At 43.5% G+C, this 72,089-nt stretch overlaps 1 protein-coding gene across 1 annotated transcript; it reads left to right on the top strand.

The window, feature by feature from the left end:
* Nucleotides 1-15,179: 15,179 nt before the first annotated feature.
* On the top strand, nt 15,180-54,337 carry MREG (melanoregulin). The gene is made up of 5 exons (XM_006260337.4): nt 15,180-15,321; nt 26,768-26,927; nt 49,539-49,629; nt 51,754-51,917; nt 52,613-54,337. The coding sequence occupies exons 1-5, from the start codon at nt 15,218-15,220 to the stop codon at nt 52,745-52,747; spliced, it is 654 nt and encodes a 217-aa protein (XP_006260399.2). The 5' UTR covers nt 15,180-15,217; the 3' UTR covers nt 52,748-54,337.
* The last annotated feature ends 17,752 nt before the right edge of the window (nt 54,338-72,089 follow it).

Here is a 72,089-nt window from a genome sequence, read left to right as displayed (position 1 = left end):
GGGCATATTCCTGAAAGCTTAGTTCATATTATAGTAATGTCACTGCATAATGTCATGGCACATTTGTGCCTCAGTACCTGATTCTTTAAAGCCTGCTCTGCAGTAGCCATAAAAAATGGCTTTCAGCATATGAAAAGATAGCATCCCTGGTTTGGTGCTTATGCTTCAAAATGCAAAAAAAGAAGAACGTTTCTATTTGTTGCTCCAAAACAAGATGACATATTCTTAGTCATTAACTTTGCTCCATTCCTTGTAAAATCTTTAGCAAGGCCATGTGAAGATTTACTAGGAATATCCCTTGCTAATTACCTGATTTGTAACAATAGAGTGGCTGCTTCATCTTAGGCTCATTGCCTAGAGCAGGGGTGTCAAAATGACCCCAGATCCTAGGCTGAATCCAGACTGAAGGGGCTCCTCCTGAGCCAGATCCATGAGGCCAGCAGCAACTGCAGTGGAGCCATTTTTGAATAGCAGAATGGGTCTAGGTGCCTAGGTGGCAGCACAGATCTGGGGGCCGACATTGGTGGGGAACTACATTCAGGTGGCAGTATGGGGCTCTGGCCAGACATTGTGGCTAGCATGGAGTCGGATGTGCAGCAGTGCAGGGTTCTGGCTGGGTAGCCCGTGAAGCCAGGGGTGTGCAGTGGCATGGGGCTCTGGCTGGGTGGCAGCATGGAGACAGGGGCGTGTTGCTGTGTGGGGCAGGTGGTATGCGGGTATGCGGCAATGCAGGACTTGGTCTGAACGACAGCACAGAGCAGGGGTTGTGTGGTGGCATATGGCTATATGTCTAGGAAACAGAATAGGCCTGGTGGTATGCAACAGCAGCAGGCTGTGTTCAGTCAGCAGCGCAGAGCTGGGGGGGCTGCTGCTGCTGGCCATATCTGTTGGGGTCCAGGGACCCCAAGTTCTGTAGTGGGCTATTCCCCCCTGGTTCTGGTAGTCCACTGGCCTACCAGAGGGCCAAATGAAATGGTTTTGGAGGCCAGATCTGGCTCACAGGCCGTGTGATTGACACCCCAAGGATAGGGAAAGACCTCTATGTTTAAAAGTCTTGGTTAAAAAAATGTATTTTCTAGAATATTACCCTGTTTAGATTACTTTGAAGAATCAAAGGCAGCCAGATGTGATCTCTTTTGTTTACTGTTGGCTACAGAAACTGGTGTAACTTCATTATAGTGACTCAATGTGTTATTTAGCTTAGGTTGACTATTGACTTTGACCATACCTAGCAATAGAGGCTTCATTCCACACTTTATGGGAGTCAATGGAAAGATGTCTAGATGATTTCCAGAATCTTTGAATTCAGTTATAATTGTAAGAAATGACTAATGCAGGACATGGCTTTATTCAGTCCTATAACTGGTATTAAACTGCACAATCATTAACAGGGGACTTGTCAGATCAGTGGCCCATATAGACCAGTGTACTGTCTGTGAAAGTGCTCAACACCAACTGCCTCAGAAGAAATTACCTGAAAGAGGTTGTTAGGGCATAAACTACCCATGAGCAAATGATGAAGGCGCCTCCACTAGAGACTGCCTTGAGCAGAAAAGTTTCTATCCTCCCAGAACTCCAGTTATTGATTTAATATGATCACTCTGGAGAGTCATATCCATAGAAATGTCCAGTTCTTTTTCTGAGTCCTGCTAAGCTCTTGACTTCACTGATCTCTTGTGGCTAATTTGTGTGTTGGTGATAAATTAGCTGATTATTGTTTAATTAATTTCTTCACAGCTTTGTCAGAGTAGAAAAAATTGCTCTTTCACTCAGTCCAATCAGTGCACTGGCAAGAATTGCTTGAACATGTCTAGGTCAGAATAAGCAAAGAGGAGGTGTTAAAGGGTTAATGGCTCAGTCTTGAGGAAGTATCTGACCATTGCTTTCACTGAACCATATTGAAAGAAACAGACAGCAGCGCTCTGATGCAAGAGCAAATGTTAAGCCAGATGAGAGAATTTTCCAGAGGGCAGTATGTGTTAAATAATCGTCTTCCCACAGCATAAATGTCAGTCCCTGCTTTCCAGATGGCCTGTGAACTGGAGCAGTTGTTAGCAGGTGCATCTGCTGCTTCCTGCTGCCTCTATACTTTAAGATCAGAGCATAAGTATTTGTTTGGTCCCACAATAATTTAGTAAATCCAATGGGAGCCTTTCTATTGGTGCATCAGCATAGAAGACATTTGTTCAAATGTAACACTAATGTCAATTTTGTTTCTAGAAGGCAGGGTATATTTGCACCTTATAGATTAATGACATCAGAGATGTATAGAATAAGCTTTCATAATCAGAAAGCTTAGCATAGGCTACAGGTCTCTGATGTGGTTAGTCAATAAGGTGCAAATCTACCCTGCCTTCTTCCTGACTTCAGCCTAATGTGGCTAACTACCACTCTTGCTTTTATCCAAGTCTGCATGAGATGGAAGGAGACACAATTTACATCCTAAAGATACAGGGGAGGAATGTGGTGGCTGTAGGGTATGCTTAGTTTAGTGGACCAACAAAATTATCAACCCTGTACATTTCTTGTAGCCCAGAATCCACCCTTATACAAACTTTTAATTGGGATCCAATGAGATTCATGGAACAGCTGGGATTCATTTACCATGGCCTTACAGACCACTAGAGATTTATGGATAAAAGTTTGGGTAACACTAGCTTTTCTTCTCCCCATAAAAAGGTCTTTTGATGGCTGTTAACCCGTAAGCACATTGCGAGTGTCTTAGCTCTCAGAGAACTGAAAAATAGAACCACCAGAGAATTATTTACACTGCAAACTTACAAGATTGCATTATGTGTACTAGAAGGCAAGAAACGGTAAAAATTTGTTCATCTCCAAAACTTCATTTGTGGGTTGTCAGAAGCATCCTGTGGTTTCTTTACAGGGTTGTGAAAAGCTTTGCTGTGTTTCACTTCCCTTTATGGAGAGAATGTTTTGCTTTTAAGACCCTAATATGGTTTATGCCTGCAGTGCTTTGGATACTTTTGCTTCTATTTTATTCTCTGACAGCAAAGAACAAGCAAGATGTATTATCGAGAAAGAGCAATGAAATCTGAAAAAAACTCATTTTGCATGGATATTTTATGTAGCTTTGTTACCTAGAGGCCATAGGTTATAAATTACTAGAGAGTTTATTCCCCTATCTATTGAGCTGCCATGGAAAGCTTCTGAAATAGTGTAAAATATCCTTGATTGAAAAATGAATCAACATAAATCAAAGATTTTTCTGCCAGCTCGAGCTGAACCCTTTATTACAGTAGTACTCAGAGGCCCCAGCTGAGCCATGGCCCATCATGGTAGGCTGTGTAAGAGACAGGCCCTGCCCTAGTATGCTTATAATCTAAATAGGTGACACATAGAGGGTGGTAGTGATGGGGGTGGAAATAGTCACAGATAGAAGGAGTGAATTCCGTAAAGCCATGTGCCAGGAACAGATCCCAGGACACTCGCATCCTCAGGCAGGGCTCCATATTCTTGATTTCCAGCTAGTCACAGTCACTAAATTATTATTTATTGTGTTCATTACACATGTCCTGACTGTCATCCAACCCTCATTTTGTGGAGTGGGGTCTGTACAAACACTTAGAAATGATCCCTTACAGAAAGAGCTAATGGTAACTCCCAGAACCATGGCAATTAATCCTGGCACCACTCATCCTGCTGCCAGATTTCTGGACCCATGGGGAGCCCCAGAGGCCTGCAGAATGCCCGTGCATGACAGATCCAGACCATGGACAGCTCTGCACCACTCCTCTGGCCCACAAGACTGAAGTAAAGAAGACTGTCAAAGGGTGGGAGAAGTGTTATTTATCTGTCTTTTACAGAAGGGGAACTGAAGCACAGGACATAGCCGCTCAGGGGCAGTTTAAGAATACCACATCCTGCATCTGGGCTGCAGGTTGAACTAGATGATTCTCAAGGTCCTTTTCAACCCCTATGACTGGGCAGTTAGGGAGCATAGGCCGCTTAGAGCAGTGCTGTCTGACTTTTCTGTAATTCATTGTATCTTTTTGCTGCCTCAGATAGGTTTCATGTCACTATCTCTATGCCCTGTTTGTACGAGAATAACCCGTTTTAGGTTTCCAGAGCAAATACTAAGATTGTTATCCCCCTAGTCTTTCAATCTAGCACTTCCTAATCTGACTAGCTAATCCCTGTTACTTACACACCAAATGAGACAATAGATGATAAGATTTTACTACACCCATAATTTATCCTTATTGGGACATATTCTAATACCTTGCATGGGGCAGCTCCCTCCTTTACACTAGCTTCAGAAGGACCATTTGGCAAGCGAGCTAGGGCATAGTACAGTTAAAGCATTTTGCTGCAGCACCAGAGGTATTAGTTGAAGCCCTGTTCTGGATTTGTGCTAAAGGCTGTCCCCCATTAATCCATCTGTAAATTGGCACCCTGGTTTTTTTGGTTGAGTTGTCAAAGGTGGCCAGATATATGCCACCTTGGTGCCTTAACCATTCTAACCAGACAAGCTGTGCGACAGGAAGACTCTCGGCTTGCTATGTAATGTTTGGCATGAGTAGCAGTACCAGACTCTGATCCTTAGAGAGCAAAGGAGAGTGAATATTAATATATTGAAGGATTTTTTTCAAATGGATTTTTTAAATGAATAATTTCTGTCACAGCAGCACAGAGACAGAAATGGATCTGTGAACAAAATGACAAGCCAGACACTGAGGAACACTGTGTCACATCTCACAGTCCATTTATATTTTAACAGCCAGCTTTTCATCTTATTATAAATGTTTGTATTTAGAAATATCTTCCTTGATCCCTGATGCTTTTTAGACACCTTGCTCAGGTTTATCCAGAGGGCATCTTGCTTTCTGATGATCCTCCTTCCATTTAGGTCCTGTAAGTCAGCATTTTCCAAATTTGAATGTTCAGGTCTGCCTTCACTTCAGGAAAATGGAAAGAATTGTGCCTTCACTGCAGCCTGGCCATCAGGTTTGTCAACCAAGGTTTTGTTTTGTTTTTTTACTGACAAGCTGCAGACTTTTTACTGACAACCAAGCCTTTTAATGACATGTTTTTATTGTCATGTGTTTTACCTAATATAAACATACCCCTTCTGCCATGCCTTGGATGGCAATGACAAGGGCCAGGTTTACATTTAGGGGTTTAACATTTTCTAAATCTGGCTTGAGCCTCCACCCAGAAACCTGGGAAAACAAAATTCAACAGAGTGTTCTAAAGTGAACAAACTTCCCCACTCACAAGCCATGTTCAGCTCAAATAGGATTTATTACAGGGGGAAAAGGAATAAACACAACCTTAAACAAAATCTTAAACATCAAGTGAAACCCAAACAGTCTCAGTCACTACTAGCATACCAGTTACCACATAGCCCAGTTCACTGGGAAGGGAGACTCACCCAGGATTGCTATCCAGGGGCTCTACCACCTATACCAACCAAAGGAGACCCCTATACATTTATAAAAGGGGTCACCCAGGTCCATAAACAGTAGAACAGGCATGAGTAGCTCCCAAACTTGCATACTATTAAGGGTATGAAATGAAGGAATACAGTTCTCATAGCAGAATAGAACAATACCTGAATCTACATAACATAAACAGGGCTACTTCAAGGAAGTACAAAAATACACACAACCAAGAATTGCACTTAAGAATTATTTTAACCGGGCTCAAAATCCTTCTATTATTGGTTGTATATTGGACCATGAAACGCTCAACCATTGCAGCAGTAATTTGTAGTAGTAATTCTCCCCTCCTGGCCCTGCAGCTCCATCCTGCCTCCCTCTCTATCCTGCCCAGTGTCTCAGATTGCCCAGGACCATGCAGCCATGCTGCCCTCTGAGCAGGGCCACGTGGCCCTGGGTAGTCTGAGCCATTACATGCAGTACAGGCAGGTGCAGTGACAGCACATGGCTGTGGGAGTGGGAACCTCTGCAAAGCAACAGAGAGGTCCCAGAAGGGTGCTGTGCTCTCCCGCTCACACAAGGTGGCACTGATCTCTCTCTGTCCATCAAAAAGCCTTTCTCCAATGACAGATCGTTAATCAAACTAATGTTTTTATACAGACAGCCCCACTTTGTATAGACTTTACAGCCAAGAATTTTTAGCCCCTTTTTGAAGGACTCTGCAAATGCTGGTCATGCAGTTTTAGGGGCTTTACACAGCTTCATTTATAAACTTTCAGGGCCCTGCCCTGGGGAAGTCTTCATGATTTGCCATGATCCTCAGTGACCTGGCTGATTCCAGGGTCCATTTTTCACCATCACCTCTTTTGGTCTATCTGCTACCTGTTGCATGGTATAACACCCCATCCTTTTATGCTTTCTGGTCATATCTACACTGCCTCTCTGTCAACCCCAGGAGTGCTATCAAGAAGTAAGTCTGGCCCATTTGTTTTCTTTCTGTTTGCATTTAAGCAGGCAGCAGGGATGGCATAGAAGGGCCCCAAGCATGTGATCCAGGATCCCTCTAAGCCAGAACTGTCCAACTGCATGTGGCTCCTGAGGGGCTCACCTATGGACCCTTTGGGTGCTGCTGCCACTGGAGTATCCAGGCTCCCTCTCCCTCCTTCTGCTTCCACTTCCTGCCCCTGCTGCTGGTGGCAGGGTGGCCCATGGAGCTGAAAGAACACACATTTGGGAGTTTGGGAAGATCCAGGGGAATTGGGCCACTCAGAAGTTGGACAGCCCTACTCTAAGGCATATGTATTGCTTAACTGCCTGGATTTGGTTTGTGCAGAAAGGGAGTGAATGGGATAAGCTTGTCTTTTGGTAGTTATATTGGGTTTGGCAGGCAGTATAGGGAGACAATTTAGACTTAGTTTCACTTACCTAAGACCTCTATGACTCTGTATCTTCCTGATTTAACACCTCCCTCGCCCACTGTTCTGCACTGACTACTTTAGAATCTCTTTCTCTCTCTTCCCCCTGGGTGACCTCCTCTGCTTTTGGAGCTTTAAGTGGGACTTCTTTGTGGAAGTCTACCTTTTCACTTCTCCCACACAGTTCAGTCATATTTGTCTGATAGCCCCCTTCATATCTATTCCACGTGTACCAACTCCAGCTGGACCCTGAACTTGAGTCTTCTTCCTGTTCTCTATTACTTTCCTATGCTCCTCATCTCACATTTACAAATATGATGTAGGTTGGGTGGCTCAGTGGCCCCAGTCTGAAAGTTAGGAGATGCTGTCTCAACCACTGACTTATTGTGTGATTAATTGCATTTCTAACCTTCTGTTTCCTCCATCTGTAAAATTAGACCAATGATAAACATTTCCTTTTGTAAAGCAGGTTGAGATCCATAGGTGAGAGACATCATGTAATAAAAGAATGGTGTTATATATAGGTGCATCAAATGTCAGTGAGTTATTATTACATTTATTTTTTCCTGAAATGCCTGCAGTTTTCTCTTGATTCCCTCATTTTATCTCTGTTACTGGAAACGGAGAGACAAATAGAATTTAATGTGAAAATTCTACTTTTTACATCTCCTGAAGCTTGGATATGTTTGCACAAAACTCTTGCAGGGTTGGTGTGGTTTTGCAAACTCACAGTGCTGGTTTATGACTAACAGTAATAGCACTGATGAGAAAGCAAAACCACAGCAACACTACAGCAATATAGACAATGAAATGTGGGCATGTGACCTCACAAGCAAAATAACGATAACTAAAAATGATTACACCTCAGCATAAGAGTGAGGTGATGCATAAGACAGACCCTTAAAATACTAATCCAAAGTGCAAAGCAACCAAATGCACAGCCAGTTAAAAGAGTGTGTATTGGAGGCAGTGTACTATATATTAGACATGAGTTTTCTAACTGACATGCCTAACGGAAAGGCCAGTATGATTTTTGGACTGCATATACAAATATGGGAGATCAAAGCCATAGTGACTGGTAATGGGACTGTATGAGAAGAGAGAGGGAGGATGTTTTAGAATAGGGCCATACAAAAGCCCAGCGGATCACATCAGCATCCTTTGCAGCCTATGTTAAAATTAGTTGTCTATATTATATGTGGTATACCAGGTAAGATACATTTTATTTTGTATATCCTCCCCTGCAGCTACCCATAATACGGCAGCCTCAACTAGGACAATACACCCTCGTCTGGTGTCAGTATTGCTACATGAACAGCACTGTAGTAAGTTGGCTACTCTGGTTCAGGAGTTTACTCCATATATACTACCTTCTGAACCAGAAGTTGTGTAACTTAGTGTGGCATTGACCATGTGTCGTTAGGTTCTTTCCTTCATGTATCACCTCACTCTTAGTTTGGGTCTCCCTGCTCTAAAAGTACACGTAGCTTTGCTCTAGTGGTCATGGGGATAACTTAGGACATGGTTCCCTGTTCTGTCACCAACTTCCTGTGTTACCTGACAGAAGTCATTTAGCTCCCCTGTGTCTCATTTCTTGATCTGCAAAATGGAGATAATACCACTTGGCCGCTTCTCAGATGTTTTGTGCTGATAAATATATTGACAGTTGTGAGATTTTCCAATAGTATGGCAATTAGAGGACATATCAAAGTCAGAGATAGACCAAATCCAGCACAGAGTGTTATTGATTGACTATTTCAGCCATTAAATAGAATGGTGGTTGGATGGCCTATGCAACTGGTGGTCTCAAAGCAGTTCCTTATGGTCCAGTGTTTATTAGTAAAAAAGACAGATGTGGTAACCCCAGAATGGTGTGTAGATTTGTGTTGGTTTTGCTGAACTGGGGAGGATTTTTTTATTTTGCATTTAAAACAGAATGCTGTTTCTAAAATCTCTCTCAAACTTAAAGATAAAAATGAAAATAGAACATTTGATTCTACTCCTCCCCCCCCCCCAGTATTTTTTTGAATTGCCAGCACCTCCTGTCTCCACCCCAAAATCACTTATTCAGATAGCTCTTGTCCATGCCACAAAGAAATCATGATTGGGCAAGTTTCTCTGTTATTGAGTGAAATTCTTTAGTCCAGAGAGGCCACATTAGTTTGCCTTTCTGGGCTGGATACAGGCCATGGGGCTTCTCTCATGTTGGACAGCTCACCTCTGGCAGCTGGGTGAGTGGTGGTGGCAGCTCTTAATCCTCACAGCTGCCAGAGCTGTTGTGTCAATGTGGATCTGCCACCGCTGTCTCCCACTTTTCCCCTGCTGCTGGTCTTGGTTGCCAATACCCCAATTTTAGAGGGGGAGTAATGGGAGGGGGAGAAAAACAGCAGCACCATCAATCATCTGGATTCTGGAGCCGTGCTAATGCAGTAACTCTGACAGCCATGATACCAAGTCCCTTGGGCCACGGCCCAACCATGGAAATGGATCATCCTGCCCATGAAAAGCCCTGTGAGCTGGATTCAGCCTATGGGCTGTATGCTCAGCACCTCTGCTTTAATCTAGGTAAAGAAGGAAGTCAAACTAGAGGACGATAATGATCTCTTCTTGCCCTAAACACTATGGATGGATGTTGCACCAAACTGACAAACTTCATGGCTGCTCAGCACTGAAGCTAAAGTATGAATGGATGTAAAACTGAAGGTACTCACGCACTCCTCTGAGGTTGTTCCACAGGTCTGGGGTGAAGTACACTGGAAGAGCAGTGTGGGAAGTGGCAATACAAAATTTCCCGTGTTGCAACTTTTCTAAATGCATGGCTTCATTTTCCAGAACCATAAACCTTTCGTGAGCATTAAAGTTTCTATAATTCATTTTAAGTGCATGGTTATAAATTACCAAATCTTGGAATTAAAGGGAAAAACAGTGGCAAATCCTTCTTTATTCCTTCCTCATTGTTTCTGTGTAGCCTCTGGAAAATATACTGGATGTGATATGTGCTGGTATAAGCAAAAAGAAGTGTCAGGCACATACTGTACTAAAGCTAATTAATGTTCATGTTGCATATAGCCAACTGCACTTAGTGCAATTGCTTTCATATTTTTTCCTTTGGACTGGCATTTGATAATCTGCTCTGAAATGTAATCAAGCTGCTCCAAATGAGCGTTGTCAATTAAACTGAGAGTAAAAGATCAACTTAATTAATTTGTAAGTCTCTCCCTCTTTCACAGAGTCATGTGTATGAAGCAATATGTGCGAAGGGCATACTTAGGGTAAGAAAGGAGGAAGAAATTACCAGTCAATGAGAGATCACTTCAGACCTAACCCAAAGCTCCCTGAAGTTAATAGAGAACCATTTGCTACTTTTCATGGGCTTTAGATGAAGTCCTCAGTCTTGATTTCAGCAGTCATAGGTTCCTTGATGTGGCTGCAAAGGAAGACCTTGGGAGGAAATCATAGCTCTATCCTGCATCCAAGTTGAAAACTGTGACTGGAGAAGTGAATGGTACTGCACAGCAGGGAAGAACCTACAGAACTTGAGTATGTATGTCATATTCATAGAATGAGAACATGAGGGTTAGAAGGGACCTCAGGAGGTCATCCAATCTAACCCTATGCTCAAAGCAGGACCATCCCCAACTAGGTCATTCTAGTCAGGGCTTTGTTGAGCCAGGCCTTAAACATCTCCAAAGATGGAGATTTCACCAGCCCTCTAGGAATCAGAATTCGTGGTAGAGGTGTTATCTTTTATTAGACTAACTAGATTTTTGCAAACAAATTTCTTTAATTGCAGGCTTTCGGGCACAAGCACCCTTCTTCAGGCATAGGAGAAAAGGTTGTACTCCTAGGTAGAAATGAATAGAGGGGAATAATTACTTTCCCCTACCTGCTGGTGATGCTTCTACTAATGCTGCCCAGTATGCCATTAGCCTTCTTGGCAACAAGGGCATGCTGTTGACTCATATCCAGCTTATTGTTCACTGCAACTCCAAAGTCCTTTTCTGCAGAGCTGCTGCTTAGCCAGTTGGTCCCAAGCCTGTAGTTGTGCATGGGTCTCTTCCATCCTAAGAGCAGGATTTTGCACTTGTCCTTGTTGAACCTCATGAGATTTCTTTTGGCCCAATCCTCCTCCTGTCTAGGTCACTCTGAATCCTAGCCCTACCCTCCAGCGTATCTACTATTCCCCCCATCTTGGTGTAATCCATGAACTTGCTTAGGGTGCACTCCGTTCCATCTTCCAGATTGTTAATGAAGATAGTGAACAAAACTGGCCCCAGAACTGACCCCTGGGGCACTCTACTTGATACTAATGGCTGCCAACTAGACATTGAGCCATTGATTACTGCCTGTTGAGCCTGGCAATCCAGTCAGCTTTCTATCCACCTTACAGTCCATACATCCAACCCATACTTCCTTAGCTTGCCTGCAAGAATGTCATGGGAGACCATGTCAGAAGCCTTGCTAAAGCCAAGGTACATCACATCCACTGCTTTCCTCACGCTCATGGAGCCATTCATCTCATCGTAGAAGGCAATCAGGTTAGTCATGCGTGACTTGCCATTCGTGAATCCATGCTGACTGTTCCTGATTATGGTTTGGTTTATAGTATAATGACTGTCTCTCTTAGCTCAGTGCCAATACATTCTGACAAGCAGCCAGTCAGTAACTTATGTGACACATTAGCTGACTTCCAAATGCTGGCACAAGGTACTCAATCACATTGACTCTCTCTTCTTTCAGTTAAAAAGTAGAATATGGCACACTGAGGTCATTGGCAAAACTCTGATGACTTGAATGGGGCCAGGACTTCCATCTTCTGAATTTCAGGGTAATTTCCCCTTGTCCCAATAGAGTACATTTGTTGCATACAATTGCAGTACAGCTTACCTTAACAGGAAAAAGGGAAAATGAGGTAACTGCAAGTTAATTCAACTTTTAAATTAATAAAACAATTAATTAGAATAGCTAGGTATCACAAAGTGATTTTTTTTCTGAATATTAACTAAATCTTCCCTGTAAGCCCAGTCATCCATAGAATCAAAGAACTGGTGAAAGGTAGAGCTGGAAGGGACCTCGGGGGGGGGGGGGGGGGGGGTCATTTCCCAAGTCCGGATCATCCCTATCTAAATCATCTCGACCAAATGATTGCCTAATCTGCTCTTAAAAACTTCCAAGAATGGAGATTCCACAATCCCTCTGGATAGCCTGTTCCAGTGCTCACCCGCCTCCATAGTGAGAAAGGTCTTCCTAAATTCTAGCCTAAATGTCCTTTGCTGCAATTGAAGGCCATTGGTGCCTTGTCCTATGCTCTGTAATGTAGTTTTTGCCCCATTTTATCCAAGCAAAGGAGTTAAGAACCCACAGCAAGGTCCTTATCCCCTTTGGTGAATTCTCACTCACATGAGTAACACAACTGATTTTAGTAAAAATTACTCAAGTGAGTAAATGGTTACCCAGTGTGAATAAGAATTGTATAAATCAGACCCTAAACCCAGGAACATACAGCAAGTGAGGAAGAGAATCCAGGAGTCCTGAGTTTCAATCTTCTTTACTTGGGAAAGCCCTGTTTTATCCCCACCTCCCCTGCCTGGCCTGTAGGTTTTAGTTAAATATTGTTTTTCCCCAACACCCAAATGTGTGTGTTGCTTACATGCAGTTGGGCAGCTTGGCTGTTAAAAGAGATTACGGGCAGTTCATTATTCTAACTACAAATCTTTTTCTGCCCCTTTCTGTCATCTGTTCTGTGTTAGTTCTGTACTGGCATCTCTGGGACATCTCAAGGCCTTTGTGAGCATCATGTTCTGGATGAGTCTTGGTCCTGGCCATGCACACACTGATGAGAATGCTTAAGGTTAGGACTGGGAGTTGTCTGGTTGAGCTCAGCACAGTCCCTCACACAGGTCATGCTGAGCCTGGGTTTGCAGACATATGGTCTAATTTTGGATTGCTCCCATTTCATGTACTTTATTTCACCAGCTTACTTTGTAGGATCATAGGAAAGTACGGGGATGGATCTAAGGGAGTGCACTTGCACCCCTCCCCTTTGTTTCCTGATCCACCCAAAATTTAAAACCAGCTGCTTGGCAGTGGCAGCAGCATTTCTCCTCAGGCAGTGCTGAGGGAGTTGATTGACTTCATGGCTCATAATCTACCTCATCCCTTCTAAATTCATCATTCCATAGGTATTAACAACCCTCTCTTCTTTTTAATGGTTTTGATGGTACACCCATTGAGCTATCCTTTGTTCTGCAATTCTGCTCTCTGTTAGCTGCTCCTGGTAATGAAGCTCCTATTTCACAGCTCTGCAGACTCTTTTTAGCTCATTCCAATTAAATTGTTTGTTTTTGCTTCAATCTTAAACTGAATAATACAGCCCTAGGCCCCTAGCATACTAGTAAAGCTTCTAGTTTCTTTTTAGCTGGAGAAAAATATTATATGTGATAATGCACCTCACCATCTGCACTCCCCTTTTCAAAATTCTAGATCTGCTGATGGGAAAGTAGGGTTGGAGGGGACCTCACCAGCTCAACTAGTCCAACCCCCATCTCAAAGCAGGGTTGCCCCTGACTGAACCATCCCAGCCAAGCATCTGTCCAATCTGCTCTTGAAAGAAGCACAATTAAATGTGATGCACTAGGAGACATAAGCCATCCCGAAGGGAGCTGATGTTTTTTAGAGCCTTGGCCTCAAATATGTGCATGGCCACCTCCTTCCACCTGGGTGATGCTGCCCACCTTCAGCTACTGCATACATCTAATTCATGTCCTTGGCTTCAGAGCAAGGGTAAAACTGGGCAGATCAGCAGAAGTGAGCAAATATCACCGTGCCCCTTTATAAATCCATGGTGCATCCATACCTTGAATGCTGTGCCCAGTTCTAGTCTCCACACTAAAGAAAGGATGTAGAACTAGAGAAGGTCCAGAAAAGGGCAACAAGGATGATTAGCAATATGAAGGGGCTTCCACATGAGGAGAGACTAAAGAGGCTAGACCTATTCAGTTTAGAAAAGAGATGCTGGAGAGGGGACATACTAAAGGGCAAAGAGAAAGGAAGTAGGGATTTATGATTTACTCTCTCACAATGCAAGAACTAGAGGTCACAAAATGAAATGGGTAGGTGGTAAATTCAAAACCAACCAAAGGATGCTCTTTTTCACACAGCCTGTCATTCGTTGCCACCAGATGTGGTGGAAGCTGACAGGTTGGCCAGATTAAAAAAAGGGGGAGGGATTGGACAAATTCTTGGAGCGACCAAGCTCAGGAGTGAGGGATAGACCCTCCTAGACCTTAAATGCTGGAGGCTGCAAGTGGGGGACGAACGATGGAGAAAAAGACACCCTGGTCATGCCCAGTCCACTCTCCCTTTCAGCATCTGCCCCTGTGTGGCACTGGCTTAGTTGTTTCACCTTTGGGGACACTCTGGGCCTGCTAAGTAAAAGTAGAAACCTTCCTTAAGGAGGATACCACTGAGGACATTAAGAGTTGATTCCTGGGGACAAATAAAAGAGAAACAGGGACGGGAATGAGGGTCATAGGCAGGGTTTGAATGACACTTTGACAAGTCCACCAAAGGGGCCCCTCTGTCCCCCCCAGGTTATAGGGATGTATTTGGTAGCTCTGTTGGTCTGAGACAAATGCAAAGAGTCCTAGAGCTTTGCATCCCCCAGGCAGAGACGACCGTAGCAGGGTGCGGAGCCCAGATGGCGGTGACGATGGTGGTGGGGGGATGGCAAGCGGCCAGACTTGAAGCCGGTCCAGCTCTGTGGGGGCCCTGCAAAGCGCGGGGCCTGGGGAAGTCGCCCCGATTGCCCCCTCGCCCCCACGGATGGCCCTCCCCTCAGGTGACGATTTTCAAATCTTACAGGGGGCTCTTGTAAGGTGGCCCTTTGTCTGGTTTTATAGAGGACACTCCTGTTTTCTCATCCTGCCTGTGACCCACACTGACCACTGCCTGTGGGAGTTCGCCGTGCCCCCCCAGCCTCGGGAGGCCCACGGCGTTCACGGGTGCACTAAATGCAACTGTCCTCTATTCTTGAGGTGCCTCCATGGCCACCCCAGGCTCTTCTCTCTTACGGGTGGGGGGGCTCAGCCGGCCGCCTGCCCCCGGCTCCCCTGGCATTCAGACGTGGTTGGGTGTGTGCCCCATGGCCCTAGGTCTGACCCGCTCAGTGGCGGCTCTGGACGAGGCGGGGGGACTCTGCCGAGATGCCAGGGCCGGCTCCGGGCGGGCGATGGGCGCAGCGCAGCCGGGCGGGGGGTCCCGGGAGCCGCGCCGCCGCCGGGCCGGGGCCGGGGCCGGGGCCGGGGCAGAGCAGGCGGCCGTGGGCGGGGAGGCCGGCTCTGCGGTGGCGGCGGCGGGCTGGGCGCTGGGCGCTGCTGCAAGGGCTCGAGCCCGTGGCTTCCCATGGGGCTGCGGGACTGGCTGGGCGCCCTGTGCTGCTGCTGCTGGTGCCGCTGCCGCCAGTGCGCGGCCGAGGCGGCGCTGCCCGAGAAGGAGCCGCTGGTCAGGTAAGGGGGACGGGGGGGCACATCTGGATGCCGCACGTGGGGCAGAGTCCAGCGGCGGTGGGGAGGGCTCCGCGGGGCGCGGGACGAGGGAGCTGGGCTCGTTTACTCACAGGGTCATAGGAAAGGAGGGCTGTGAAGGGACCTCTAGTGCACCCCCTGCTCAGGACCAGCCCCAACTAGATCATCCCAGACAGGGCTTTGTGCCGCAGGGCCTTCAAAACCTCCACGGGTGCAGAGGCCGGCACCTGGAGAGGAGCAGAGGGAGAGGAGATTTAAGAGCAGTCTTCAGCTGCCTTGAAGGGTGGAAAGTAGTTTGAGCCGGAAACCTGGCCGGGCTCCGTTTTTGGTGTGCGCATCCCTGTTGAGGAGCCTGAGAGACTCTTGAGGGGGAGCCCAGCACAAGCGCCTCCATCTCCAGAAAGCGTTGCCCAGGCTGCGTGCAGAGAGGAGGCCGCCTCCTTTTGCAAGTCCCTCTCGGAACGAACACTGCTGCTCTTCACCAGGAAGGTAGTAAAAGACCTAAATCAAGCCTTGGGACTCGTTTTGGTTGCGGGTTTTAATGTTTCAGGAATACAGTCTGTTGGCTGGGACTGAATGACTGTCCTGCGGCTGACTTGATGCTTCACATTTGGACGGCCTCATTTCTTGTCCTACCAAATCTATTTGATGAGTGGCTTCCCCGAGCATCAGTAATGCCACCTGCTTTTTTCTTGCCCACTTTACCTAACTGCATGTTTTCCATGAGAAACATTTGATATTTGAGTGTTAACATTACACATCCGGCTTTTGGTACCGGTAATTCAGGGATTGAGGCCTCTTTAGCAATAGACTTATACTGTGAAAGCTGGGTCACAGAATAAATCTTTCTTAGGAAGTGGATTAATTGAGCTGATTGAAACCTAATGGTATATTCAGTAATTTAACATGCATGCTAAATCCATGTGCTGTGAATCCTTTTTATTGGAAAGACTGAAGCACACAAACAACATTTTCTTGAAATATTTGCAGTGTTTCTTCCAGAATATCAGGTAGGATGATTTCACTGGGTGATGTGTGCTTTGTAGCTGCAGTGCTGATACTGTAATTTTACAATGGTCACCATTAAAGTTGGTGTCAGCTAATGCCTGCCACACAGGGGGGAAGCTCTCTTGGAGTAAGGGATGAACTGCGGAGTCTCGAATACCATGAGGTACCAGCAGATTTTATGCAGACTATTGTATGGGCTTGATTTTGAAAATATTTTGATGTAGTACATTGTAGAAAATGAATCTATAGCTATGTCTGTCATGGGTTTCTAATGTGCTTATCACCATACAAACTTTGTGTATTACTGTGTCCATTTCTGCACAATCCACAGTATAATGTTTAAATAGGAAAGGTAGAGACTTGGCACAGAAGTGCACAGAAGAGGTACTTTTGAGTTCATCTAAGTATTGTGAGTCAGATTCTCAGGTAGAGTAGCGTCTTAAGGCCCCAATTCATTCATGTGCTTTACTTTACACACCGGATGTTGTCCCATTGACATCATTGGAGCTACTTGCAGTGCATATAGCTAAGCACATGTGCAGATAGTCTTTGCAGTAAGACCCAAATCCTGAAACAATCCCACTGATTTACTATCAGTGTTCATATATACTGTGTATGCATTAAGGTGGCTGGATCTGACACTGTATCATTATTTGTGATACAAGAATCCTGTCGCATTATGTTAGTGATCTTTATGACACTGCCGCCTGTATATGAATCTCCATGATAGAGCACTGATCTTCAAAAATTTGTCCTTTTTCAGTTTTATATAAAGCTTTTAATGTTGTAAAAGCACTCCAGTGTTCTCTCTTTTTAAATAACACACAGGACCCCCATGCCTTCAGATTTTGGTTGAATGTGGTTAAAATAATTTCCCATACAATGCCATGTAAATCAGGGCTGTGATCCTGCAAGTCTTCAGTACATTCAGAATGTTTTTGTCCCCTTTGAAGTCAGCGGGACAGTGAACAGTGCACCAAGTTAAGCATGTACGTGAGTAATCATTTTGCAGAACTGGGGCTCAATGTTCTGTTCATTCAAACTACTCTCAGTGCACTGACATCAAAGTCAAATACATGCAGAAGTCTTTTCAGGATCAAGGTCTATACAGTTCAGAAATGCTCTGCTCTGCTTGCTGTGTTGCACAATGGATCTGTCACTGTCATTGTTTGAAGAAAAAATGATCATGTCTATATCACAGGGGTGTCAAACTCACCCTGGGCCCCAGGCTGCATCCAGATGTCACAGGCTCCTCCCAGTCTGGATTTATGGGGCTGCATTTGGGTAGAAGTGTGGGTCAGTGCTGGACCAGGGAAATGCAGCTGCAATGGGGCAGTGTGGGTCCTGGGGCATGAAGCAGGGCCATACAGTGGCACAGATGTCTGGTTGGGCAGTGGCATGGAGCTGGGAGCATGCAGCTGCATGGACTGCATTCAGGCAGTGGTGTGCGTCTGAAGCCAGGGGCAGGTAGTGGTGCAGACGTGGACTGTGGGCTCATGCCCCTGGCTTCTTGTAATTTAAATTATTTTTCCGTACTGCAGACCCAGTCATAAAGTGTGGAGGGTTTAAAGTCCTTGAATCAGGCTGGGACAGGGTGCAGAGTTGCAGCCTGAATTCTGGATTAGCTGTTACAACCTTTCTTTTCCCCTTTTCAACATCACTTGGGCTGTTAGAGCCTACTGAAGTCACTGAGAATTTTTCCTATGACTTTGAGATAGGCTTCGAGTGTATGCAAGCAGGCCATTGGCTTCATAGAAGTGCCAAACTGTAGTGGTGGGGGCAACAGTTGTGTGGATGAGCTACAATAAAGACCTAGCTTTCCTAATTATTTTTGCTTAAAAAGAAGCTTTTTCATGGACACCTTTCCTTAACACTGCATCAAAACAAGGACCCACTTATTTTGACTTTATATAAGAAATCACGCAAAAATATGATACCTTTTTACTAGCCACATTGTATCAAACAGGCCCATTTCTGTGAACAAAATCATTGTTCAAAAACCATCATTGTCAAAAATAAAACAACCTACTAATTAAGCCAGGGGTCAGAAACCTTTTAGGAGCAGTGGGATGAAATAATGCAACTCAGTCCAATACAGGTTGGTGCTTCTTACCTAGTTATCAGTTGATCTCTGTGAAATCCCTCTGTTGCTGAAATGCCGTTGATATCCAGGCTTTGTGGGCTGGCTAAAATGTCTTGGTGGGTTGGATCTGGCCTGTGGGCTATTGGCTGCCAACTTATGAATCAGGCCATTATTTGTAAGTTATGCTATTTTTAATTTTGGAGAATTTGCATGTGGGAATTTTCTCTCTATGATATTGAAATGTATAGACATTTCTTTGGGATTCTAGATCCTTTAGCTGAGAGGTTTAGAAAATCAAACCTAGACTCCTACTCCTGACACAAGTGGATGTTAAATTAAGTTTCCAAACCCTTTACTGAGCAGTTCCAGCCTAATTAAAATGGCATATTAAAGAATGAATCAGCAAGAGACTTCTATCCTAATATATTCAGGTCTCACTAGGCAGTGGTGACATCTGTCATGGCAGTGCTTTCAGTGTAAATGAATGGGTGAGCATTTAACACAGCCTTTGTAAAACTCAGGTAGCCTGTTGCATCAGACTTGAAATATGCATGGTGTGTACTGCTCCAAAGGGGAAACAGTGTTTTGTACTCTTTGTTTGGTGGCATTCTCAAGAATTTGGGGTCTTAATACTTGAGTGTTTAATCTGGATTGAAAGCTTTGTGTTTGCTTGATAGAAGCCAGATTTTGTAATGTGCTGACTGGCTCTGGTTCCCACAGAGACTGCTGTACATAGCTGGGTGAGGTTTTGCTGAAATGCTAATTATTCCCTATCACATTAATGTAACTGGGGGATGACCCAGGCAGTTGCAGGTGCCAATCTGGGTGGTAAGGGGGGTGGGTGGGATGGGGAGGGAGGGTGCAAAAGTAACAGCTGCTGCAGTAGTATTAGGAGTACAGCATTGGATGGTGGGGTGAGACTCTAGTTTAAACTTGCCCAAAGAGCATTTTCAGCCTGGACTTGATGGGTCGGAGGGAGTGGGGAATCCACAGAAGAATTTACTATTTAATACTGCAGCCAGCATATTAAAAAATCCTACAAAAATTAGACCTGTTTATCTTCACTTTAATATTAACAAATTACAGGCTATTAATTATGTGCTTGGCAAGACTTTAGCTCTGCCTTCATTTAATTCTGACTTGGACTCTGCCTACTTGTAATTGTGGCATCACAATTAGATTGCCAGGTCTGAGAAGAGTTTGATGAATGCTGCGTCCTGGATACTACTCACCACTGCTGCTAGCTGGCCGCACCACTGCCACCAGCAGCTGGAAGCTGCTTCTGCCCAGGGTACAGAGCAGACCTACTATGCCTGTGCCCTATTGCTTGCTTTAAAACATAATCCAGGATCAAATACCACAACAAGGGGGTAATCATCATTATCAGATCTGTACATAATGTGGTGGCCCTTGTGGTAGAGGTCTACCCAGACTAATAACGACTAGGAGTATCCTGGCAGTTTGAACACGAGGTTCAAATCTCATTAGGGCTAGATTAGCCCTCGGGTTTTTTTCTATATTTGGCAAGGCGAGTGACTTGCTGGACAAGACATGTGACTGGGGCTCAGTTCTGGGTGCTGTTCCTACTACTGATTTGCTGGGAAAGTCACTTCCCTCTTTCTGTCTCTGTTTCCCTACCTGTAAAATGGGGATATTGGTAGCTTCCTTTATAGAGCACTTGTAGATCTATGAAAGAAAGTGCTGTGCAAGAGAGAGGTGTGCTTAGTTTTAGCAATAATAGCTGTAAATATTATGGGCCTGTAAATTGGAGCAATTCATGAAGGCAGTTGGGTTATGTCTTCCTTCTGCCAGCTGTGTATCTTGCCCTTTCAGTCTCTGGAATAATTTCTTAGAGGCCACATTGATGTCAGCCCTGCACAGATGCTTTGGAAAACCTCATGACACTAATATATATTTGCCCCCCCAATATACCACAGTTCCTAATTCTCCTGTCCTGATACGTGTGCTGCATGGTACAATGCTGTAGCTTTTCAGCCCAGAGGTAGTTGCATTTAAATGACATATTCTGTAATTATCTTATGGAATTCACTGGGGTGAGAAAAAAAGCTTTAGAGCTCTGAAGTATGAATGGCAAAATATTTTGAGGATTGAATCTGTTTTGCTGTACCAGTGGCTGGCTGACGTTTGAATATATGAGTAGGACTTAAATCTTGTTCATGCCTGAAAATGTTCTGACATGATTCTGTGGCACAGGACAGTGTGAACAGGTAGAAATTTCCTTACCTGTTTATCTTGCAATACAAGCCCAGTGAACAAACCTTTGCTTGCACTTAGGATCAAGGCAAGATGTACAATATAAATGCGGCTTGAAAACCCACTAAAATAAAATAGGCATCATTATTAAAGGGATGGAAGTCTCCTTGAAGCAAAAGTCCCAATGACCTTAAAAAAGGGTTGTACCATCAATGAAATGGTTTGGTTACAGAGTTGGAAGTTCAGAAAGATTTAATTACAAAATGGTTTTGCAGAATGTGTCACCTACTGTAGGTGTGAGTATGTTGTGCCATCCATGCCTTTGAAGTTTCCTTCCTTTGTTAGTCATTCGTTATTGCAGGAGATTAAATGAGAAACAGGAAAGGGTGGGGGGGAGGATAATTTCTTGCCTAATGGAAGCTAATTAAGATTTCTGTATTAAGTATCAATGGGAAGTTATAACAATGGTGCACTGTGAGCTAGTGCACCACTTAGGATGTTCTGTAATAGGTCTTATCATAGACACCAACTTTTATTTTTGCGGGGAGTGGAGGGCAGAGGGTGGCAGGGAGCTAAGATAATGTACATGTGTAGAGTTTTATGCATTTCAGGTGACAGCCCTCTTCCCAAGAGGGGCCAGGGTCCTCGGGCCCCCACGTACTCAGCACCTCTGGGCCTTATAACCCATTCCTCTCTGTGTTGAAGCTGTATCAGTGGACAGAAAGGATTTCAAAATTCAGGACAGAAAATGAGCACAAAAGGGAGTGTGTCTTGGCATCCTCATGGTTAGGTATTCCTTTGGAAGGGAGAAGGAAGATTTTGTGTTTTCCCAGAATTTTTTTAAAGTCAGTGTCCATTTAAGGAAAAATTATCCTTTGTTTGAAATGTGCCCAGAAAGCAGGAATGTTTTGTGAAGTGCCTGATATGGGGTGCTCAGAGCATGCATACCATGTCCTTGGGTGTTACTCTGCATAGTCTCTGGGCTTAGACTGATGGGACTGGGTGCTTCTGGTCATGCACAGAGGATGTCAAGGGAACTTTATAGCTGAATGGGAAGGCACCCGGTCATTTTAAGTGGGGGTTGAGTGGGGGTGCAGAATTTAGGCAGCTCAAGTCCACCTAAGTCCTGTTTAGGCACCTATATCTTTGCATTTTTTTTGTTGGGGGGGGGGGGGAGTGTGAATCTAGCCTTTCTCTGTAGTCATGAACCATCTCTGTGGCAAGGCAAGGAACTGAGCAAAGATCTCCTGAGTTCCAATGCACTGACTTAATCACAAGCCCACTCCTGTTTTTATTCATCCTCCCCTGGTGGGTAGCCAGTAGCTGTGAAGGTCTGATATGTTGACACATGCTGTCTTGCTGTACCCAGAATTCTTATTTGTCCAAGGAATTTTGCATCCAGGGCTGGAGCTAATATGGAGCAAGAAGAGTGGGAAAGGTTACAGTTTTCTTGTCCAGGAAATCCAAACCTGTTGAATTCCAATTACTTCCACTCACAGAAGTATAAAATAAATGGTGAAACTACAGCCAAGACCTAAGGGGTGGGGGAAGGGAACTACTATCTCCAAATCTACTTCTTCTAACCTTCATGGCATTCCCCTTGTGCCAGCTCCTTGTGGAGGGACTCTTGTAGCTGTGTTTTGATTGAGAAGATGCTGCCCAGGGAAAAGACATTTCCTGTAGCTTCATACCTTTCTCTTGAAAGCTGTGTGGTATTTCTAGCCAAAGCAAATTATGACTCTTTCTGCATAAACCCAAGAAAGTTCCTGCTACATCCTTTCAAATTCCTTGGAGAGGAATGGTGAGGCCAAGGTAGAGGTCAGCTATTGGTGCTGCTATGAGGGAGGAGGAAGGTTTGAGACCTTAAATGGTGTTTGCTGCCTGGAAACACTTCTCTTCAGTACTTATGATGCCACTGTTTAGGAAAAGCATTATCCTGCTCATGCAGGGGGCAGCAGAAGTTCCCCTCTTTGACCGCAGAGTATGTTGGGGAACTTAGTGAATTTATACTCATGGCCTTTTGGGGAATGGTACAGCTTGATCACTAGCCACTGATACGCTGAGCTACTGATGTATTGAGAAAGCAGACCATGAATAATACAAGTGACAGGTGACTTTTCCACAACCTGCTCTTGGATTTTCTTGGCTATTCACAACTAGAATTTGTTTTATTGGACAACAAAAGTTTTCCTGGCACTTAGTAAGTCATATGTTTTGGTAACTTCCCCATTACTAGCCCCAAAACCTCCAGCGTTAGCCAAAGCAGTATATATGCATGTGTACACACATATGCATTGTTATTTCGAAGAAAGTGACAAGAACAGGGATAACAAGTGACATCAGTGCAAAGCTCTGTTACTGTCCTCTGCTTATGTTTTTGTGCATCTCATAGAGCTACCTGGTGCTATAAGAGTGCATGGACTAGAGTTTAAGGATGGAGTACTGGCGTTACTATTTTCCTTGTTTGGCATGGGCACAAGTTCAGACTTGACCTAACTGTAAGAGAATAGAACAGGCTGCCTAGCGAAGTTGTGGAATCTCCTTTTCAAGAATAGCCTGGAGGGGCATCTCTCTGGGAAGATTTAGAAACAGTGAATCCTGCATCTGTACAGGACTTGGACTATATGACCACCGAGGTCCTTATTTGATCTTTGAATAGATTTTTGTATGCACAAGTGGTGGGTCTAATTAAAAATCTCTGTAGCCCCAAACCATCAATTTCTTGTAGAAAGCAAGCAGGAAAGCAAGTTTAGTAACCCACTGTCCCTGCTCTGATGGTATCAATCCTGAGACCTTCTACTGGTTAGAGCAGTGGTTTTCAACCTCATTAGGCTCAAGGCACCTGTCCGTAACTTCTGTGAACTGAGCAGCACCTCACTTCAAAAACAAATTAATGTATTACAGTGCTTACTTCCTTGGAGAGAGGCTGGGCAATGGGGGTGGGAGATGAGCCAGAGAGGGAGAGCCTGAGCCTGTCCTTATGTGGTTATCTCCTCACTCCTCCTGTGGTACCCCTCAAAGGATCTGTTGCCATCCAAGGTGTCCTGACATCCTAGTTAAGAATCCCGGGGTTAGTGGCCTTCTTAAACAGTGGCATCTTATCTGGAGGTAGCCTCTTTGATTGATGCCTGTGAAAAGGCAAAGGCAAGTTAAAAATTGATGGTGATTTTAATTGGCATCCCAGAAGTTTCTGTTGCCAAACTGTAAATTCGTTGGTTACATGGGAACTAGGAGGTAGAATCAAATATTAATTTGATGGTCATACCAGGGATTATACATGTAATCCTGTTGATTTCTTGGGATTTATAATGATTAGGATATTCAGAGAACTTGCTTACACAGATACTCATGGGCATGATAGGCTTATTTTTAGCCAAAGGAATTAGAGGCTTTGTGAGCCAGCAGGGAACAAACTTAATTTCTGAGTCTATAAATATTCATAGTGTACATGAAGCCCCCTGCTAGCATGTTGGAGTCCTGAAATACTTAGTAACTAATGCTTTATATTTTGACTGTTCCCACTCTAAGCCTGAATAGCTCAGCTTAAATCACAGATGCCCTAGAGCAGTGGAGACCAACCTTAGGGCATGGTAAGCCCTACACCCTCCCAGGGTGCCATTCTGATCTCCTTCCTGATCTGTTCTGTTTTGTGCTCCCTGTCTGATCGGTTGCTGTGTTCTCTGCTTCCTTCCTGATCTTCTGTGTGCCATGCACACACACACGCGCACGTGTGCACACAACACATGCGTGCATGCGTGTGCATGGACACACACACACGCGCGCGTGCGCGTTGCTTGTGCCACTTGTGGCATGTGCTGCAGGTTGGCCAACCTGCCCTAGAAACAGCTTTCAGAAGAGTCAGATTATGGGCATTGCATGGGGTTTGTGATTGTGATGGCTAGTTAAATTGAATGCTTGGTCATGGAATCCTAGAATCCTAGAAAATGAGGGTTGGAAGGGACCTCAAAAGGTCATCTAGTCCAGCCCCCTTCCCAAAACAGAACCATCCACAGCTAGATCATTGCAGCCAGGGCTTTGTCAAGATAGGCCTTAAAAACCTCCAAGGTTGGAGATTCCACCCCCTCTCTAGGTAATGTATTTCAGTGCTACACCATGCTTCTAGTGAGAGAGTTTTTCCTAATATCCAACTTAAACTTCCCTTGGTGCAGCTTGAGACCATTGCTCCTTGTTCTGTCATCTGTCACCACTGAGAACAGTCTAGCTCCATCCTTTTTGAAACCACCTTTCAGGTAGTTGAAGGCTGCTATCAAAACCCCCCTCAGTCTTCTCTTCTCTAGACTAAATAAATCTGGTTCCCTCAGCTTCTCTTCACAAGTCATGTGCCCCAGCCCCCTAACCATTTTTGTTGCTCTCTACTGGACTCTTTCCAACTTGTCCGCATCCTTCCTATAATGCTGGGGTGGGGAGCAAAACTGCACACAATACTCTAGATGTGGCCTCACCAGTGCTGAATAGAGGGAAATAATAATAGAGGGTCAAGGCAGTAATAATAATAATAGAGGGTCAAGACACTTTAGTTTTGGAGGGGGAACCCCTTGCTCCTTTCTGAGAATGAGAGGAACTTTCAGAGTGGATCTGTATTTGGAAGAAAAGAGAAATCATAATTTGGGTTGTTGATGTTAATCTGAGTCAGAAATGGCTCCGCCTCTGCTCTCTGACTCCTAAAACTATTTTCCCCAGCCCATATACAGGTGTGAGAGTGAGGCATGTTAGGACTTACTGTGTCATGTAGGAATGTGTAAAGGAGTATTTAAATTGCTTCTTTTGGCATAGAAATCTTGCTAAACCTCTCAAACCAAAGAAAGGCTGTCTTGGGAATGCTGCCAGCTGTGGCCATATACCCTGGAGCCCACTGTTAGTTAACTCTTTTCAGCTTGTGGGTGATCTGGATGTTTTAGAGTTATCTGAACACCAGTAACTTCTGGGGCAGAGGCAACTATACTGAAGCTAAAGGGAGATAAAGCTTTTTAACTTCAGAATCGAGAGTTTAAAAGAATAAATCTGTCTTCAGTGTAGTACCCTGTCGCCTCTGACAATGAGTGTGGTAGCGATCGTGTACTGAATATGTTGTACTGGACAGATGCTGGCTTTGAAACAAATCTTTCAAATATTGTATGACTTTTTAAGGTCTGTGGCTTTCTTGTCTTGTCTGAAGTAGAGCACCTTTTACTAGTGCAGTGCCCTATTAGTGATATCTTGTGCTGTCAGCACTGGGCAATAGACCAAGTCCTACTGTCAAACTGGCATACCGGCTTCTTGGTCTCAGGGGCAAAAGTGCAACCAAAATACACCCCTTACTGGGTGGGGACACATGTCAATTGAACAGTTCCAGAATGTCACAAACTGGAACCAGTTTACAATTGTATGCAGTGCTGTTGCTCTACCACCATGGGGTGGAAGTAAACACCCAGCCCAGCATACATCCCAGTGGCCAAATAGGAGGGAGTTCTTGCACCCATGCTTTGTGGGGGGGGTCCCAGGGACTTGTAGCTAGGGGTGTTTTTACTTCTCTGCTTTTATCCTAAACATAAGTTCGGTAGATGTCAATAGACGGAAATTGACTCAGCTCTGCAATATGGTTGCCTGACTTGGAGTGTGTGGTGGGGTTGGTTCCTAGGGGCTGTGGTCAAGTAGGGAGTGAGGGTACAGCTGGTCGTTAAAGATAGTTTTTATTTAACAGAAGATCTCATGGCTAAAAAGTGCCAACAAAAGGGGGAAGAGGTGGGGTGGGGATGGGCAGTAGAATTCTGGCTGGGTACTAGAGCAGCTTGTTGCAGCAGTGTGTTGGGTTGGGAGGGGTGAGGAGCAATGCACTGTGGGATGCCTGGAGGACTGACCAGACTCGTGTCACAGAACACTTGGTGTCCACACCGGGTCACAGTAAACTGGTTCAAAATAGCATGATTTTCCAGGGATACTTTTGAACCATTCCAGGCAGATTTAAATTGTTTTAATAGGCTTGTATGTCTGTCTGCGTCAAGTTTAAACCACATTAAAAACATTCTAAGTGTTACGAGTGCCTACAACTACTCAGTTCTCTTATGTAACTATAGTTCTTCAAACCTGGACACTAACTGTGTCTCGATGTTTCCTTTATTTCAGTGATGACAACCCTTATGCTTCATTTGGAGCCACCCTGGCAAGAGATGAGGAGAAGAATTTATGGAGTGCCCCTCATGACCTGACTCACACAGAGGCAGATGATGACAGGATACTGTATAACATGATTGTTGTTCGGAACCGACTGGACAAAGATTCAGAGGTAAGGACAAAGTGTTATCTCTAAACCTACAGATTTGTTAAAAGACTTGTGATGAACCAGTCCTGACACTGCTGAGATCAGATGTCATTGCAAATTATGGCAGTTGATCACACCGGAGAGGATTTAATCAAATGATTAGTCTGGTCACTTGCTAATTTGCAGGTATGTATGAACATAGTTGCTATGGCAATTTACTTGAGTAGCAATGTCAAAGAAGAGTTTAGTGTAGGTGCTGAGATTACACATAGCTGAAGGAGACCAAATATTTCCATTTGTCCACTGAAAGGAAATGTTCACCTTATAAAGGATTACATCACATAGTTGCTGAATATAATATTTACAGGTGGAGCTTGACATGATCATATGATGAAAACAAACACAATTTACTCTAGGGAAGGATGAATAATTCTATTTGCTCTTCCCACATAGTAAGTTAGGGAAAGGTTTGTTTCCCGTGATCAAAGCTTGGTCTTCATGCTACCTTTTCTGTATGAGCATACACAACGAAGTTCTTACTGGCTTTTGTTTAATTACATCTTTTTTTCTCTCTATTTAAGTATGAGACTATACCTGCTCCAAAGAACTTTAGACTGTTTTGATGCTATGTAGTACAACCAGATCTCAATTTAGGTAGTGTCCTTTAGGTGATACTACAACACCATTTCTACTATTAGTATCCACAAAGAAGCAGAAGTGGCCCAATGGATGTTCTGTTCTTTTGATGAGATACTTGTTCTTTGAGCTGTGTCTCCATCCTGAACCACAATACACTAGAAAGCAGGACTTCCTAAATGTAATTGTATTTAAAAATCCTGTTCTATTGTTCATTTTATCATTTTATTGTGCTTTGTAATCCCATATTTCCCTGCATTGGGCTTTGCATGTTCAAAACTGTTTTTCCTTCTCCTCATCCTTTTCCTTGTCCTGCTACTACACCATACACTTTATATTTTCACAGGAATGTTGATGCCCCTGGCTGAATTAGAACTGTAGAAACTTGTCAAACCAAATATTTCTACAATGGGTAATATGGTAATTAACTAGTACAGCAAAGTTGGCAGATCTGGTTACTACAAGGGGGGCAAAAAATAACATTGTTATATAAATATTGTTTAATTGGCCTGATTTTATTTCCCAAAAGGGCTTTGTGTGTGAAAAGTTTAGCAGCATGAGTGTGCAGGGTTTGGAATGGGCTGTAGGAAATACTTTTGCAGACTCAAAATTGGCACATGTCCTTGTGGATTGGTATAAAGACTGACATGTTTGCAATAAAATTTGAAAACCATGCAATCTGTACTTTCATTTCATTGTGGTATCATGAAAATAATCTTACTTTATCAAAGACTCAAAGATAACATTTTAAACTATATTTTCTAGGAATTGGGACCACCCCCAATGAAAATAAGCCTGAATTGTAATAACATGAGATCCTTATATCATTAGTTAACATTAAATAACATTGATTTTTTTATATCAAAGTGAGAGAATACACATTTTTGCATGGAGCGGGGAGCATGGGATAGGAATTCTTACTGGGACTAGTTTAGTATTCTTACTAATAGAAGATGGGTATCCTGTAACTCTTTTGGCTTTGTGATCACTCATTTCTTACTAAGGAATGATGATTAAAGACTTTTTTGACCCCTAAGTTATTCAAGGATGGTGTATACTTCAAGATAACATTGAAGATGTTCAAAAGTTTATGTCTGATTAACTGATGGCTTGAGACGTGTCCCCATCCATCAGCATTTAATTCATTTTCTGTTAGAGAAGTCTTTTAATTTAGTTATTATGGTCATTATGAACAGACTCTATTGATGACTGACTATATGAACCTAGATAGATAAATAGATAGATAGATAGTAGGGCTGTGTGAAGCTTTGGTCCCTGATTCGATTTGGTGGCCAAATCTCTGAATCCAAATCAAATCGGGAGACCCTTTAATCTCTCTGAATTGAAGCAGAACCCTCAGAACTGATTTGGAAAGATTTGATGATTCAGATATAGATGCAGCTTTAAATGGTTTTTTTACATACCTCAAGGTACTAGGCGGCTCGTGAACGCTGAGATGTTGGGGTGGATGGAGCATCCCACAGGAGCGTGTGGGGCTCCCCAGCGTGCTTGGCAGTAGGTCTGGAAGTGGACTAGAAGCACTTCTGGTCCACTTCTGAGTCCGCCAGGAAGTGCACTGGGGGCCATGCCCCTCGTGTCCCCCGGCTCAGGGACTGGTGCTTCCTGGGTCTGGGGTGGCACCTGGAGTCCCCACGTGGCCAATCGCCGACCTGGGAGGACACAGGGGGCTGCTCCCAGCGCACTTGGCAGTGGACCCAGAAGTGGACCAGAAGTACTTCCGGTCCACTTCCAGGTTCACCGCTGGGCACACGGTGGGGCCCCATGCTCCTGTGGGATGCTCCATCTGCCCCACTATCACAGTGTTCACAAGCCACGCCTGGTACCTTGAGGTATGTAGAAAAAACAATTAAAGCTGTATCTATGGGCAGCAACCAGGGCTCAGGCGCTGCTTGGGGAGGGGGGGCAGGGGGCTGCAGGCCCAGGTCCCTGATCCTGTATCCCTGGAAGCTGGAGGCCTTCTCCTGCAGGGCTGGGAGGGCCAGGGGGCTGTGGGGCTGTGGGTGGGGAGTGAGGGGCAATGGCATGGGCAGGACACTGGCATATCACAGATTGCTCAGCACCATAAAGCAGTGGAGGGGGGACAGCTGCAGCTGGACCCACATCCTAGTGAGTGAAGTGGGTAGGGGAAGCTCTTATTTCCCATGATAAAAAACCCCAAATCAAACATCAAAATTTTATAGGTATTTAGAATTGATTTTATTATAATGATTGAGGCACTGGTAGGCTTCCTAATTTCTTTAAAATGGTAAATATATCAATAAAACATTGTGTTCAACTGATACCTATATATATAGTAGCATTTCATTTTAATTGTGGAAAAGTGTGGATTTTGGGGGGTTTTTTAATATAAGAGAATATGTGATTTTTAATAGAGAAAACCAGGATCCCTGGTAATAAGATAGTATTTGAAATGGGATGCTACTCAAATCATAAAAGTTATGGAGGGGGTGCCTTGAATCTAAAAAGGTTGAGAACCACCAATCTAGAGGAAATTTGAAGAGTTTCTTGCTGAGTGTTTTTTCCTTTCGTATGTGTAGGAAAGGGAGAGATCTGGTATCTAATATCCTTCAGCATAAAGTTGAGTTTGCTTTTTTGCCACTACTTGAGATGTCTGACATAAAACCCAATGGAACTTTGTGTTATTGCAGGAGTTGCTTTCCCTAATCCTGTGCCACTTTGCTGCTAATGTGAAGCTCCCAATTCTATTTGCCAGGGCCATGGTAGAGTCGATAGTGGCATGTACTGGCTTTTATGTAGTAGAATTTCTTGCATGCCTTATTCCCATTGTTGCCTCCAGACCAAGCAACAGCAGATTTTAAGGCCTTACAGATATCTGGGTATTTATTTAGCATAACTTGCTGATTCACTTTGTCTGCATCAATCCTTGAGCAGAGGTGGTCCAAAACAGTATCTGGGGCAATCTTTTTTTTGTCAGAAATTCCCAAAAAGACGTTAGTGGCCAGTTCCCAGGTAGCAAGTCTGTCCCAAGGATTGACTTTTGACAAGAATTAATTTTCTTGCTATCAGCAAAAGCTCCCCCAAAGAAAACAACGGTACAGGGTTACTTTAGCTATGCACAGGCTAAGAATGTGCACATCTTCATAAAACAGCACCAGGTGGTGACACTTACCATGACAAAATAGTTGTCTTTCCTTGTATTTCTTAAAGTCAAAATGACATTAGTAAAGTTAATAAAGTGACTTCACTGTAGGGAGTGCAGTGGGCTTTTGAATATATTTGTCTTTGGAAATGAAATGTCCACCTCACTTTGATTTCAGTCTTTTTGTAAAGCAGTAATGATGATAAAAAATAAATGACTGAATTTCTGTGAGAAGTGCAGGATCAGGACCAAACCCAATGGTTTGGTTTGGAAGCATTCCTGAAAACGACTTATCTGAAGCAATACTTCCGGGAACAATGTGACACAGCAGCTTCCTAGAATATGATTGACAGTGTTACACAGTTAACAGCAGAGCCTGGAGTGCACTTCAGGTCTCCTAGTCTAAATCAGTGCCTTGAAACTATTGCTTCCTCTGTCTTCGAGCCCAGTATCTTAACACCTTAACACCTTTTTAAAATTTTAATTTCTAGTGACTCTATAGTAGTCAACTTCTATGACATTTTTGTATAATTTTAAAAAATATTTAGTAATATTAGGGGCTAACCTGGATGTCTGCAGACAGATTGTAAGTCTGGGCATGCACTGAGCAGAGGCATTGCTTGATCTGGTCCTGGCCAAAGGGGAAGACCTGGTGAGCGATGTGAGGCTTGAGACGAAGCCTGGTGACAGCAACCATGAATTGGTCACCTTCTCAGTTCACTGAAGAGCAGGCAAATCCCTCAGTAAAACAGAAATCCTTAACTTTGGGAATGCTGATCTTTGCAAACTCGGAGACTTGCTTAGTCGGGCATTTAGAGGCCCCTAGAAAAGGGAGTACATGAGGAATGGTCATCTCTCAAAAACATAATCCTTGAAGCACAGGGGAAAGCCATTCCATCTTGCAAGAAATGTAGTCAATGAGCTAGGAAGCCCCATTGGCTGAACAAGGATCTGTTGGACCTCATTAAGCTCAAAAGAGAAGCCTACACCAGGTGGAAAATGGGAAGCATCACCAAAGAGGACTACTCAGCATTCACCTGCACCTGTTGAGATCGGTCTAGAAAAGCCAAGGCACAGACCGAATTCAGGCTAGCCATCGGAATCAAGGACAACACAAAGTCCTTCTTCAGATATATGGTCAGTCGCATTGAGCTCCTATGAGATCTAACGAGGCAACTGACATCTGATGCCCAAGAAAGGGCCAGTTTCCTAAATGACTTTTTCGCATCGGTTTTTCACCCTCCCAAGGGGATTACACTTTCAGAAAGGACACAAACCATCCTGGGACTGGGTGACAGGCCCAAAATCAATGTGGATCAGGTGAGGGAACACCTTGAGAAACTGGACATTCACAAGTCCACGAGCCCAGATGGAATGCACCTGAGAGTCTTGAAGGAGCTGGCAGACATCATTGCATCCCCTTGGTAGAGATATTTGAACATTTGTGGTGCTCGGGTGAGGTCCCAGAAGACTAGAAAAGAGCCAATGAGGTCCCTATCTTCAAGAAAGGGAGGAGGGATGACCCAGGGACCAATCAGTCTAACGTCCTGGAAAAATCCTGGGGAAAATTGTCAAGGGATCCATCAACACCAGACTCTCGGAAGGCAAGCCTCTGAATACCAGCCAGCATGGCTTTCTGACTGACAAGTCTTGCCTGACCAAGCTCATCTCCTATGACCAGGTAACACGAGCCCTGGACAAGGGAGATGATGTGGATGTCATATATTTGGATTTCAAGAAAGCCTTTGACTTAGTTCCCTATGATGTCCTCATGGTTAAGCTGTGCAACTGTGGCCTTGATCATCTTACGGTCTGATGACTAAGTAACTGGCTATGGGGTCGGACCCAAAGAGTACTAGTTAACGGGAGCAAGTCAACGTGGCGCAGGGTGACCAGTGGAATCCTTCAGGGCTCAGTGCTTGGGCTGGTACTCAGGCTAGTACTCTTTAACATCTTCATTAATGATCTGGATTTGGGAGTCAGATGCAAACTGGCAAAGTTTGTGGATGACACTGAATTATGGGGGAGGGCAGTCACACCGCAGGACAGACTGGGGATACAGGACATGCTCTCAAGGTGGGCTGACCAAAACCTGATGGCCTTCAATGTAGAGAAGTGTAAGGTGCTGCACCTTGGTAGGAAGAACCTTCAACATACTTACAGGCTCGGCAGTGCTACGCTTGCTAGCACCATGACCAAAAGAGACTTGGAGATCTTGATTGACCACAAGATGAGCCACCAATGCAATGCTGTGGCTGGCAAAGCAAACCAAACTCTGGCGTGCATCCACTGATGCATCTCAAACAAAACCAGGGATGACATCCTCCCGCTTTACTCGGCCTTGGTGAAACTGCAGCTGGAGTACTGCATCCAGTTTTGGGCCCCCCACTTCAGGAGGGATGTGGAAAAGCTTGAGAGTCCAGAGGAGAGCCACTGATACGATCCAAGGCCTGGAGGGCAGGCCGTATGAGGAGAGGCTGAGGGACTTGGGACTCTTCAGTCTGGAAAAGAGAAGGCTCAGGGGGGACTTGGTAGCAGCCTATAATTATATAAGAGGGGTACATCAGGACCTGGGAGAACAGCTGTTCACCAGAGCTCCCCAAGGGAAAACAAGGTCTAATGGCCATAAAATCCAGGAAGGCCAATTTAGACTAGACATAAGAAAAAAGTTCTTTATGGTGTGCGTGTCCAGGGTCTGGAATTGACTCTCCACAGAGGTGGTGCAAGCACCTACTCTGGACTCTTTCTTTCTGGGGTCACTTGATCTCAGATATCTTCCTGTCTAGGGTGCGGGTGGCTGGGAGGGGAGGGGAGGGGAGGGGAGGGCTGGACTCAATGGTTTTACAAGGTCCCTTCCAGCCCTTAATGTCTATGAAATCTATGTGCTTTGCTGAATCAGGACTCTGGTATCCTATCATCCTTCAGTGTGGGTCTGCACACTGTTTTTGCAAGGGCCTTATTCTACGGTAGTCCTATAATCCTAACATGCTTGGTATTGCAAGGGAATGCCTTGGCTAGGCTTTTACTGAAAAACAGATGTTCATTTTTTAAATAGAGGGATATCTGTGAGCCATCCTGCTCTAGTATCTTACTGGAGATGAGATATCATCGTTTTTTATTTTATTGTAAAGCAAACTGTGTGGAACCAACCATGAACAAAGCTATAGCATTGATCTTACTTAGCTACCTCATAGTAAAAACTCCACTAGGCTGTAATGGTAAGAGAGCACGTTATCAGTGAAAAAATGCCTTTTAGGCAGTGAAGAAAACTCCAGTTATTATTACTAAGGCTTTCTGAATAAAACTAAATTTATGGCCCATAATAAATATGTCTAAATGGAGTAGTTTGTATCATCTCTCTCTTGTGTCTGTCCTTGGAATATAACTTTTAAGGGGTGGCTTGTTTGAAACAAGCAGGCTACTTTATCCTAGTAGATAAGCCCGTAACTCACATACAGAAAGGCCTGTCTCAGCTCACCTGCCTGGAAGGCCTTTTTACTTGCAGTCTTTAAATCAAGACTGGATGTCTTTCTGAGAGATCAGCTTTAGCTCAATAAGAAGTTATAGGCTCAGTGCAGAAATCACTAGATGAGAGTTCCTGGCTTGTGTCAGGAAGTCAGATGTGGTGATCATAATAGCTATAGAGTCAATGAATCTTTACTAGTGGAGGGCTGCAAGTATTTATTTCTTTGCTGTCATTTATTATACATAACTTACATATACATTGTATAGAATTGTGAATACATAAAACTAAGCTGCATGTGTTAAAGGGCAAGATGGTGCATTATATAGTGTATTCCCTGGCAGTCTATTCACTAACTGATTTTTGTTAGCAAGTTTATAGCAGGGGTCCCAATAGTTGAATGTTGCCACTCAGTCTAACGTGGAGCTTCTGAGCAGGGAGAAGACCTTGCTCTCAGCAGCATGACTGAACAGCTGTAGAAAGCTAGGACACTGCTTCACTAATCTGTGCCTCCAGTTCCCCCAACGCTACCACAATGATAACTTACCTTCCTCTGTAAAGAAGTCTGGAATCTATAAATGTAAAAAGTCTTTTCTAACAGGGTGCTGCTTTTTCAACACAGCTTTTGTTCCCTGATGGACAATGAGTTCCCATATGTTTATATAAAAGTACAAAGACTCAGGCTCAAACGACTTAATGCAAACACAGCAAATGTGATGAATGAGTTACTGGCAAAAGCTATTGAAACACATAGTTTGATAGGCCTCTATTTATATTTGGCAAAAACAGGCTGGGAAGGTGGCTCACCTTGGTTACTTGTAGTATTCAGACTACAAAGCTCTTTAGGGCAAGAACTGATGGCTTGTTTCAGGTGTGACTGACAGCTACAATCAGACTTCCTCATCCCCAGAGTGATGGACAAGCATTTGGTACTCTCCCCTTCCAATTGAAATGTCACTCATAAGAAGGGATCCTGGTATACCCCAAAATCCATGTTTTTCCATAATTAAAGTGAAACACCACTATCTATTTGGATATAGGTATCAGTTGAACACAATGTTTTATTGACATATTTGCAGTTTTAAAGCAATTTGGAAGGCTACCAGTGCCTTAATCACTATAATAAAATAAATTATAAATACCTATAAATTTCGGTGTTTGCTTTTAGGTTTTTTATCATGGAAAATCAGAGCTTCTCTTGCTCCCTTTGCTCACCAGGATGCGGGTCCAGTTGTGGCTCTTCCCCCCCATCCTCACCCTGGCGCTTTGTGGCACTGAGCAGCCCTGATATACTGGTGCCCTGCCCATGCCATTGACTCTCATTCCCCACCCACAGCGCCCCGTCCCTACTGGTGCTCCTCACACCACATCCATCGCTCCCACTCCCCCAGCCCTGCCAGAAGGGTGCCCCAGTTGCCAGGGATATGAGGGCAGGGGAGAGTACCTATGAGGGCAGGGACCCAGGTCTACAGCCTGCCCCCCACAGCAGGAGCGCAGAGCCTGGCTCCAGCTCCCTGGCTGTAGGGAGGCCCACCCAAGCTCAGGTGGGGTTAGAGAACCACTGATTTGGCTAGGCAGCAGGTTGTCAGGGCACTAGCCAGCTGGGATGTGGGTTGGGCTGCATGGAGAGCTTGCTAAGGTCCAAGCTGTTACCAGGGGAGGAAAAGTGGGGTGAGTGGATGAACAAAACCCTTGAATAGGGTGATTGACCCTTTACTAGGCCATCCAGTGCCCTAACTACTCTCACATGAACCTGTTTGTTAACCCTTGAATAGGATGATTAACCCTTCAACAGGCTACTCAGTGCCCAACCTGAACTGCTCTGTGGAACACAATGCCTTCACCATCCCTAAAACTTGCAGGGGTAGGGAGAGGCAGCATCACTGCAACCCCCCACCATATGTAGCCCAGAAGCACCCTGAAGCCACGAGCTTCTCCTCTACCTCTCAGAGCCCTGTATCACCTCAAAGCCTTTGGAGAGACCCACTAAAGCCCTTGGCCCCCCCACCTCCCCTTTCCCCTGCAATCATCCTTTCCCATGGAGTCACTAGAACCTACCAGCAGCTGATTCAGGGATGTCTGCATCCTGGTCAATGAGGGTCACATCTGTGGCCTCCCCATCGTCCATGTCATTTGGGACTGGGTTCACAATGGTCATGACTGGTGTTTCAAATATGTCCTTGGAGTAGGTATCTTCTTGGTCCTCTGTGGCCACCTTTTAAATAGACGGCCACTGCAGGGAGACAACATCATCATCACCATCATCTTCATCATCACTGTGTCTCACAGACCACTCCCCCAGCCATACAGTATGCATTGTGGTGGGGAGCTATGGCATGGTCCTCTTTGGGGATTCATTCATGAGCTTCTCTTTGTAGGAGACAACAGTCCTCACTGCTTTTAGAGACCTTGTTTGGTGTCCCTGGGACTTGAGCAACTTGACCTTGGTCTGTCTTCTGCCCTTTGGGCCCTCCCTGGCAGTGGTGGTGAGCATTTTCTCTTCACCCTAGATGGTGATGAGGGCCAGCACCAGCATACAGGCCTAGTTTGTGGACTGCCTGGTGGTTTCCATGGTTCCTTCGCTCCTCTAGCTTATTCTCTCTATGCAGGTAGTAAGTAGCAGTGGTAGAGTGTCAAGTAGTAGCAGGACTGATTGTTGTTGCTTTTGCATGGAGGTAGTAGAGCAAGCAGCAACTTGATGAGGTGAGCTACACTTGGGTGCTCAGAGCAAGTGACAAACTGATGAGCTGAACCTGACTATTCAGAGTGGTCAGGGTCACACCCTTGGGGATGGGAGGCAGTGTTGGTTTGCAGCTATCACTACCCCCTGGGCAGTAGCGTTTAGGAGCGTTGCAAGTTTTCCTGTGGACCACAGGAGTAAGAAGACCTGAAAGGGCTATGAATGATGCATCCTGGGATGCTGGAGGAAAGAAAGGCAGACACTTTATCTCCCTAGAGCATTTTAGTAATACTCTGGAATGGCATGGGTAAAATAGCTCAAAGATAAACCTTGTTCCAAGTGGCAGAATTTTTAAATGTTTAGAGGTCACTTAGGACCTTTAATGGGTGAATGCTCCCATTTTAAGTCCCTTCATGATGTTTTAAAGGTAACCTGTAACATGGCCTAAAGAAATCCTGGGTTTGGAAATATGGAGGGGAGAAATAAAGCCCATTATTTGTTTGCTTGTTGTAACAGATGTGTAAATTAACAACTGGTGGACCATGTCAGCATGAAAGATGGATCATTGGAGTGGGTAAGAGACAAAAGCAGAGGTCAGTCATGCAACTTGGATGTAGCAGATAGATATAGAAAAGCGTGTGTAAAGAAGGGAGTACATTGTGGGGAGTTTGACCATGAAGAAATGGGTGAGGAACAATTTAATAACTTGAAGCTCTGTCACGAAACAGTTTTCTTTGCCTGTAGCTGTCAAGCATAAAGGTCTTAGATGTACAAAAAATGGGAGGACGCAAAGAAAAACCATACTTGAATGGTTTATTTATAGGATGGTGGTTAAATAATTTACAGAGTTTTGATCAAAGTCCTCAAAGACCTGTGTCTTTCAAATCTAGAGAAAACAGTATTTTTCTATAGGATGGCGCCTGCCCTCCAGCACTGTGAAGCTTGTTGGAACTGAATCAAAATTTTCTGAAATGAAATTAAAAGCACTAAGAAAACAAAACATTGTTGAAGAACCTGAATCTTTTATGTGTGCTCCCAGCATGCACCCTGGTAACTAGGATATGTGAGATAGGTGTCTAGAGCTTTGTAAAAGGGAAAAAGGTAGAGGGCCCTAATATGGCATTGCAGTGTATCTGCCCGGTAGTGGATCCAACTGGCTCATCCCTGAGGTATGAGTGAGGGCCCTTGCAAATCATAGTAATTCTAGTGTCTTGGCTTCCTGCATGGAGGCCCAGCATCTGGCACAACTGACTTGTGCGTTGATATCATGTATGTCTCTGGAAGTTACTCTGGATTTGTTCCAGCGTTAGGGCCAAATCCTGCTCTTTGATATTAGGGGATCTGCAGATTCTTAGGGCCATAGTCTGTGGTCAGTTTTGTGCATGTCTCAGGAATGCAAACACACAAAGTGTTTTAAAGTTAATCTTAAATAAGGCTTCATCTATGGTAGAAAGGTTTACCTGCCTTGCTCTTTGAGTAGGAGCCTGGAAGACATGGAATCACATCTCTAATGATGTAGCCATGCTAGCAAAAGTCCTAGTATAGATGCTGTGCTTCTTGCTGGTAGTTTATCCTGTTTGGCAACTGGTTTACCACAAAGAAATGTTTGAACAACATTATTGCTAAGGGGACTGGCCAGTAGAGGTGCACTGGTATAACCATACTTATATGGTATAACCATACAACATAACTAAACCATTTAAGTATAGACTAGGCTGATGTTTCTTCTCTCACTATTAATTATGCTTACAACTGTCTACTGTGTATAGTATGCACTAGGATATAGTACGGGCAAACTGAAACACAGAGCAGTGATATGATTTGCCCATGGTGACCTTTCAGGCAGCTGACAGAGTTCTGAATAGAAATATGGATACCTAAGTGCCTGTCCAGTGATTTAGCCACTTTGCATTACTGCCTTCATAAACCATATAGAAATACTACTAAAGTTGTAAAATGGATCCTCTAGTACCAGAAAAATATCCTAAGACTTCCCCAAGCCATATTTTTGCAGGGTGCCTAGAGGTTAATCTAATTCAAGATTATTCCAGGACAAGGTGTGGGAAGATCTAAATTGTGCCTGATAAAGTGTCTACAATGGACTCAAATCAAAACAGCCCCTGAAAACTGGAGCAGCGCAGACCTGGATCAGTATTTTACAGCCCGTACTAGGTAATTGTCAGGGTGGTTGACCTAATTTCCTAAATAACTTGCTTGAGTAGAATTGTGCTGCAGATTGGCTTCAAGGGAAAAAAGAACTAGCTTTGATGGAAGGTTGCTTTGGCAGTCCAGAGAAATCTACCTAGTAATTAGGAAATTTCCATACAAGGAAGAGAGTATTGGGAAAGCAGTTGTCTGTTCACATTGGCATACCATTTTTTGAAAGTTCTAGTTCTGTGCCAGCCTGGCTTATATTTAACTCCACAGGTTTCCCCACTTCAGCTTGTCATTTCTGCACTTAGCACATTGCGCTGAGTCCGTGGAGATGTTCCAACTAAATATTTGAACAGTTGAGTGTTCAGCACAGCAAGGCAGATTAGTGCCTGTTGGCTAATATGGAACTCACACTTTTTCATAATTAGTCTGCAGTAACAAGAGCAACCTATCAATGTTTTTCCCTGAAGCTTTCTTTGTTTAGAAGCTGAGGTTTCTGGGAATATGCCATCGGTCTCGTATCGGAGCTGGGGTGGCTTGGTGAGCAAGAAGAAAATGCTGCCCAGCAAAGGGTGTGTGTAGGGAGTGTATATATGTAAACTGCCAAATCATGGCCAAGCTATGGAGCAAGATCTGTATGAACCAAGTCCGATGTTGATGGCCTTGGATCCCTGCAGGTGATTTGAGTAGCTGAGAAGGAAGATCTTGTCTATCTAACAGTTGCTTCAGTGTGAATATTTTAGCCATGGCTTGGCATACCCCCAGTCCACCCTCTGCCTGTATTTTTGCTACAGTCTAATGCATGTGCTTGTGAAATTAAAGATGCTGCTGATGCCATTATTAGGAAGCTCTTTCAAGGGAACCATAAAAGTTGAGCAAAATGTGCTGGCACATTCGTTGGCTTAATCATAAAGCTGCGAAAGAGCAAGAACAACGTTATCAATGGCATTGGTGATGTATAGGGGGTGCACATGGGTGCATGTGCACCCCCTGAGATTGGTCGTGCACCCCCTGGAAGTGCCAGCTGCAAAACCAGAAGTGCCGGTGGAAGTGCACTTCCGGTTTTGCCGCTAGTGGTTCCAGTAAGCGATCTGGTGCCCCCCTCCCTCCCCTCGGGAGGCACCAGTCACCCATGATCAAAGGAGTGGGGTGGTAGTGGAGGGCATGAAGGAAAATCATTGTTTGTAGTTGGTCACCTATAAATCACCAAGGCAGCACAGGAGACCATGGCTTATCTCTTGAGGTTCTGTAGTCTTTGTAATTGTGTCTTTGTGCTCTCATGCATGCCAGAAGGAAAAAATTTATTTTACAGATGGGACACAGATGCTGAGAATAAGTAGCTTTTCCAAGATCTCATAGGCAGTTTGTGGTAAATCCAGAGAGAGACTCCTGACCAAGTACCTTAACCACAAAGCTGTCACTTCACCTGAAAAAATATGCTTGCCACAAGTAGTAGCAAAGAGGCTTGGAGGGCATGATTTGCCATATGATTCTGTTGTGCAAACAGAATTTGGGGTGCTCTCTGTAAGAACAGATTAGTCATCAGTGCTTCCATTTATTGTGCAGTATCCAACCTGACTGTTAAGTAACTTTCAAAGCAGGAAAAATAGGTTTGTGCCCTTTCTATTTCTTTAATTAAAAACCAGAACAAAAGCAGAAAGCCCCTCTTTCCCTTCTCATTCTACTATATTAACAGTAGTTTCCCTCTGCCCTGGAAGACTAACTAGAGAATTAGTAAGATGATGATGTGTCAAAAGTCAAGTAAGTAAAAGGTCTGCAGTTGAGAGGATGTTTGGGTTGTTATTGCTAACAGCTGCAGCTTCAATTCTGGAGAAAGGGCATGCTTGTTAAGGTGCCCCGGTTAAGCTGTTAACCATTCAGTTTAGATGCAAGTGTTTGCAATAAACACTGACGCAATTAGGATGTAATAGCAAAGACAGGTGTTACCAGAGTCAGCCTGCTTGCTGTTTCCCAGGGTTTGCCTACACTGTATCTCAGGGAAGAAATAAGCTGCTCATGGAGTCAGAACCACATGTCATGCAAACTGTCCTGGCTCCATCAAGATCCAGGTCACATTTCTGGATTCTGCATTTTCTCATTCAGTAAGAATTTAGAGGTAACCTGTTATTTCCCCCCTTTGTTAAAACTGGGGTTGCTTTCACTCCTATATGCTGTTTGAAGGGGTCAAGTATTTGCAACATAAGAGAAAGATTTGCTGGCTGCTGTTTGGAAGGTTCCCCAAAGATAATACCGCTTAACACAAGCAGTGTAATAGTTAGTTACTATTTCTGTGTTACTTTGAATTTTCCCCCATGCCCCCAGAATAAGAAGGAAGGCAGAATGTAGAAAAGGAGTTGTGGTCAAGCATGTGAATTACAATTGGTTCTACTGGAAACTTAGGATGTCCAGGAAACCTGGCATCCCAGGAGAAAACCTGGGTAAGGCAACAGGAACTTCCCGGTAGGGCAGAACAGCAACCTGGCTAGGCCCCAGACCCTTCTGAGGACAGTAGCAAGACTCATACTTCTTCGCTGCAAATAGTTCTCTATGTAAGTTCCTGTAAAAAAAAAAACCCAACAAACCCTGTAGTTTCCACGCAACGAGCTTCATCAAGATAGCGTAGACTACATGCAGCAGCTCACTTGACCTGAGCCAGCTCGATTGTTGCTTCATGATGCTCAGTGGGCACGTCTACATGAGATGCTGCTCATTGCTACAACGATGTAGTGTCAGTGGGCACGAACTGTGATGCCACCACTACTATGCACTAGCAATATGCTACTGTGCAATGGCTCATTGGTACTGCACAGTAGGGTCAGAAACAACCCGTGTGGTGCCGGAACTGCGCAGTGCCAGTGGTTACCATGCAGTCATTTAGTGCTTGCTTCAGCAAGTACTAAATGACTCTACAGTAACAACTGTGCAGTCGGGAGTACATGGAAACATGCCCAGTGAATAATGGCTGTGGGAGAATTGTATTAGAACAGTGCCTAAAGAATTAAGCAAGGCCAGTTGTGCTAAGCTCTGCACAGATATATGATGAGATGCTTTCCCTGTTCTGGGGAGTTTTGTATCTACCTAGGTAAGAAGCAGAAGAAGCAGAGGCACAAAGCAGCTTTTCTCAAAGCCACACTAGGTTGATAGTAGAGCCAGAAGGAGAACTGTGCTAAATCTCAGGGTGGTGCCTTTATCTTTAGACCAGTGGTTCTCAACTGGTGTTCTATAGCCCATTGGAGGTGCTGCATGTGGGCCACCAAGGTGGAGGCAGAGGGGATCATAGTGAGTCAGCTGACTTGCTCTCCTCTCATTTATATTCCTGGGGCATCACACAGGATTGTGCCAAAATGCTGTGCTGCCTCCCAAATAGGAAGGAGTGTAGCTGCCTTAGTTTAACATTGGAGACAGGTTAATTACTCTGGCAAGAAACCCGGAATAAGCACCACATGACTGCACCAATACTGCTTTTGGTTTTGGAGGTTGTTCAGGTAACTGCACTCAGACCTAGTTCAGGCAACTACACAGGGTTGCCTTCCACTGATGCAGTGCCATGTTAATGCAACTATACTGCACACTACTTCTGATTTGAGCTAGACTGCTTGTCAAGTGGACCCATGGGATTAGAAGACTAGAACAGGGGTAGGCAACGTTTTTTGGCCGGAGTGCCGGGAAAACACGTCTACCTTGGAAGGTGCCAGAGCACCGACATGCCGGAACCCGGAGCAGCTGTTCGCAGCTTCCTGGCTGCAGCTGGCCCACGGAGCCCGGTCTGCTTGCAGCAGGGCTTGCAGCCTTCCAGTCGCCTGCTGGGAGCAGCCTGGGCTCCGTAGTTGGCAGCAGCTGCTTAGAGCCTGGGCTGATGGTGGTGTGCCGAGTAAAATGGTCTTGCGTGCTATGCTCAGCAAGTGTGCCGGGGGTTGCTGACCCCTGCTCTAGAACCTCTTCACTAGACTACACAGCATCCCTACTCATTTGGACTCTAGTTGTACACTACATGTTTTCCTGCATAGTGGTAGCCATTGGTGTTGCAGCTCCCTTGTTATAGCTTTTTCAAGGCCACTACTGCTGTCTTTCCTCATCCATTCTCCAGTGCTGAGCTTGTTGCTTTCCCCCTAAGACTAATTTGCAATAAGGAGAATCAAGATTCCTATTGAACAAAAGGCTATACTACAACCTAGTGTTACTAAGTATTATGGGTTTTGTTTGTGGGATTTTTTTGGTTCCATTGCTATTCCTTAAGGCTGCACAGTAGCAAAATCAATTTGTTATTAAGTTAATAGTCTGCTGCTTCGTTAAACAGGTGAGGAAATTGGAATAAGATGGCAAAACATTCAGGGGAAGGCATGAAATCTCTTTATTGTTAAGAATGAATTGAAACCAACTTAATCTCCTTAAGGAGAAAGATTGCTATCTGTAGATTGTTAGAAAACAGTGGGAAAAGCCCACCCAGTGTGACACTCCCTTTGTGCTTTTTTGTATTATCGCGTTTGTGTGTTATTAAACTTTTATTTATAGAGTCTTTTATCTTTATCCATATTCATAATGGGGTTGGATGCTTATTATTTGTTTGTATCACCACAGGGCCTAGGGATCCCAGTGCAAGATTATCCAGTGTTAATGCGAACAAAAATTTTGGAAGGGATGTTAAAACCTCAAGCTTAGGAGTTTAAGCCAGTCTCTGCTGATTTAGGGTGATACCTTCCATGGGGAACAGATTAACCCACATATGCCTTACTGGAGAGTTCCTCAGAAGCAGCTGGTGCTAGCTTCTGTCCAGATAATAAACTGGACAGTTGAACCTTGGGTCTGATTCATTCTGACCATTCCTTGGTGGTATCAACATTTGAAGAAACAAAAAAAGAAAGGGAGAATATCGCCTTAGGAATAGCTTTGTTGCAAACAGATGAAAGATGCAATTGCTTCTTCAGTAGGAGTTTCACAGAGATCAGCACTGAGTATACAGAAATTCTGCCTGCTCCAGGCATGCACACCCACTGTCTAAGGTTGTAACAAGATATTGAACATTTCATTACCAGGGAATCTCTGTTAAACTCTGATTGTTTTTTTGATAACTAATATAAATTGGTCTCTGCCCAGCTCTCCTCAGACCAACAAAAAATTGCCAGTAACCTCTGAACTCCAGTTTCTGAAAGTAAGCCAGGGAGAGAGCACCTGAAAAGGTCCTTCTAGTATAGGTCCAGAATGATGTGGGATCAAGATGCATAGGTTGTAAGACCATGCAATTCATTAGATAATTAAGCTGGATCTCATCTGTAAGAAAGGTCATACAGTTTCAGCCAGTTACCCCTGCCTAGATCCAAATTACTTGTTTGACACAAGCGCATCTTCCAAAAAGGCATCCAGGCAGGAGCTGAAGACTACAAGCAGTAATACAACTAGGTGTGGGCAAGTGGGGCACCTGCCCTGGGCACTGATTTAGAGAGGGGCACAAGAATAGCAACCCTCAGGGAGCCTGCACTATGATGGCAGCAACCACAGTAAGGTGGCTGCTTGGGGTCAGGTAAGACCCTCTCTTTTCTCCCTGGTCTCCAGTGTTCAGCCCCCTCTCCCACTTGCCTTGAGCACACAAACTGCTGGCTATGACTCTAACCTCAAGAGATGGAAGACTCAGTGCTGCCCAGCTGTACCATGGTTACTGCTGAACAACAGTTCCTGTTGAAAGGCATCCTTCTTCCCCAGGCACTCTGTTGACAGGCTTGGATTGAGGGCCCTAAAACAAGAGAATAGAAGAATTCTGCTCCTAAGATGTTGAAAATCAGGAGCAACTCCAGTGAAGCTAATGCAATGGCTTTGGGTTTCACATGGAAAGAGTTTGATTCTTAAGTGTACTTGGGGGAAGTTCCTACCACCTGGGTACTAGCAAGGTCCCAGATGACTTACAATGAAGGTAGAGAGAATGGGAGAGGGAGGAAGAAAGAACTGGGACTTTGGGAAGATCAAAATGAAATATAGTACAAATACATCCCACACATATGGGACTTTAATAGGATAAGCCACTTACTGGAATCAAATCAAATAGATAAATAGTTTTTACATTAAGGCTTGTTTAATGGGAAAATCAGAAATTCACTGCTTATTTTTTCCATAGACCTCCTAAATTGCTTTGCTCTCTATTATGTCCAATGCCTTGTCTCATACAGGGGCTGGGAAATGTTTTTTGCTCCAAGGGGCTGTTAGGTCCTACCATAAAGCAGTTTGAATAAATTTTGTGTAGCCTTTATTTGTGCTGTCAGCCACATGATCCAACTGGGCAACAGAACAGGATTAAATGCAAATCCAGAGTGTTTCTGTTCTGCCCCATTTGTACATTATAGGTTCTTATGTCAAACACGTTGCCAATGTGATCAACTGCATTTGGTGCCATGCATCTTACAATTTACTGATTAATGAACTAATTTAGTTACAACATTCCTACAGACCTCACAGATTTATTTTACTAGACATGTTTGTACCTCTTGTATTTATTTTCCTAGGCACCTTTGTACCATTTCACATATTTCCTTATCTTTTATACCCATTTGTACTGATTCCTTCCATCTGACAATGTTCTTGAATTGTTTCTAAATGTTTTGGTGTGCCCTGGTGCCTTCAACCCATGGCAGAGCACCTTTGGTGTCTGCCACTTTAAGGCTGAAAGCAGGCAGCCAGCAGGTGCAGACTAGCCCTGGTGAGGTGGCCATTTTAGATCCAGGCCCACAGGGCTGAGGGAGCAGTTGGCTGCAAGCATCCGAAGGACAGGACCCAGCAGCTGTGCTGCTGCTTAACGCATTGGAGGTAAAGGAGGTGGTAGGAGGTTCCTAGGGGTCCAGTGAGGTCCCAAGTCCCAGAGAGAAGGCTTTGGGCCTAAAGAAAACAAGGCCCAGCCTGGGATGGGGCTTATGGTTAGCAGGCTTGCACAGGGGCTAGGCAAGCCAGCCCCTGATTTAGAAATTACTGTCTGAGGAAGAAAGGCTCAGCAAGCCAGCAGGATGAAATTAAGGAGGCTGAAGCTCAGCTTCTGGATGGGAGGCATCCAAGGAGGGGTCTGGAGAGTTGGGCCAGTGAGAGGCAGCCAGCAGCAGCCCAAGAACAACAAGTAGCCCAGGAGGGAGGAGACCAGGGTAGGTATTCCTGCATTGGTGAGGTACCCTTGACTGGTTAGTGCTGGGGCCAGGACCAGAAGGGTCAAAAGGGGACAACTAGGACATCACCAGATAGGTGTCATTTTTCACACCTCCTATCAGTTCCCTCTGCCACTGGATGATGCAACAGTGTCTACTTCACAATTTATTAAAGAGGATATTTCAGTGGACACCTCTATGATGGGGGTAAACCACCTAGGCATTAAACTGAATGATTTACTGGCATGGCCACCTTCTCCTGCAGGATGCTAACACCGATATTATGCTTCAAAGCCTGAGTCCCAATCTGGGTCACATGAGCTGCATTTAGGTAGAACCTTTCCCAGTTCCCTGGGAAGTTTCTCTCCCTACGGTGAAGTTGTGGTATCCCAAAACACATGCAGCATCTCTGAACTGTACCAGTGACCAGATTTGTTCGTAGTAGTTAGGCCCAGTCTCTTTGAGCACTTTTATTTATCATCTCTGAATAACACTAACACAACCAGTAACTCTTAGCTTTTTCATAACATGTCCAATTACCATATTTTCTTGTATACATCATACCCCAAAATATAAAAGGCACCTTGTTTTAGAAAATCAGAATGAAAGAGAAAAGCTTTTTCCAGAGTTATGACTGCATAGAGCAGGGACAGAGCCAAACCTTCATCTGAAAAGAGACCAGGAGTAGCCAGCAGATAGTAAAATGCCCTAAGAAAGGATAGCTTGAGTAGTGGAACATCAGGACCCTTAAAAAGGAGAGAGGATTGTTAACACCTCTAGAATGAAAAACAATGAGCTGTTAAGTTGATTGACTCCCTCAGGTTCCTGAATAGTAATATTACAGCTGCTGCACTGTGGAGCAGGAATCAAAGCAGTGTCCTTATATTTTAAGTAGAAAATCAGTTTCCCTGTTTAAAACATACAACCCCTGCGGCGGGAGGTGGAGGGGGTGGATATTTTGGGAAATATTTTGGGAAAAGGTTCACGTCCTATACAAGAAAATTCAGTAACTTTAAGGCTATCTTCAGTAACCAGCTTAGCACTTGGATAGAATTTAACATGGGTGTTCTTAATTATAGTCCTCACACTGTTTGTATAAAATACCTTTTGGGTTTTCCTTCCTATTGTGGAATTCCCAATTTTACAGTGATTGTAGCCTTATCTTTCCAGCCATGAGTAGGTAAGGGGAAGGTGACTGACTCCCTTCCTTTTAATCAGTAATAACAAATTCACACTTCATGGTTCCTTTTTACAGTTCCTGTGTACAGACTTTAGTCTTCTGGGGTTAAACTGGTGATTTAGTAGACGTTTCTCAACAATTACTACCATTTATAAAAGTTACTCAGGTTTTCCACTGCCCCTAGGAATAAGCTTTGTTTGGCATCTACAAACTCGCCACAGGCCTTGGTGTGTTAGCATCACCATTTGCTTGGTGAATCCAATCTGCTTATCTGCACTTGGAATAGGTTCCAAATGTTTTTGGTGTGCCAGTGGCTTCACAAAACTTGAAGCATGTATCCTAACTCCTGCTGCCCTAGGCTTACTTTGTATCCTGCAGGATAGTTCCAAAGAATCCCTGCCCAAGTGGACTCTGTGCGTAGCCCTGCACACATTGTTGCATCTCTCAGGGTTAAAGTAGAATTTCCTTCCAGCCCTTGTTTACTACCTCTAGTTAGTAGTTCTTCTCCTCCTGCTCGAGTTCACTATCTAGTGATCTCTGTTTCACAAGATGGGGACTTCTGTTATTTTCTCCTTTCCTTTTTATAATTTAAAATAAACTGGGAAAATAAAGCACTCATTATAGGGTGGATTTTTGTATTGAATCCTATGGAAACCTGGAATGACAAAGCTGTTTTTCAGGCTTCAAAGGGATCGAGTGTTAAAACTTTTCTGATCAGCGGAGCAAACCCATTAAAAGCAGCAGTCCTTCCCATGCTAAGACTGAGGGATTGCATTCTGTTCCCACGCTGTGAGGCTGGATAAATCAGCCTAATCTGTTGTGTGCTGATCAGAATTTCCCTTGTTCTCCCGACCGAAACTCATGACCAACTCAACCTGGATGACCCTCTCATTCAGAATCCTAATCTCAAAGGAGTGCTTTTAGCTGTCCTTAAGCGGTGAGGCTTGGCTGTTCATTTAGAGCTCTGCCAGTATGATTTATTGCCTGCATGCAAATAAACTGTATGGAAATGTTCTGCTGCAGTGGTTTGCAGCATGTCTATACATGAAGAAGCTAGGGGCTAGTATTTCCAAATCTGGTTGCCTAGAGTTAGAGCCTGACTAGGGAGTTAGATGCTTAAATAGTGGTTTCATCTCTGCTGAAGGATTAAGGATCCACAATTCAAGACACCTAAACAATCAGGCAGCATATTTTAATCTAATTTTAGGTACCTGGATTTGAAATTGTTTTTGAATGGAAATTTAACTGCAAAAGAATCAAACACACACACATCTCAGTGGGTGGTTGAGATAGAAGACTATTCTATAAAACCAACCCTTTTCTGTACTTGTTTAAAAACCTTCTTTGCTAAGGTGCTTCAAGGATCCTGCTCTAGTTCTCAAAGGAGTTTTGTCCATTTGTTCAAATGGGAGTTGGATGGGGCCTAAATGGACTTGTGCTTCTTAAGCTACAAATCTTATCCGGGATTCTGCATGGCCGGTCGGAGCCAGTTCGAGCCAGTCGGAACCAGTTCAAACCGGTCGGAGCCGGTTCAAGCCAGTCGGAGCTGGTTTAAACTGGTCGGAGCCAGCTGGAACCGGTTCAAACCGGTCGGAGCCGGTCGGAAGTGGTTCAAACCGGTTGGAACTGGTTCAAACCGGTTGGAGCCGATCGGAAGCGGTTCAAACCGGTCGGAGCCTTAAAGTAAGTGGGTGCCAGGCTGCTGACATTAGTGGTAGATGAACAGGGTCTAATAATATTCTGAGTGGGATCAATGTTTGGTTCTGATGAAAAATGGACTTTAGGAAGAAAATGTCCATTCCTTTTTTTCACGCAAGTAAAAAGATTGTGTTTTGGTTTTCATCTCTTCATCAAAAAGAAGATAAGTGCTCTCATTCAATATTTTTTACTTTCCAACCAGCTCTAGGTCTAATAACACTATTGAAAAGATGAGCAGATATTCTCAAATTGCAATTATAATTGGCTTCATAATTAGAACTAACCTCATGCTGACACATGAATGATATCCATGCTCATATGCTCCAGGTCACTTAATCCATGGCTGCATTCATTCCCTGCTAACAGTGTTCAAATATTAAATGCATTTGTGTTAGTAAAGTCAACACTTATGACCCACTTCTATACAGGGAGCAGATCTGGCCTATAAAATGTTACTGTTGCATATATCTCTCAAAATGCAATGCAAGGAGTGTACCTGTGAGGAGAAATCAATGGGAAAAAAACCATAGGAGAGGTGTCTTACAGTGAAGAACACTGAATCTTTTTTCTCCCATTTTTTTGCAGGAATGGCAAAAACTCAACTATGACATTTATACCTTGCGGCAAACACGAAGGGAAGTGAGAAGCAGGTGGAAGCACATTTTGGAAGAGTTAGGTAAACTGGAGGACAAAATTACATGTATTTATTCTTAGCAGCATGAGGAGATGGCATGTCCATCCCTTCCCAGCATAATGTACTGTGAAATGAGAAGTATTTCACAAAGTTTATGTATTGTGGTTATAGCGAGCAGTGGTGGAGGCACTCCAGCTGGCAGAAACAAGTGTGCACACTTCTACCGCCCAATGACATGTATGATGTCTATCTATTTAAAGTCCACTTAAATCACAGAAAAATATGTTTGGAAGGGACTTCCAGAGGTCATCTAGTCTGACCCCCGCGCCCCCCCCCCCCCCCCCAAAAAAAAAAAAACAACCAAAAACTGTCATACACAAATCCATTGTCTAACCCAGGACTTCCCAAACTTTTCGTCCGCATGACCCCTTTTCCTCAGCATGGCCCCTCACTCCCAACCCAGAGCCCCCCATCCCCATGACCCCATCTGCTGATGTTGCTGATGACACATTTGGGGTCATGACCCAGTGTTTGGGAACCTCTGGTCTAACCTATTAGCAAAACTACATAGTCAACCCTGACATGACCACAAGACACAACCCCCTAACCTGACACAAGTAAAGCAGGGGGACCACGACAGCTAATGGCTTGCTGCTGCAAAGGATGTTAAACTTCTTGCAGAAGTTTTTTACAGTAAACAAGGATTTCATCATGCAATTTTTATGAGCGAGACAGAAACTCTGAGACAGAACAGATTTCTTTTTTAAAAGACCAAAAATATCTTCCCAATAAAAAAAAAAATGATGAAAGAAGTATTCATCCCCCACTCAACCCCATTGAGTGAATATCACCAGATCTGCAGAGTCATAAGGAAACTAAAGTATGGTGTCACCAAGTTAAACTTCTTGGCAAGTCCACCTTTCCATTCCACTGCTCTGAGCTATCCTGAGACCAGTAAAATCAAGTTATTGATCAAGGCACTTCTGACTGTGCCCTCTGGAGGTGGATGGAAATGGTATGTTGGGCCTGATTTCCTTATTACCTTGCCCCTTGTGTAATTACTGACACCTAGACAAAATAGAGACCAGACACATCAGAAATCTAGTGACTTACACAGATATTGCCTACCTATAAGCCTGTAAAAGATGATGGACCAATGAGAATAAAGCCCAGTGAGTGTAACTTACCATGCTTTTTCCTAGACAGAGAAAGGGCATTAGCATTAGGATCAGAGTTCTTGGTCCCTGAATGGGAATCTCAAAAAAGATGGGAATCTCATAAAGAATCAGATTTGCTGAATGGGAATCTCATAAAGATAATTGTGCATCAGCATTTATCTGGGTCAGTCAGACTTGATTAGCTTCTACAAACCATCTGTTAGCAACCTCTCTTCCTTTCTCCCCTTCAGCCTTTTACAAACTAAAACACCTGCCTCTCCATCCCATCTAGATTAAAGTCTGCAGTAGATGCACTGTATTAGAGTACTAACATATTGAGGTCCTTAGGTGTAAGATACTACTATAATAAAGTATTCTTCAAAAAGCAGTTGTGCCCGGGTAGTTCTGTACTAATTTTACACACAAGTGGAGAAGGTTGAGACATGGAGCAATCATTGGATGGGATTATATTAAATCCACAAAATTGTGGCAGAAGCAGATATTTTGCTGTCTAGTCCATGCCTTAATCACAGGACCATAAGGTTTCCTGTAAAAATCTTCTGTCATATGTTACCACAGATTTTCTGTGGCTGGAGCTATGAAGAGATCTTAGAGATTATGCTCAGCCCTCTTCCATGGGAAGACTCCTTAAAAAAATTGCTTATTGTTTCACATGTACTGCTGCACTGGGTTGGTTTTTTTCCTTTCATTATTTTGATCAGAAAAATACTGAAAATGTGCAGCCCTTGCTTGTAGTCACTAAGGTATGTGGGGAGCAGGCAAGCTATTTTGAATTTACTTGCTATACACACAAGCACGCAGAAAGGACCATATAAGCATAAGTGCATCTCCTTATTCAGTGCTGTGCATATAGATGCAGTGCATGTGTTGAATTTGTTAATGCTTTCTCTCTCTTGTTTGTCCCCTTATGACTCCCACAACAGCAGCATTTACACCCTGCCATGTTTGGTTACTTGGACTTAAAACTGACTGAACACCTTTCTCCTAGGTTTCCAGAAGGAAGCAGATTCCCTGCTATCAGTCACTAAACTTAGTGTTGTCAATGATTCTCGAAACACGGCTAAAGCCCGGGAGATCCTGTTAAAGCTCTCTGAGGAAACCAACATTTTCCCCTCAAGCTGGGAGCTCTCTGAGAGATATCTCTTTGTGGTGGTAGGTAGCTAAGTGTTCCTATCTTGTTTGAACTCCTTTGGCTCTACAACTGTGACTAGTAGCAGATTGTACTGGATACAGGTCCAATAGATGTCAGCCTCCAAGACATGAATATCAAGGCTGCTGACACATGTGACACCCCCCATGCTTAGCTGGAAGAAGCAGCATCTTAGTTTGACCCAGCTCTGCAGTGTCTGTATAGATCAGGCACTTCAGTGTGGCTTTTTGGATCTTTTACCTAAAGCTGATTCAATCAGTGGTTAGATAAAAACACCAAAAAAGCTCCACTGAAGTGCCTGATCTATACAGACATTGGGTGAGCTGAGTCCAACTAACGCAATGCCTCTTCTGGGTGTGCGCTGGACTAGATGCAGGAGTATGCCAAGTTTAAACCAAAGCACCATTTTTATTTTCACATCTGCAAGCAGCTATAATGTAAGACTGCACTTGTGGCTTGACCTTTTAGCTTCCTTTGGCACAAATACAATGGCTTCTGTACTGGAGGGCATCAGCCTTACTAGCACTGGTTTAATAAAAGTCTGTGCCATTGCTTTCTTTGTAGTTGCAATGACAGTGCTGGCGATGGAAAAGGCTTCGTGTTTTTCTAAACTTGAAGAGAACCAGTCCGAGACTTTTGAGTGGGAATGAATGCAGATCTTGGGATACTAGTCATTCTAACTCTCTTACTTTGACAGGATCGTCTGATTGCTCTTGATGCTGCAGATGAATTCTTTAAGATCGCCAGCATTACGTACCCAAAGAGACCCATTTCAGCTCAAGCAGAGAGCTGTTCAAAAGAAATGCAGTGCCTCTCTGCTTCAAAACCATGAAAGGATTACCTGGAGTGCAGGGAGTGTAGGGAGCAATGGGTTTCCTTTTCCTGTTTGGAGCTGGCTCCTGCAATTTTCCTCCTTCAGAATGGACCAGCAAAGTCAGAGTGTACAAGTAACATGATTTATTTATTGTGTGTTAAGGTGAGGGAAGTACAGTAAGAGAATCCAAATGGACTAGTGGGCAGTCTTGACACACGGATGTCTCCCAGTGGAATGGAAAAAGCGCAGGTATCAACTCTCTTGCTGGTGGAAGGATATGAGACCAATTGACAAATGTAGAATATGGGCCTGTGTTTGGGGAGTGAGTAATCGAATCCATTGTACAAAGTCTTACTATTACTAGCTGTAAAAGCTGTGATAGCTCTAGTTCCAGCACCACATAAAAATATCTTTTTCTAGCCCCAACTTCTTTGTTCCCTCCATTGTCTTTATAGCCAGGAGAACCTGCAGTGGAAAGATTTTGACCTTGTTTGGCTATAGATTCATTAAATTTTTCTGTATGACAATTTTGTCCCTCGATTAAAATGGACAGTGCCATACGTTACATAAATGAGGCTGTCTCCCACCCTCTTGGCAGCCACACTCAGGAGTTTGCTCAACAAGTAGTACATGAATAAACTTGTAGGTGGATTTAGCTGCATGAGAAAAGACTACACTTATCAGAATTTCACAGCATCAGTTGACAGAAGCACCACCTGCAGTTTCGTCATTAGTACTACATCAAAAGAATGCCCCATCCCTTCTTATTTTTGCAGTGCTGTAGTTACTCTTTGAAGGTGAGGTCAGCTGAGAAGTGTGATTTGACTTTTTTCTGCTCCATCTCCTCTGTGAAGATAAAAAATTCTCCATAATTTTTTGAAGACTGAGCTGTATAACTCAAGCATGAAGCTAGCATGGATACAAGGGATCCTTGCTCCACACGTATTTCCCAGTAAGCTTCTGTTTTAAAGATGGTTTTTGAAAAGCAGGTGCAATGTTGGATTATTGAAGCTTTTTCATTGGATCACTGTAAAACTTTTTGCAGGTGACTAACAATATAAGGGTATGTCCATTTTTTTGGGTGCTCGTCTTGGCAACTTAAAGGAAACTGTTTTTCAGGAAACGATGAGCACAGTTCCAGAAAAATCAATCTTTAAGGTGCCTCAAGTTTGGCACCCCAAATCACTGGTCACTTTTGAAAGCTTTGCTTATTATAGCTGCATTTTTAGAAGAGAGACGTGTACTGCTTATTAGGGGAAAAGAGATGTATTATAAGAAATTGTGAAACAAGCCTTTTAATATAAATGTCCTTTATACTTTATCTTGCCATTTTTGACTGGTAATGAGCAAGTTTTAAAGAGGGGACATAGTCATTTTAGAATCAGCAGGAGTTCATTGCTGCTTGTTCAATGGCCAACTGAGAGTTGATTTCAGTGGCTTCCCAAAAAACAAAATAGCAAGATAGAGCTTTTATTTGTTTATACCTACAATGTTAGAAAATTATATGTATTTATGAATTTTGTCAATCTTCCTGGAAAATGTTTCCCCTATTGGTTCTATATGTTGATGAAACATTAATTTAATAAACAAAATTTCTTGTGAAAATAATGGTGACTGTCTCTTCATAACTTCAGGATGCATCACAAGTAGTAACATACAGTTTGATTGCTACTGATAAAGGGCATCTATACACAAGCACGGAGGCTGCTCTGACATATTGGAATTCCAGTGCGTTGGAGCAGATTCGCTTAATTGGGTTTGCTGGAGTGCGGCAATTGCTGTGCTCCAGCAGCCTCCTGCATTTTGTGCATCAGCATCCCTGTGCTTAAAAATGGTGGTGGGGGCTAAACTAAAGCTCATTCACCCTTCCACTCCCGGAGCACATGTAAAAGTACCTAAAGTGTGTGGGTGTTCATAGAGGGTATACTATCAAGGCCTGTTGACTACGTGCTTGGCCAATTAATTTTTATGGAGTACAACTATCTTCATACGAGCTTATGAGAATTAAGCACCTTTTTCTTATTTGAATTTCAATGGTGATTGGGCACCTAACTCATTTAGACTTCTTTTTAAATTCCAGTCCTGTGGGGAAGTCAGTAGCTCACTTCCTGCTGATGTTTTCCCCTTCTTTATTCAGGAAGTATATGTTTATCCAGTTAATGTTTAAAAATCTTCCCTATCTATGTTAATGCATGATGGTCACTGTCATAGAGACTGCAGTGTGAAGGTACTGTTTCATAAAAAAGGGATCAAACAATTTAGAAATTGTATAGTAGAAACAGCACTTGAGCTAGATGATCCAGGGGTAGTTAAACTGTAAGGGTGTAGAGTGATGTAACAGATTATACAAGTATCACTTGATATTGGAACAGCTGTTATGATGTAGCTGTTATTTCTACATGTTCCTATAGCAGCATAAATGGAACAAAACCATTGGGACATTAAACCTGTTTCATTCAGGAGTAAATTTACAGTGATTTATCTCTAATTAGGCTACTACTGGAGCATAGATTCATAGATGCTAGGGTCGGAAGGGACCTCAATAGATCATCGAGTCCGACCCCCTGCATAGGCAGGACAGAGTGCTGGGTCTAGATGACCCCATCTAGATGCTTATCTAACCTCCTCTTGAAGACCCCAAACCTCCTCTTGAAGACCCCAATGCATGCAGGTGTAATAGTTTCATAGTAGTTTCATAGTAGCTAGGGTCAGGAGGGACTCGAACAGATCATCTAGCCTGACCCCCTGGCACAGGCAGGAATGAATGCTGGGTTCACAAGACCCCAGACAGGAGATCATCCAACCTCCTCTTGAATTTGCCCAAGGTAGGGGTGAGGACCACTTCCCTGGGAAGTTGGTTCCAGATTTTGGCCACCCTAACTCTAAAATATTGCCTTCTGATCTCCAACCTAAACCTATTCTCCATCAGCTTATTACCATTGTTCCTCGTCACCCCAGGTGGTGCTGGGGAGAAAAGGGCTCTGCCTATTTGCTGTTGATCTCCCCTGATGAGTTTGTAGGCAACCACCAGGTCTCCCCATCAGCCTCCTCTTGCTGAGGCTGAACAGGTTCAGGTCCTTCAGTTTCTCCTCGTAGGGCCTGTCCTGCTGCCCTCTCACCAAGCGGGTGGCCCTCCTCTGAACCCTCTCCTGGCTGGCCACATCCCTTTTTAAGTGCAGCGCCCAGTACTGGACGCAGTACTCCAACTGCTGCCTGACCAAAGTTGCACAGAGGGGGAGTATCACTTCTCTGGACCAGCTTGAGATGCACCTTTGGATGCATGACAAGGTATGGCTGGCCTTGCTGGCTGTGGTCTGTCATTGGCGGCTCATGTTCATCTTGGAGTCAATAATGACTCCAAGATCCCTTTCTGCCTCTGTGCTTTCAAGAAGGGAACTCCCCAGCCTGTATGTATGCTGTGGATTCCTTCTCCCAAGGTGCAGCACCCTGCATTTGTCTATGTTGAACCCCATCCTATTCTCGTCTGCCCACTTTTGTAGTCTGTCTAAATCTAGTTGCAGCCTCTCTCTCCCTTCAAGTGTGTCCACCTCGCCCCACATCTTAGTGTCATCAGCAAACTTGGACAGTGTGCTTTCCACCTCCTTGTCCAAGTTGCTGATGAAGATGTTACAGTGCGGGCCCGAGGACCGAGCCCTGGGGTACCCCACTGCTCACATCTAGCCAGGTTGAGTACAACCCGTCCACCACTACTCTCTGGGTGCGCCCCATCAGCCAATTTTTTACCCATACACCTGTGCAGGCATCAATGCCACAGTCGCTTAATTTATTGATGAGGATGGGGTGAGAGACAGTGTCAAAGGCCTTCTTAAAGTCTAGAAAGACTACGTCCATGGTGACACCATCATCCAAGGATTTAGTTACTTGGTCATGAAAGGCAATCAGGTTGGTCAGGCAGGACCTGCCTTTGATGAACCCATGCTGATTGCCCCTGAGCATGATCTCCCCTGCAGGCCCCTCACAGATGTGCTCCTTGATGATCCTCTCCAAGATCTTCTTGAGCACCGAGGTGAGGCTTACAGGCCTATAGTTACTTGGGCCCTCCTTCCTCCCCTTCTTGAAAATTGGGACCACATTAGCCAGTTTCCAATCCCCCTGCACCCCAATGGTTGCATGGTAGCAGCTTCCACCAGTTTCCAGTGGTTGCATGGCAGCAGCTAATTACCAGCTCCTGAGCAGCAATTCCCCCCTTTCATTTTTCAAGAAGTAAAAAAAGTGGTTTCTCTCCATAGCCATATTTTTCCATGGTGTGAAATTATTGGGAATCATTCAGTGGTGCTACTGCAGAACTGTTCAACTGTTAGCCTTGTTCAACAATGCAGGATTTAGGTTTGGGGGAAAATGTTTGTTAGCTATATCACAAACAAGGCCTTTTTAAGCATGAATTCTTTTCTCTAGCTATTGTCTTATACCATACCACACACTACAAAATACACTGTATAAAAGGATTGAAGTGGCTTTTACCCAACATAGGGCAGAAACAGCCTAAGAAGAGCAAGGGTTTGTATTAGTGGTTGTGGGAGCTTAGAAGCATAGATAAGAAAGAATATAGAGCATATGGAGACAGCCACAGAAGTTTCCTCTCATCCCCACTGCACTTAATGCTGAAACTCTTCACTCACGTATTTGATGCTGTTCTCCACTTGTAGATATTGAAAATGCGATGGTAAATTTGGTGTTTAAATCTGTCTGGTTATTTGTAAGTAACTTGGAATCTTGAAGATTTTTACTTAGATACCTCAGATCCTCAGGAGACGAAGCACAGGTTAGAAAGAACATAAGCAAGAGACTGTCTGTGAGGAATGCTGACACACAAGGTATGCTGGGACTCTCTTTATTAATAAAGTACAGGATCAAAGAATGAGAAAGGAGCAAGAATAAAATGTAGGCAGGTCAGAATCGCTCACATTGCCTGGAGAATGATGATTTGGCAGAGGCACATACTTTTCTCATGCGTTCTTCCTCCAATTTGGTCCTGAGTCTGAGCTGCAATGTCATTTAAAGCATGTCATTTCCCCTCTAAAAATACAATGCATGTAGTACATACATAACTGATCAGAGGAATATTATACCCTAAGATTCTCTTCTGGAGGACTCATTGCATTGAAGGCCTTCACGTGGGCAGGGGACTCTACCAAACTGACTTGCCATCATTAGAAGTTAAAATTCATCTCTGTGCAGAGAGGATGTATAAAATGCCTAAATATCATTTGTTCCACTTATTTGAGGTCTTACACGGGTGGTTCTTCAGGGATATGTATGAACTTGTACCTGGGGAGTGAATTTCACTCTGCAAGAGTGATTGCACAGTTCACTCCAAGGCATTCAGCCAGTTTAAGCCCCTTTTAGCCTTTTCACCTTATAAAACCTTGCTTGTAAGAGCTCACTGAACACTAGATGCCACTGTTGTCTCATTCATGCTATTCTGCGCTGAGCATCTGTAATGTACAAGTCAACACATTTTCAGAGCCTCTGTTGCATATAAAGTCTCTTAAGCCCAGTAGAGATGGCTTTTTCTTTCTGGCTGATTTTACATTTAATATTTTCTCTGGCAGTTTCTGGGAGATGGGTTCACTCTGTGTCAAAGGTCAGCAGTGGGGCAGCTTATTGCAACTCTACTGTAGTTTTTGTATAAGCACTATTTCTTCTCAGGGACAGTGAAAAGAGGTAATCAAATATGGAGGGATCTTCCTAGTCACAAAGTATATTCTCTTGCCCAATATTAAATACAGTTCATTCAGCATTTTTATTTGCTTGTTTTTACCCTTTTCTTACCATTTTTTAAAAGTATGGTGAGTAGAGTATGTTGTTGGATTTATCTGGTCTTTGATTCAAGAGAAATAATACCTCCATTTGGCTTTTGTACCAAACAGTGCTTTAGCTGGAGGAAAAAGTGATGTTATGTTTCCTCTCCCAAGTAAGCAGTGATGTGCTCCAATCTGGAGTTATTTTCCTTTTTCCAAGCAAAATTAGTAATAAATGTTCATAATCACCAATGTGTGGTATAATAAGCTGTGGCTTGAAAAAGAAGGCTTTGCTTTGGAAAGCGTGTCTAACTTTATTCCAAATAAACAGCTGGTCCAATAAAAGATATCACCCAAAGAAATCCTTGCCTCTTGCATAATTCCTGGACCATCAGAGCTACACCATCAGTCTAACACTGCCATACAATAATTTGGGTCAGGTCTGATCTATGTCAGATATGGTCTAAGCACTATATCAGTGAAAATGTCCATGGCTGTCACCAGACATATTAATTGATGTAATGATGTGTAAGCAGAGTATAAGGCATTGTCACTGTGGTCCCGTGGGGATATAATTTTCGAGCTCACCTCCTCTGCCTTACTTTTAAAATTTGTGAAGGAGTTGTGGTATGCATTGGGTACAGGAGAAAATATTTGGAATGTCACCAGCTGAAATCAGGTCTCTGATGATACGGGGCAGTTCAAATAAGTACTTTGGAGAGCATCTATAAAGTATACACACAAATCATAAGCTTGAAAGCAGTGAAAAAACGTAATTCTTCTTCTCCACTTCCACCCCCCCAGATCACTCCCTACTAGTTGCTGTAATACAAAATAGTCAAGAGGTGGCAATGCAGGTGTTCTATTAAGGAATAAAAAGAGGAGGATGGGGGAAAGGTGGTAGCCTGAAAAAGTCAGTCTTGCAATTTAACTGGTAAAAGAGCTGCATAAACACCAGCTGAAATTCTATGAAATACTGAGAAGGACCATAAAAAAGAAAACATTTTCTTTTTAACAAGATTTTTAAAACTGAAAATATTTTCAAACTAGTCAATTTTCTCACTTTCCAATATTAGAACTGTTTATATACTCCCTCTCGCACTTTGGAGGAAAAGGTCGTATTTTTTAATAACTCAAGGAGCTGAAGAACTATGAATCTCAGTCTCCAGAAATATTTGTTTCAATAAAAATGAGCATCTTGTTTTGCGCTGTTTCCTATGAACAGTTCATGGCTGCTTACTTTCTCTACTTTCTTAGAAAAATAAAAATTCTTGCAAATGGTTCATATCAAGTAGCCATCTTGAAATGCTGTGGTCCTTCTCTTTTGTCTTTAAAGGCTCAGTCACTCAGAGAGTAGCAACAGAGTAAAAAGAGACACGTATTCCAGGTGTTAAGCCGTCTGATACAGTTTATTAACACAGTAAAATGTCAGCAGCAATAAAATAAATGGATTTCAGTGACCAAACACTATGATCAATAAATAGTCAAAGAGAAAACTAGCTCCTGTATTGTTAGCAGGATGAAATATTTTTAATAGGCGAGTTGAATTATTCTCCATAACAAACATTAAAAGAAAAAAAATCAAAGGACACAGACACAGAGCTCCTTTCCTTCAGCATTTTTTCAGTTTATTCCAGAAGAAAAGGGGAGCAGAAACATGACACAATAGTTTTTTCTGAAATAAATACTGTTCTTCAATATAAAATTACTTCTGAGTAAACTGTCCAACCTCTTTCCAATAGCTTAAAAGATTTTTTTAATACCATTTTTCTCTGCTTATGTGAAACCCCTGTGATGTAGTATTTTTTACCAGTAAAACAGAAGGAAAAACCCTGGACACAAGTGTCTGGCACCTTGTTGGGAGTGAGAAATGGGTGCATGCAGACATAGGAGACTGTCACACATCATCCAATCCGTGCTCTTGTTCAGCGTAGTCTGTCAAGGCTGACCTGGCTGCAGATATGAAAGGCATTTGTGATCCTTCTAGCACCTCCCCATCTATTCTCCATAAATTCTTCCTTTGTCTAACCCAGGAACTGACAACCTTTCTCAAGCTGTTTTCTGGAACAACCTGGTCCCAGTCTGGTGCAGGCTGGGTGGCTTTGGCAGCATCAGTATGGGGGCTGGGAGGCTTTCCCTGTGCCCTCACTGGAGCCATGCAACTGTGTGTTGCACCTGCATCACTGCCACTTACTTCTCCCTTCCTCTGCCTTTCCCTGGCCTGTAGTGCGAACACAGCTTCTACACAGGCGGTAGCTGTACTGGGGCAGGGGACCTAAAAGTTGCTTCCATACCGCCGCTGCTGCTTCTCTGCCTCCCATACCCAACCTCATGCTCCCCTCCCCCCCCCCCCCCAACTCAGCCAGGATGGACCTGAGCACTTTTTTTTTTTAATGGGGGATAGGTGAAACTGAGCAGTTGCTGCAAGCATATTCTGTTTTGCTTGAATTGGCATTTTCTGATTGAAAGGTTTTGTTGGAAAATTCTCAGTCAATTCTAATATTTGCCTTTGCAAACTGTTCTGCAAATCAACTGAAGAAAGGTGCTGCAGGAAAGCTAGGAATTATTTTTATTTCCAAATGAATTAATCTAAAACTCTATGAACATGCAACATCTTGTCATTTTGCGCAAATTTGGATGAGATCAAACACAAGCATAAACAGGCCAAGGAATTTGACTTACAGGCAATCCTCATGCTCATTCTCATGCAAACCAAATGCTATTTTGTTTTCATGAGGGTGTATGAATTTTAGGAAGACAGTTAACATGGTGAACGGACCCTAAACTAGTCAGACATTTGTTGTTACTGCGTTCTTTGATGATTAATTCATCTCAGTATTTGGTTTTCCCTACATGATTGTCCAGGGCACACCCATAAAAATGTGTCTGATTTTGGTGGATCTTTGCTCTTTGAATAATATCTTTAGGCGGTATGTGTAAAAGGAGGAGAGGTAAATGAGACCTATGGTAACAAATCCACTCTAATGGTAGTCTGCATAAATAAATGGAACCAGAATTGTGCAGCCATGAGTTAATCTTAGTGCATTGCAAAGGATTAAGGATTTACATATTCTCTTAGGGGCATCCGTTCAGCAAGGTACTGAAGCTGGTGGTTAATTTTGACCATAAAAGCAGTTCCACTGACCTAAGTGGACTAGTCTACCTCTGGCAGCCACACATCCCAGCTGGGGTGGGCCTGTGTACACCCTGCCCATCTGCGGTTGCAGGCACCCTCCAGAACCAGAAGTTAACTGGTGACACTGCTGTAGGGCATACCTCTGAGGTTTCAAGCCCTCCGTCTCCAGCATGTTTGAGAGTGGTCGCTGGGGACAAGAGTGAAACAGCCTTACTAGTGAAATTCCAGGTTTGGAGATGTCTCCATGTGTACAGCATACTCAGGTCTGTGCTAGCCATGATGCAATAGTGCCAGGGTACAGACAAGTCCCCTGAGACTATTGTGAGGCATGCAAGTAGGCTTTAAATACCATGTGGATGCATATAATAGGTCCAGCTCTCCTTTCACTTATACTAAGTATCAATGATGAGTAACTCCAATTAAACTGGTGAATTTGTACCAATTTAGCATCTATATTTAGTAGAGGTGGGAGAACAATCAGGATTAGTGGGTTAAATTTATCCCTCATGTAATACAGTTGAATTCAGTAAGTTTACACTCAAGTTGAATGTGGGCCATTGGTTAATCAGAATTATCTGAAGTGAACGAATTATTTCTTTATTTTTTTGCTTGGTGGTGGCAAATGGAAACATATGGCTAGGATTGTGCACACATTGTACTAAAAGTAAAAACACTTATGAAGACACACGCCCTCCTCCTAAAAAAATGCATAGCTAGAGAAAGATGACAAAAGTCATGATAGACAGCCAGCAAACAAGCAAGATGTTGGAGGGGCTTGTTAGATACATGTCTTGCTGCTATGGTTATAAGCCACTGGCAACCTAATCATTTAAATGTTATCTGTTTCATCTCTGCAGCCTTAGTACTGGAAAAAACTTATGTATGTGCTTAGTTTTAGCTCATAAATATATGTATTTAATTTTCTAAATATTTTTTATTTTTTAAACATCTTTCTACTTTTTAACCCATTACCTATTTTCAGATTCTTTCCGTACATTTTATTACTTTCATTTTGTCTTACTTTTGCTTCTGCAAAGTTACAATACTTGTCTTTATCTTATCACCTCCATTTTATGAAGAATGTGCACATTTAAAAGCAAACTTGTATGTTTTCTATTTTTAATACCCAGTCCAATTTTTCTTGGGTGGTAAGTACCGTCCCTTTGTTACTATGACTAAGTAGTTTCTCTTCCTCTCATGGATAGGAAGAAAGGCCTTGATTTTGCAAAGACTTCAGTGAGTGTGCTTGGCTTTGCACCCTGTAAGATGTCATGGTGATTTCAATGGGAATATTAAGAGTAGAGAAGAATGTACACGAGCTTAAGTCCTTGCAAGGTAAAGGTTCCTCTGTCATTCCCTTGCCTTGTTCATTTCAATTCTCTCTTCCACCCCTTGACTACAGTCTGCCATCCAGAGTACCCCTTTGATGACTGCGATAGTCAAATTTAGCACATATCTGAAAGGCCATGACTTTTCCCACCTTCTGTTTCTGCCCACACAGATTAATCAGCACTTTCAACTTCCCCAGGCATAAGGGTTTCTTCCATCTGGAGTAGATGAGAGCACAAGACTGAGGGGTCTCCAATTGTTGGGTTTTCTCCACAACATAGGATTTAATGATGTGACTTCAGCTGAAAACAGATGTCATCTTTGGCATGCAGTCAGCTGTAGTGATGTCTCAGCATAGCCAACCTGCTTCACTGATGTTGTTGGGGCTGTTGTGTGGGGTCAGGCCCCTGCCCCTCCCAGAGCTTCAGGGGCCTGATCCAGCAGGAAAAGAGCTCTGGGCACCACACCCCGATTTGGGGCATGCATCTGCAAGTAGGCGGAAGATGCATCCCACTCCCATGTCAGGGAGCAGGGGAATCCCTTTGCAGGGGATTCCTTCAATACTGATCTGGAAGTACAGAGCAGGAAATGCCCATTGGGTTTCTTCCTCTATGCTTTCAGATTGTGTCCTGTGTGCAGTGAGAAATGGACACTGCAGAAATCCCCCTGCAAGTGTTGCCTACGGTGCATGTACCATGCTACCAACTGGCGCACATCTGCAAGCAGAGAATCCCCATTTGCAGATGTGTGCCCCATATCAGGGTGAGGCACCCAGGGACTTTGTCTTGTTTTATGGGATTGGGCCCCTGAAGCCCTGAGAGCTCTGGCCCAGGGCAGCTGGAGAGTGTGGTTAGCTATGGGCTGCCCACACTCTCTCACTGTAGGCAAAGATGTTGGCTTCAAAAAGACAGGACAAATTATGAGCAGAGTCATCACTGCCATGAAATTTAGGCATTTTCAGTTCAACAAAGGGCTAAGACATCTGTTTGCTCAGGTTCTGTGTCTCCATAAATATTTTTTTGGTAGCACAAATTCAACATCTGTTTGCAGCCTACATAAATCACTAGGAAGCCTTTGCTTTTGAATGCAGGGTTGTGCCATGCCCAAATAACTGATAACTACGGGCTCAATCTCCTGTCCCTCCCGTGAAGGCAACAAAAAGACATACTGGAATTTGGAAGGAAAATTCCTTAAATGACAGGGTTCAAGGTGGGGGGAAGTTGTTTTCTTGGATCACTGAATTAAGATCACCCCAAAAGCTCCCTTTCCTGTGCTTGCAGAGGATTGATGTTAGTGGAAATATCTCTTTCAATGTAGTCTTCCAGGATTGTATCTTTCTATTAAATCACGTGTGATACATTTAAGACTAGCTGCCTTTGGTGTCTGGATACAAGACAGAGAGAATCCTTTAAAGAAAGAAAAATCAGCAAATGAATAGGGGAAGTTAATAATTTTGACCTTGTAAATAGTATCTGTAGGTTTTTGCTTGTGCCTTAGATCTTTACTTATGCTGATAAGTCACAGATTTAAAAACCAAACCTGCAGGCTAATCTCCATGTGCAGAAAGGGACAAAATATGTCCATTTATCTTGCAGCCATTTGTGATAAGGGCTTTTTATGGAGAGTGCAATGGACTGTGGGTAACCAAGAAGTCAATAAGGATTTTTCTCACTAGATTATGAAATTTCCAATTCACACCATTTCTTAGGGTTATTTTCTTGCTGTACTAATACTAAGTACAGTGAATACTGTATTTTTCACCTGTTTCCTTTATCAAACTATAAAGGTATGAGTAGAAACTAGATTAGGCTCTGGGTCGCTTTTAGTGGCAGTTGGGTTAGAATTTAATAGACCAAGAATGGCCAACAGTTAAGCATCTATGCTAAACATACAATGTGTATCTCTATTGTGTAGTACTGAATGGTGAAATTTGGAATGAATATTGACAACAGAATCATACCTAAAGAGAGAATAGTTATATATTTAATGGTACAGTACACAGAACGCAAAAGACATTGCTCAGATTCATAGCTCCATACGCCACAGTCAGCAGATTGGATTTGTATTAGAGTTGGATATTTGATTATTCAAATAAAGTTTAGTCAATTAACTGGTCAAATGTCAGTCAAAACATGTAAAACATTGACAATAAGCCCATATACTATACAGAAAAGCACTCATTTTCATTAAGAAATAAAAAATCATATTTCTGTCAAGAAACTAAAAAAAATGTGGGTTTTCATTGTATTTTATATATTGGTCAAGTTGCCATAATCTTTGACCAGTCAGAAATATACAGCCAGTTGACAATATTTGACCGGTTAATTGAGCCGCTCTTCAACCCTCATTTGCATAGTGGTGGAAAGACTAACTTAACCAGCTGCTTGTATTATCAAAAATCAGTGCAATTTTAATTGCAAGCTAATGTTGGCCCCTGTGATAATGCTGTTAAGCCTGTCAGGACAGGACTAATGATGAATAACCAACATGCAGCATTGCATTAGGAAAGAAGGTGAAGAAGATTAACGTAGGGAAATACTACCTGCTTGTAATCCTTTGTCTTTATGTCTGAAGGTGTCTCAAGCCTACTGGGTAAAACTGCAGAACTAACATTTTGCAAGATATAACATACTACCCTCTGCTAGTCAGCAGTGCTCTTTTGGTTGCCTCAGCAGACTGCATGTTACAACAGGCTTATAAGGAGGTAGATAATGCAGCAGCCAGCATTTAAAAAAAAGTAATACTTGCATTCTTGTTCCAGTGATAGTATAATACAATGAAGTTGGAGTGAAATGGAAGCCCTTGCACAATGAAATAAGACAGCTGCATGGATATCACATTTCCTGTTCCACATGCATCAGGTCTACTTCCCCATGATGCTAAAATGCAGCCTACCTTGCAAGTTTTAATTTATTTTGGCTCAGTCATTCTTATTCCTTCTTTATGTTATTAACGCTCAGCTCTTTTCATCTATTGATCACAGAATATTTTACAAAGGAGGCTGCTATCATTGCCTAGATTTTACAGGTCAGGAAATTGTGGTGAAGTGGTCACCCAGTACCGTAATGAGAGCATCAAGAATGGAACTGCAGTCAGCGCACCGTCTGCTGGAGAGAAGCTCTGTTCACCATGTTTATCACGTAAGTTATATTCAGTTTAGACTAGCTGCTGGCATATAATAACATTTAACATGTTAACCCTTTCCACTGTAAGTGCTTAAAGCACTTAAGGTAGCTGTCATCCTCCCTTCTATAGATGAAGGGAACAAAGCAGAGAGATTAAATGATTCATCTGTCAAACACAGAAGCTAGCAAAAACAGTCAAGGTCTTTTGACTCCTAGTCCCTTGTGCTGTTTTCTGGAACATGCTGCATATGGTGGTACTGAAATTTGGGAGCTTGTGGGAGGAGTCACATTTTTAATTGCATTTAAGCTTTACAAACCCTAATTGACTGAGATGGCTCTTTGTTTTATGGAAAAATCTAGACCTTAATCTCTCTGTGCCTCAGCTGTCAGTCTCTAGAAAGGACCAGGTACTTTCTCAATATACAATGGTGTTGTGAAGATAAATTTATGAAGGTTTCTGGGCTGTAGACATGCTACAGGGCTGTGAGCCCAGACACATATCTAGGTAGATTGGACATGCAGCAGAAGGATCTCATGTTCACTCTCTCCACAGGTTATTAAGGGGACTTAGGTTAGTCTGATTGTCTAAGGACCATGGTAGTAGGTGAAGAATGGCCTCCATGCATTGAGTGCTCTGCCATTCTGCCCTTGCATTCATTCATGTCTGTTGAACTGACTCTCAGTCTCCAATAGGAGAAATGACCCTATTCAATATATGTATTCACATTGGTTTTCCTTTCTTCTCCTTCAGGAGAAATGTTCCTCTTCTCTGGCTGGGTTACAGTCAATGGTGCTCAAGGAGCTATTTAAAGCCATAACCACACTCCCACAAACCAGGAAAAAAACAAACCCTCACTCATCTCTTCTCTCTGATGCACATCATTTGTACTTCAGCTGCAGAAAACTAAGGGCCAAATTTGATGGTAAGTCTGAGGTAGGGGAAAGAAAGCATTATGCTGGAAACCCAGACACCACAGCCGAAAAGGAGATGGCCTTAAATTGGATAATCTGGTTAACAAATCATGCAGGTGGCAACCAGGCCTTCTAGAGCAGAGTCGAGCAACAAAGCCAAAAGGTTACATTGATTTACACCTTGCTAAGGATCTGGCTACAAGCACTGTTATTCAGGCAGGAGAAGGAACAGAGCCAGCTACACAGAGGTAGAAAGACTATTTGTGATGGTATTCTAAAGCTTTTTATTGACCTAAGTGTTCAGTCCCTCCTTCTCCCCCAGACCTCTGTTAACCTTGAGTACAGCTCATTCAGATCTAGCAGCCCTGCCTGACCCAAACTGTTGGGCTTCAGCAGCTGTCTTACAGCATCTTCCTTGCCTCTTGTTTCTGAAGGCAGAAATAATGTAATGCTCTTCTTCCTCTCAAACTCATGGCCTGACTTGTACGAATGATATTTATAGTGCCTCTGCTTTTCACCATTGTCTATATATGCAAAGGAGAGGGGAGGGAAACTGGACCCTTTGCCTCATGTGCATGTTTTGGGAAGGTCACACTACTTGTAGTTTGTGTGTGTGTGTGTGTGTGTATGTGTGTGTGCATGTGCAACACAAGGGGATGGAGACAATCCACACTGATGCAGCGAGAATCCGTCCCAATGAAGTAAAAGGGCTTTCTGTAGATGTGTTCATGTCTGATGGTGATTACAGGCCTTCATGTGAATGAGGAATCAAGATGCAGTCAGGGTGGTGCCACTGTAAAAATTTAAGATGTCTGTTGGATTTTATGAATGAGGACAAGCCAGAGTTTCTGTGAGATCAAGGTGACAAACTGTAGCTGTCCGAGCTGGTAGGAGTGAGGTCTAGATAAACAAGGGAGCCAGTTTCTTGAAGCCACTGCACTGATTACCCAACATTTTCCTCCTGTGTCCAGACAGCACTTCTCATAAATCCCTTTGCTGTTCAGCTTTGGAAGAGAACTTGGAGGATATAAGCAAATTTGTTCAGTGGTGCTCCTCGCTTTCATGCTAACAAGGGACTGTTTGAAACCAACTGGGAGTAGCCCTGAGTTCAAGCAAGCAGTCTTTCAGAGGACATTGCAGGCAAGCCTTCAAAGGAAGGATTTATTTAGAGAATGCAAGCTTGAGCTGGCTCCAGGGGTAGTGAATATGCGGATGAGAAACACCAATTCCTAAGAAACCTTGAGCAAGATCCTTTCAGGCTGGTAGGACTGCATGCCATGGGTTACCACAAGGTGCATAGCAGTATGTTTTTCCTTATTTGGCAGCAGGAGACATTGAATTGCTGGGTCATGTGCATTTTGTGCTAGTTCAGGCCCTTTGGGAAAAAAAAAGAGATTTAGATCTCAGATTTCACAAGGACAAAAACTACCATCATCACCACTAGATTCATTGCATGTCTGTCCGTAAAGCCTCATTGGTGAATAAAAGCCCAATAAAGATTTTTACAGATCCCACACTTTTTGAAGAGGGCCTCCCAACTTCCCCTCTCCGTCCATCCCAACACTCCTGTTTACATCTGTCAACAGCAAATCCCTTCTCCTGCCCTGGGCCATCCAAGGAGCAGTCTTAAAATCTCATGTTTCTCATCCAATTTATCTGGACAACATGAAAGCTTCATTCCTCCCCACTGGCACTGCAGATGGATACAGTGACTGAGATGTCTTGACTGAAAGGCACAGCCTCAAATCTCCCTCTGAATTTTTTTTGTCTCCGTGGAAGAAGAGCTATTTAGCAAGCAACATATCCTAATTTGAATCATTACTGCAAATTCAAGCTGCCATTAGAAATAGTTCAAATGTTTATGCACACAGTGGGATTCCATGAGGCCTGTGACAACAATTTTCATAATCATTGCTTTAATCCGCAGTTGCTGCTTGTCCCTGTGCAATGTCACAAACCTCACCCATTTCTGTTCATGACCTGTCAATGAACTGATCACAGTTACCATGACTGTGTGTTACCAGCAATTGTTCATCTAGTCAGCTGGCCAAAGAAATTACAGCCTTTTGGGATCCCATAAACTGAGTGCTATAATTACTCATTATATGCAATTAGTCTCTTAAGACACATGGTCCTTTTGGTTCCCTGACAAGATGATTTGAACTCTATAAACAGATGTCATCTAAGTTGTTAGACTATGACTATCACAGAGTAAGAGCATTTACAAGAAAAGAAGGGCCATATTTGTGGCCTAGAGCCATGTTTTGAAGAAGCTCAAAAGACAGCTGTCTCCACATGCTATTATTCCTGGCTCATTGTCCAACCATCCTCTTGACACCCTGATCCAGGGTTTAGGTGTTTCCAAGTAAGCGAGACTTCTGTTCAGCAGAGAATTCCCCACTGCCTCACTTCTGCTCACACTAACAGTGAACAACTCAGATTCCTATGGCATCTATCACGAGGAAATTTATACCTGTGTAATTGCACTGGTGTAATCCTTGCCTGGAAGCATTACAGTACCTCTGTGGAGGCATCTGGATTTGTGTGCCAGCTGTACATTATACATTTCTATAGTGTATGCTGACAGTGCCTATGAGTTCAAATCTTCTGTCTCCCCCATACTGCTCTGTCTCCTAACAGCTAACTTTCTTATTCTTAAACAAACAGCTAAAGTAGATGGGTGCTATTGTATCCTGTATGGGATGTACTAGTGCTTCTGGCATGAATGGTTATGATCGTCTGCCAAGATCCTTATCATGGCACAAGCCTTTGGGAACATTCAGAGGTTCTGGTCTTCTGAATGTCCATAAGAAATGACTCCAAAAGGGATACCGGTACAGCCGATTCAAATGGCAGGCTGGATTTAGCAGCCATGCTCATTGAAGGCTCATTGAAGGCATGGGGCACATGAAGGCGCCCCATTAGTGCACTAGCTCAAAAGTAATATTGTAATTCCTGCTTAGGTGGAATGGGTGCCTTTGCTCCAGCTGGTTTGTTTCAGGTACCATGTGCCTGTGCTGACATAGTGCAAATACATCAAAGCCATGAATGACATCTTCAAGTGGTAAGGAAGAAGTCATAAACCCTGAACCATTGATCCACCTTCAACAGGAAGAACCATGGATTTGTAAGGACATTACATAAGGATACACAGGTATCTTATCCAGCGTGTATTACAAATGGCTGCAAATGAAACAGAGGTAACATACACAAGAACTGATCTGGAGCCCTTCAGATGTGTCAGTGCTACTGGAATCCACCTGAAATCCACCACCTTTTCTACCAGATGTTTCACATCTACCTGCATGAGAAGGTTGTTCACCCTTCACTGCTGTGTGGTCCTTGAAAGCTCTGCTGAGCCTCTAACTAAGGGCACAAGACATTTTAGTCCATGCCAGTGTAAATGGGATTTAAATAATTGATCTAGAAGTAAAAGAAAGGCTTAATCAGACCCTCATTTACTTTTCTTTTAGGGTGCAGTACCTGCCACTCCTGCTTCAACCTTTCTCCAAAAGCTGCCACCAGTCAGGGATTGTGATATTCTGCCCCTCTTTTTTATTGTGCTGTCACACCTTACAGTGTCTGAAACTTAAACCAAATCAGAAAAATGACCGAAGGTATTTTACCTGTGATAAATGGAATCCAGGCCCTGCAATTTCTACAACTCTGTTTTTCCAATTCATGAATGCACCAGTTTCTAAATAAAAGCTAACAATTACATGCTGCTGCCTGTGTTAAGACATGGTCCAGAACTGAAAAACTGGCCAGATCATGAAGAGTTTCTTTTCAATTCATATCTATTTGCTATTACATTATGCCAGTTGAAAATACTTGGGTTCTCAAACATCACAAAATTCTTTGTGCATTTCTATATATAAGAAAGGGTTCACCTTTTGAGACACATTGCCCTAATATGTTTTCTAAACAGGCTATAAGATGGGTGTGGCTTCTACATGATCTATGAGGTCTCTCAATACTGCTTGCCACAGCTACCGGGATCTTTAAACACTATGCCTGCTTTCCTCTGCTCTTGTTAAATATTTGCTGTCTGTCTGAATTTATAAGGGATATCTCGGACTGAATACAAATGTTTGTCATCGTGGTGGGATGTGGCCTCTACATGCATCCAGTTCTTCCAGGAGGCAGTGTTTCACACACACATGCCACCCACCACCATTTGGAAAAACCAAATAAAACCATGGCAAAAAAAGGGATCATTAAATTTCACACACAGACGCATGAAGTACAAACAAAATTGTGGTCTCATTCAATGAGTTAGAAGTTAGCTACCAAAATCCCTGATTTACAAACCAAACATGAATAAAGACGAAGAAAATAAGAGCTGAGGAATGACCATACTCCATAAACTATTACTTCCTTCCCCCACTGATCGTTTGGCTTGTTTACAGCAGAGCTATGCAAAGCATTCAGTTTAGCACAGATTAAATCAGTCGTGGTTTGGTTCAGGTTGTGATATAGCAGTGGTTTGCGTTCAGTTTTATTTGTATTTGAGGACTTTGCATAATGGGCAAGTATGATTTATTTGCTTTATCTGCATATCTTTGTCTACACTGGAACTTGGATCCTATCCCAGCAATTGAGTCAATTCCAAACAGGCCCAAGATCCATGTAGTGCAAAGCTGTGGGCTGCCTGTATGTGGGTCCTATCCAGAGGCAGCTACACTGGTTGCTAGAACCAAAGCAAATCATCCACAGAGTGTATGAGGATCCGGTATGCTGATATTGTACAAAGCTGAACAATTAACTGCAATAACAAGGGAAGGCAGGCAGAGAATGGTGTTGACCCTGTTGTCTGTTGATATAATGGGGCAGATCCTACCTCCTTGGTATTTTGCCTCCAAATGCTAGGAGTGCAGGGACCCCTGGGGCTGACGTTCACTTGCCCTTATAGTGCATCTGAGCAGACAAGCACATTGCCCCTTCAACAAAAGACATCCTGTTTGCACAAGTTAGTTTGCACATGTAATACAATACTTGTGCCTTGTCACTTCTAAGTGGAAAAAACAATTTAATAGAATAGAACATACTCTCCCTTTTAATTCACATTTATCTTCCTAAGCTTTTCTCTCTCACTT

This window comes from Alligator mississippiensis, chromosome 4 (assembly GCF_030867095.1).
Source record: "Alligator mississippiensis isolate rAllMis1 chromosome 4, rAllMis1, whole genome shotgun sequence".
Taxonomy (NCBI): Eukaryota; Metazoa; Chordata; order Crocodylia; family Alligatoridae; genus Alligator; species Alligator mississippiensis.
This window is presented reverse-complemented; position numbering and strand designations above follow the sequence as displayed.

Bases quoted from the DNA above. Each gene is read 5' to 3' on its own strand.
- MREG (XM_006260337.4), top strand. From the start codon at position 15,218: ATGGGGCTGCGGGACTGGCTGGGCGCCCTGTGCTGCTGCTGCTGGTGC. The intron at 49,630-51,753 runs GTAAACTGGAGG...CCTTTCTCCTAG, and splicing joins GCACATTTTGGAAGAGTTAG to GTTTCCAGAAGGAAGCAGAT. The intron at 51,918-52,612 runs GTAGGTAGCTAA...TTACTTTGACAG, and splicing joins AGAGATATCTCTTTGTGGTG to GATCGTCTGATTGCTCTTGA.